The sequence below is a fragment of the Ictidomys tridecemlineatus genome, chromosome 9, assembly GCF_052094955.1.
Source record: "Ictidomys tridecemlineatus isolate mIctTri1 chromosome 9, mIctTri1.hap1, whole genome shotgun sequence".
In the NCBI taxonomy this organism is placed as follows: Eukaryota; Metazoa; Chordata; class Mammalia; order Rodentia; family Sciuridae; genus Ictidomys; species Ictidomys tridecemlineatus.
Window position 1 is genome coordinate 52,000,228 of NC_135485.1, and position 72,089 is coordinate 52,072,316.

General features: G+C 33.2%; 2 protein-coding genes across 3 annotated transcripts; both read right to left on the reverse strand.

Moving 5' to 3' along the window:
- Positions 1-4,703: 4,703 nt before the first annotated feature.
- LOC101975056 (UDP-glucuronosyltransferase 2B15-like) lies at positions 4,704-30,824 on the reverse strand. 2 transcript variants are annotated; one of them, XM_078021373.1, is made up of 6 exons: positions 29,909-30,824; positions 28,481-28,629; positions 15,387-15,518; positions 13,466-13,553; positions 12,365-12,584; positions 4,704-5,186 (listed from the first exon to the last, which is right to left on the reverse strand). In XM_078021373.1, exons 1-6 carry the CDS (start codon positions 30,807-30,809, stop codon positions 4,907-4,909), a joined length of 1,770 nt encoding a protein of 589 aa, XP_077877499.1. In that variant the 5' UTR covers positions 30,810-30,824; the 3' UTR covers positions 4,704-4,906. The 2 variants fall into 2 exon arrangements, with proteins under 2 accessions (XP_077877499.1, XP_077877500.1); XM_078021374.1 differs by lacking the exon at positions 4,704-5,186 and adding an exon at positions 7,542-8,169.
- A 13,634-nt stretch (positions 30,825-44,458) lies between these two features.
- Positions 44,459-69,440, reverse strand: LOC101974782 (UDP-glucuronosyltransferase 2B31). Its single transcript, XM_005333283.4, has 6 exons — positions 68,656-69,440; positions 65,395-65,543; positions 54,750-54,881; positions 52,852-52,939; positions 51,744-51,963; positions 44,459-44,941 (listed from the first exon to the last, which is right to left on the reverse strand). The coding sequence occupies exons 1-6, from the start codon at positions 69,377-69,379 to the stop codon at positions 44,662-44,664; spliced, it is 1,593 nt and encodes a 530-aa protein (XP_005333340.2). The 5' UTR covers positions 69,380-69,440; the 3' UTR covers positions 44,459-44,661.
- Positions 69,441-72,089: the final 2,649 nt, after the last annotated feature.

Consider the following 72,089-nt stretch of genomic DNA (forward strand, 5'->3'; position numbering starts at 1 on the left):
ATTTGCATAATGGCTGACAGTGGAGTTGAGTATTCTTTGATAAAATGATTGTAATAACATGAAAGAAGTATAAGCTTTAACATTACTCTTCCATATTCTGTATGTAATTAACTTTCAGTGTTTGTCTTATCAATAACTACACTAAATATTATGTACACCTTAGTTATTTGTCTCTATATAATTTATCAACCTTATTGTAAAGTAAATGGCAAAATGCACTTTTATTTTTTCTCCTTTACTACAATTTGTAAAATTTTGATTTTCTCATAACAGTTATGTAATTTGAGGAGATTAGTGTGATAAGTACAATACATTATATATATAATGTCTTGTATATGTGTGTGTGTGTGTGTGTGTGTGTGTGTGTGATAGTACAATACGTATATATAATATGTAATGACAATGCCTGTATCACCTCAGGCATTTATGAATTCTTCATATTGGGAACTTTCCAAAACCTTACATCTAGCTATTTTAAAATATACCATAAATAAGATAGTGTGTATTTTTCAGATTTTTTGATATCTGATTCCTGTAAATTACAGAAATTTCTGGGAATCTAATAGCAAATGGTAAGGAAGCTCTTTGGAGCAATTAGAATTCACATAGATCTGACAATCACCAATGTGGATGTGAAACTCGTTTCCAAAACTCTTCACTACCATAATAGACTTTCTTATTGGTCATGATTAGTCTGCTAATCATCCTTTTTCTTTTCTTCTTTTACCTGTTCTCTTAACTTTTCTATTGACACTGTCATTATCCTTTATTGTGAATGGAGAAATCATTTAGCCAAGAGTTGGACTTTGCAGAATATTCACTTCTCTGCTTATGGAATGGAGAATTAGTATATTTGGTTCTAAACTTTGAATAAAATCAGATTTTTCTGTCTACTAAGAAGAAAGTAACCAAAAGCATCCTTTGAAAGATCAAGTAATGATGTAGTAGAAAATGCTTGCTTTCAAATTATGTCACGAAGATGTGATATTCATTAAATATACATTAATTTTTTGATTCTTTTAAAGAATATGCTTTTAGATCTGTTTATAATTATAAATCAGGACAGCCTACTAATACAAGAAGTACAAATTAATAGGTACTTAATTTATAGGTAATAACAAACTAATAGGTAATAAGTACTATTAAAAACGCACAATTTGTATTCCTTGATACTGGTGCAACTTACATTTTTTACTGTTCTGTCAAGCAGCTGTGCTATGGAGACTCATGTCCTCTCTGGAAGTTTTCTTGAGAACACCAGTACCATTGGGGTAGAGAGGAAACACTTCCGGTTTTTCCTTATAAGAATTTTCACACAATTTCTCTTTCTTGTTCACAGTGTAACTTTCAATGCAGAATGAAAGGGTGTTTGGGGCAGAGATTGTGCTACATTGTTTTTCTGTATATTCAGCACTTTCCTGTGGTACATGTTAGTCCCTTCTCAATATTCTTTCAGAGAATGGCTGGTATTTTCTTATGTGTTAAGTAAAGAAAATCTTCATTTAATTGACCCTATCCTCAAAAATCCCATCAAAAGTCCCTATTCTTCTGTAACAAAAATGAAATTCACTTATTTGTAGTGGTATAGACATGCAAGAATTCCAATTTATATGTATCTTTGATCCATTTCAGGTAATTCTGACACTGTGAGTGAGTCATTTTGAGCAAGAAAGAGAGAATCATACCTGATGAAGATGTAAGAAAGATAGAAACAACTAAATGGGAACAGGTTTACTTTGGACAGAGGTTTGGCTGGTCTGTAGTGGAGTCCTCCAACAAAATGAACATTTGGTAGGGTTGGGAAAAAAAAACTCTGAATCCAATAGGTGTGAATGAGCCAGATATCTGCTTTGGCCACTGTCTCTGATGATGTAGTGGACAGGAAAAGGAAGTTTAAAGCTGTAGTCCTTCAACTATTGAGAAGTTGTCATGTAAATACACATATGCCTGGTGTCTGAAACGACTTTCAATAATGAAGATGAAAATGTTTAAAAGTTCATGTAGTTTAATAAACCTACTATGTGTGCATGGAAAATATGTATATAAGTCTGTTTATTACATATATGTTGCTTATATTTGCATATCTGTAAATTGTGTCATATAAAAATATATATATATAACACAATGTGAGAAAATGTGGGGAACAGACTATGTGTAATCATTTCTTTATTCCAAATCTTAAATATCATCATAGTAATCCAGCTGGTATAGAGGTAACCATGTATTTGTTTATCCTCTAAATCTGGAATAATAGACACAAATGTAAACAAATATTTTGAGTTATATATTCATTCAATGTATGAGACTAATGGAAAGAACTTTCCAGCATTCTTCCATCTCTTTGGTAAAATTCAGATGAAGAACTCTGATCTTTCTTTCTGCAAGTGAACTAAAAGGAGTTTGAATATGATTTTTGCTCTTTATATCTTCTACTGTTTTGAGTTCATGTTAGGAGCTTGCAAATATTTATTATATAAAAATAATTTTAAGGAAGAGATGGCAGTAGTTAAGAATATATAATAGAAATCCTTTCACTCATTTTTTTACTTTACATTTTAAAACACAAGACTAATAATTTGCATTTCTATGCTTTAACATTATATGCCTTAAAGAGAATGAATTACACACCCTTAGTAAAGAAATATGGACATGCTAGAACCACAATTATAGGCCTCCTAACCTGGGACTAAAACATTTTCACCCAACTGAGAATGAATTCATTAGGCAAAATGACAAAATTTTTTCTAAATTAAGAATCTAATTGAACTAATGGGAAACAATTTTCTGGGTGCTACATAGACAGTTGTACTAGAGAAATATGTGCATAAGTCCTCAATCTTTGTGCTTATATTCATCAAGACATTTCCTGAAGTTTAAAATTAGTTTTCAAAAATAAAGAAAGTGAACATTGCAATAGTAAACTGTATTCAGTTGTCTAAGGAAGTCCTCAGAGTTCCATGTGTTGGGTATATGCCTCCCTGATGTGTCTTCTACAAGTTATGGCCAAAATTTTCTGACACTTCATTGTACATTTTTCTTCAGTACTTTAAGTGTATTAAGTGATAGTTTTAAAAATAATTCTTCTCAGGAAACAGACATTTGGAAATGATGGGAACACAAAGTGAAGAGAATAATTCTCTAAAATGGGCTCACTGTGCTGACCCCCAACATGTTTTATTTTCCAAGAAGCAATTGACCTGCAGCCCTGTCTGACCTAAGTAGACAGGATATGTCACATTCCTCAGCAAATTACCTGTTAACTGCAGGAAAATGCAGACTCAAGATAATGTTATGGGAGAAACCCAAGAGACATTTGTCTTAAGATCCTGAAACTCTGGAAGATAACAATAGTTCTTCCTCAATGTAAAATCTGTAAGAATGTGTGGTTAAGAATCCAGTTAGAGGCTGAGCACAATGGTGCACACCTATAATCCCAGGAACTCAGGAGGCAGAAACAGAAGGATCATGAGTTCAAAACCAGGATCTGCAGCTTAGCAAGGCCCTATGTAACTGAGTGAGACCCTGCCTGTAAAAAATACAAAAGAGGCCTAGGGATATGGGCTCAGTGGTCAAGTGCACTGAGTTCAGTCCCAGGTTCTAAAATAACAACAAATTCCAATTGGAACTACTCAGCATGGGCCAAAGTGACCTAGAGTTGCCATGACAGTCAGTACTTCAAAGTCTGATGTCACCCTGCTCTCAGTCAAAATACAAAGGTGAACCCGGGCAGAACTTACTGGAAACTTCTCTGGGATTCCCAATGAAACCCAAGTGCAGGAGAGGCATGTCTTCCTTCTCCTCTCTGAGAGCAACAATTCTCTCCTTTGAGAGTGTCCCCTTTCCCTTTTGCTATATCCCTTCAGTAAACTCATTCCTGTTACTTTGAGTGACATGTCTGAAATTATTTTGAACTGATCACAAGACTCAGGGTTTGAAGGGGGTCTTCACATTGCCCCAGTGTCTCAGAAGTTCCCAGCCTTATTAACATTATGACTTCATAATTTTGTAAGATTTTTGGAAGCCGTATATGAACTACCGGTTTGCTTGAGCCAACATAAGGCTGGGAAGCTGCTTTTCTGTGAAATTCTGTGTGAATTCCCAAATCACTGATCATGCTGGTTCTCCGCCTTAGCTCAGAGTCTTAATCAAGCAACAGCACCCCAGAAGTGGGCAGAGATGGCCATGACCTGCTAAGCATAAAACAACCTGTTTACCAGAGGATCCCCTGCTACACTGAAATATTACACCTACTGAACCCCTTTTGTCTGTACTGGTATAACTAAAGCAAACACAGGCTATTTCTTTGTTAGAGTCAGATCCTTCTGTTCTGGTCAATCAAAAATCAAAAAATTGATATTTTATATATCCACCAAAAGAAGGAATGAAAATGAGGACATCTAGGTGAACATTTTTGAAGGGCTAAGAGCAAAAGCGAATGAGCTCATAAAACCAAATATTTCCCACATACTATTATTTGATAAGAGAAAGCAGGTAGGCATCACTACATTTCTAAAGCCACTGACAAATGACTTTGTTTTCTTCATCTTTCAGGAAAGAAGGATGCTGGGGCTGAATGTACAATGAAAGGTAAGCATCACTTCCAGTTTCCTGGAAAACCAATGGAAAGGAAAATCCCAACACTCTAATTTTTGAACTCTATCTTCAAAGAGGTGAAAGCTACAATACAAAATCAAATGGCAATATAAACGCATATGGTTTAATTTTATTTTCTCAAATAATTTTTCCTTGAACTGAAATATTTCTGTCTCTTATACAGGGAGTGAATATCATGAAGATAAAATTTGACTTGACAAAGTGATTTGAGAAAAGTTGTTAGGATACGTAGAAACCTGGCCATATAGCCTCCTCTAATGGGAGCAATGGGAGGAGCCAGGCCTAGATAAAATTACTCCCTTTTTTTCTTCTTTCCAGTTTTAGAAAACATCTGGCAACAAAACAGACAGCATTTAGTGATGATGAACATCACAGTTGCCCCACAGGCCAGCAGGAACCCAAGCACATCCAAAGAGTAGTACTGGAACCAGGAGAGGTCATGGGCAGCCACCCGGAGGTGTTTAGCTCCTTTGTGGCGCATGACAAACTCAATCCAGAAGACAGCTCGATCCAGAGGCTTCACTGGCTGATCATGGTGAATTCGTGATAACTTCATAGCATTCTCTTTATATCTAAAGGTGAAACATAAAAGGATCAACTTTGAAAGTAATTTAATCTGTCTGTGCACATGAAGTCAATGAAAGTTTTTCACAGGTACCATATGGATGATTTAAAATAAATATCAGAGCCACCTCAGGGTTATACAAAATTACATACAAGAGGAAGTGAGAGGTAAGGGAAGAATAATACAAGTGGTAGAAATGGTTTACAGTAGAGGGGGTTGAGAGAGAAGAGGGGAGGGGAGAGGAGGGGAGGGGAGAGAAGGGGAAGGGAGGGGAGGGGGGATAGTAGAGAATAGGATAGAAAGCAGAATTCATCAGACACTAGAATGGCAATATGTAAATCAATGGAAATGTAATTGATGTAACTGATGTGATTCAGCAATTTGTATACGGGGTAAAAATGGGAGTTCCATAACCCTTTTGAATCAAACTGTGAAATATATCAAGTTAGATGTAATGTTTTGAACGACCAACAATAAATAATAAAATAAAATAAAATAAATATCAGAGACTTGCCCTGCATATGATTTGTTTTTATTTCTTTTGTCACCATCTAATGTCTGATTTTAACTTATGTTCTGATGTATAAATATTTCAAAATGGAATTTCAAGAAAGTGAGTCAAATTCATTCCATCAGAGGAAATATTTTTGAACCATTCTTAGTCCAATAAGTGAGAGAGAAAGCACATAATTTGTAAAAGATCAACTTGAAGCTTTTAAAGAGGAATCATATTATGGTATGCAGTGCTTCCTAACTATTCTCTCTGTTTTTCCTCTTCTTTTATACTCTCTACTGTATTTTCCACTCAGTAACCAGTTTGGGATTATTAAAATATACACATCTAATTATGAAGCTCTTCTCAAAATTTTCATTATTCATCATAATTAGAATAAAATTGAAGTCTATTTTTGTTCTAGTAGATTCTGATGGGTTAGACACTGGCCATGATTTCTGATATCATTTTTTCTCACTCATTTTATTTAGGCATATGTGTCCTTTTAGTTTTATTTTTATTGACTTTTTTTAGTTATATGTAACATTAGAAATAGCCTGCATTTGCTTTAGTTATAGCAGTACAGAAAAAAAGGGGTTCAGTAGGTGTAAGATTTCAGTGTCGCAGGGATCATCTGGTAAACAGGTTGTTTTATTCTTCGCAGGAAAATCAAGAAATATAACTTGTTCTAACTCAGCCCCTAGCACTCCTCTCTTCCCATACCCTCCCCTTGCTTCACTCTCTCTACTATACTAATCTTTCTGAAATTTATTTATACTTTTTTTAATTAGTGGTTTTTTTGCATATAATTGATATTGGGATTCACTTTGATATATCCACAAATGTACACATAAACTTTAGCCAGATTTTTCCACTCTTCTTCCCTTTTCCTGTTCCTCCTTATTCCTCCTCAATATCCTTTGTTCACGCTATTGATCTTTCCTCTCTTTTGATAAAATTCTCTCTTCTTTTTTCCCTTTCTCCCAAGATGCACCCCATTATTTTGGATTAACTTGCTCATATGAGAAACAATTTTGACCTTTGGCTTTTTGAGCCAGGCTTGTTTCACTTGGCATGATAGTCTCCAGTTCTATGTATCTACTGGCAAGTGCTATAATTTCATCTGTTAGGACCAATACTCCAATTATGTGTATAAACTACAATATCTTTATCCATTCATCTGTTGAAGGGCACCTACATTGGTTTCAGAGGTTGGCTACAGTGAACTGTGCTACTATAAATATCAATGTAGTTGAATTCCTATAATGTACTGATTTTAGATCTTTTGAATATATACTGAGAAGTGGGATAAGTGAATCATATTGTGGGTCCATTCCTAGTTTTTAGTGTTTTAGGCACATGTGTGTTTTTCCTGTTCCCCAGTGTCACCAATGTGTTCTCCCTTGACACCTTCATACTTTATAATCTCATCTTGCTTTTCCTTGAGCATCCTTTCATACATTACCCCCAGTCTTGCTTCTTTCTCATGGCTAAGGTCTTGGCCATCATGTCACTCCTCAGAGGTACTTTTCTTGGCCATATTAGCATAGCAGCCCTAGGCATTTCTTCTATTATCTTATGTTTTTTTAAAAGTATTTCAAAATAAAATAAAATATATTACATTTTCTAAAATAAGCCCCCAAGAGTACAAGAAAAACAGAGCATATCCTAAGTGATCACCTGGAAGTATCACAATTAACTTGCAGGGATGGTGAAGTAAGGACACCTATGTACCCACTATTGGATCAAATTATAGGATTTGTAGGTCATATGTAATGCCACTTAGAAGATCCTTAAGAATCAACTAGAGGACTTAAATCTGATAATGAAATACAAACTCAGAAAAGTAACAGTAGACAAATCACCACACAAAACACAATAGCTTTTTTAATATACAAATAAAAATCTCAGTGAGAAAGAAATCAGAAAAACATTTTCAACAATACCTTCAAAGAAAAATCAGTAGGAATAAATGTAATCAAGGAAGTGTGAGTTTTGTACAATACAATTTATAGAATATTGAAGAAAGAAGATACTAGAAGATGGAAAGTCATGAATCAGCAGAAAGAATACTGTTGAAATAGCCATCTGGCTGAAACCAATCTACAGATTTAATAAAATCCCTGTCAAAATACCAATGGAATTCTTCACAGAACTAAAATAAAAATCATAAAATTTATATGGAAGCCCCAAAGACCCCAAATATCCAACGTAATTCTGAACAAAAGGAGAAATGCTGGAATTATCACAATTCCTATTTTAAAATAGACTATAGAGCCATAATAACAAAAATAACATAGTGTGGGATAAAAAGAGTCACAGAACAATGAAATATAATAAAAGCCCAAGAAATAAACCCATACAGCTATAGCCTTCTGATTCTTGAGAAAGGTGCCAAAAATATGCATTGGAGAAAAGAAAGTCTTTTCTAAAAATGGTGCTGATAAAACTGGAGAGCCATATGTAGAAGACTGCGGCTTAATCCTTAACTCTGACCCTGTACAAGAATGAACACAAAATGGATAAATGACCTGAGTATAAGACCTGAAACTTTGAACCAACAAGAAGAAACACTTCAAGATATAGGCACAGGCAATGACTTCCTGAATAGGACTCCTATATTTCTGAAACTTATAGGAAGTATCAAGAAATGTGACTCACCAAATTAAAATGCTTCTGCATAGTAAAGAAAATAACCCACACAGTGAAGAGGCAGCCTATAGAATAGGATATAAACTTTGCCCTCTCCTCTTCTGACAGGATTAATATTCAAACTACATAAGTTATTCTAAAGGCTTAATACCAAAATATTCTCCAAATAAACCAATCAATAAATTGGCCAATGAACTGAACAGACATGTTATGGTTTGAATATAAGATATCCCCCCAATAGCTCATATGATAGTGCAGAAATGTTCAGAGGTGAAATCATTAGATGATAAGATTTACAGCTTCATCAGCAGATTAATTCATTTGAATGTAAGTGAATGCATTCCTGGTGGTAACTATTCCTAGGGTGTGGCTGGAAGAAGGAGATTACTGGGGGTGTAAACTTGGGCATTATATTTGTCCCTGGATCCTTATCTCTCTCTCTCTCTCTCTCTCTCTCTCTCTCTCTCTCTCTCTCTCTCTCTCTCTCTCTCATTCCTGGTTCCCATGGGCTGAGTAGCTTTCTTCTGCCATGATGTTCTGCTGTGACTTTCTACCTCATCTTAGGCACAGAGCAATGGAATTGGCTGATTGGGAACTGAACCTCTAAAATTATGATGTAAAAAAAAATTTCCTTCTGTAATTTAAATTCTTCTTGTCAGGTATTTTGGTCACAGGGGGGAAAATCTGACTATAACCAAATATATTTAAAAATGTTCAACATTTCAACATTTTAGCCAACAAGAAAATGCAATTAAAACTATGCTGAGATTCCATCTCAGCCCAGTCAGAATAACTATCATCAGGAATCCAAATAAAATAATTGTTGGCAAAGATGCAGGGAAAAGGGAATACTTATATACTTTTGGTGGAAATTGGAAGTAGTGCAGCTAACACAGAAATTAGGGTGAAATTCCTGCAAAAAAATTAAACATAGAACTACCAAATAGTGAATATATACCACTGCTGGGTATATACTAAAAGGAATCAAAGTTATCACACTATAGAGATACCTGCATATTTCACTTTTCATGGTACAATCTACAGTGGCCCAATTATAGAACCAGCCCAGGTTTCCATCAACAGATGAATGGATAAAAAAAATGTGATATCAAACACACAAACACACACACACACACACACACACACACACGCGAGAGAGAGAGAGAGAGAGAGAGAGAGAGAGAGAGAGAGAGAGAGAGAGACACTATTTTTGAGCCATAAATAGAAAATATGTCATTTGTAGGAAAATAGATGGAAGTATACATTTCAGTAGTAAGTGAAATATGTAAAAAATCAGAAATACAATTATTTCATGTTTCCCCACACATGTGGAATCTGACAAGGTAGGTGGTATAAAAGTAACAGGAAGACTATTATACAAGAGGAAAGAAATCAAGGGAGAAGAAGGAGAGATTGTTAGGGAAATGAAAAGTCTTTTAGGACATAATATAAAACTGATATATTCATATTTAAGTCTGATGTTTTAATCTGTATTTTCTTTTTTCTTATATAGTGTTTTATGTCTCTTTTCCCAATCTTTCTTAATTTCTCTCAGAGTATTTTTATTATTCATTGTGTTACTATTTTTTTCTTGGAAATGTAGTTTTGAACTTGTCCATTAAGTGATACCTTCCTTAAACAATAATACTATCAATAGGAGAAATGAGAGTTGAGTTGAAGACAGTCATTCTACCTTGAAACTATATACTCCATATAATTTCTTTTTGCAGCATGGAAAAGGTTAATTATTGAAGTTTTGTTTTATCAAATATCATGAAGAAAATTTTATTGTGCTTCTAAGATTACCACAAAGTTAAAAAAAATCAACCATATGGAATGTCAGGAAAATATTTGCAAATCATATACCTGATGAGACTTATATCCATAAAAGATGGGGAAATATTAAAATCAATAATTAAAATATAAATAACCTGATTAAAAATGAGCAAGGGGTTGGAACTAACATTTCTCTCATGAAGATAAGTGAATGACCAAAAAGCACATAAAATGATGATCTTAGCTATCATGTAATGCAAGTCAAGAGCACAGTGAGCTACAATCCTTTTTACTAGGATAGTTATGATAAAAGAAACAGGTGATAATAAATGCTAAAAATGATATGGGAAAATTGGAACTCTCTTATATTGCTTTTATGCTGCAAAAATTTTTGCAACTACTTTGAAAAATAGTTTGGCAGATCTTAATACATTTAAATTATCATATGATCTAACAGTTCTATAACTAGAAATTACCAGAAGACATGAATACTTATGTTCATAAAAATTATGCACATTGTTCATAATAATCAATTAACTAATGAATTGATAAATTACTTTGAATATTTCCAACCACACAATGTTATTCAACAATAAAAAAACAATAAAGGCTGACCCTTGGCAAAGCATGATGAAACTAACAGCACTAGTGAAAGAAACCATTGAAAAAGACAATAATTTTTATTATCTTTTTTTGTGAAATATTTAGAATAGGATGATGTATAGAGACAAAAATAAATGGAGTTTGCCTAGTCTAGGAGGCAATAAGAAATGACTTCAATGCATTGTCACATTTCTTTGTTGTGATAAAATTTCCAAAAATTATAGTATTTAAGAGTTTTATAACTATGGAAATATCAAATGTATTTGAATTTGAATTCACACTTTTTAATTCAGATATAAATGGTATATTGTGTGTTATATATCATTAAAATATGTGAAAATATTAATACTGATGAAATAATTTTTGAGTAAAATAATTTATGGTTGCAGAAATTTTAAGCATGGATTTAAGATACTGTCATATCTCTTCCATAAGTTTATCATTCTTTTCTTGTGAAGATCCTGTAATATTTAAAAATTAAATCTTCATTGCAAATGGCTCAATATGGCAAACAAAATGGTGCAGTAATCATTTACCTATGTAATTTATAAGATCAATGCAACTTTGAAATACTTACGATATTTGAAGTTGTATATAACTGTGAAATAGTAATGGTTAAACTAGTTGAAAATAGATTTAATATGGGTTGAATCTTTATTTTTTTCACAGTTATATGTTCTAAAATTTATTTTAGTAATTAGACAGCAGCCTCCCTTCCAAAATATCACTCAGAACTGGGCATTTCCCAAGTCTTTTAAATACATCTCATTTGTAAAACCTCTATTTCACATTTCTGAAATAAAGTTATTTGTTGTATGTTGATTGTTTTTAATTAATTTCCAGTCTTCTAGTTCACCAGTTCTTGTAGACTTTATGATCTATAAGTCAGACATAAAAACCTCTTAACCTATTGAGGTAATATTTTCATTGGAACTGGCAGTTCAATGCTTCAGTATCCTCATGGGTAAGCCAGTACTTCCCTAGATCTCCACTCTCTGAAATTCTATCACCTATAAGTTTCCTATATATCAGAGCATCTGTGAAAAGGAGTTACTTTCATCATCTGAACCATGAATCATAAAATAAAGATTAAGAGAAAAGGGCCATGGGGTATCAATCAAAGCCATTCAAGTGTTACACTTGTAATAGGATAAATTTCATAGTTACTTAAAAGAGAAGAGTTGTTTTCTTTTACATTTGAAAAGAAAAGGAGAATATGGATGAACTAAGATTTCAGTGGATATTTATGGTTCATAATTAAAAGGAACTACGTCCTACTAAGACCCCTTATAACTTCTAAACTTCTAAACTTTTAAACCTGCAATGTGAGGACATCATTTTCAACAGGATGAAAAGTAAACGATATGGGAGGGGAAGAGGGTGGCATGGGGTTATTCAGATGGTGGAATGTGATGATAATTATTATCCAAAATATAGGTATGAAGACATGAATTGGTGTGAATACACTATGTATACAACCAGAGATATAAAAAGTTGTGCTCTGTATGTGTAATAAAAATTGTAATGAATTCCGCTGTCATATATAAAAAATTAATTAATTGAAAATATTACCCTCCTAAAAATGGGCTAAAATTTATACACATTGATGAAAACACAATCCTTCAATGAATATTACCCAATGTCAAAGTTGTTGTACTCACAAAGGGTCATTAATGACCATCCTCAAGGCCTTGAGAAGATCTGCACTTGTCAGTGTTCTGTATTCCAACCTAATAGCTGCTCCCTTGGCCTTCACATGAACAATATTGTCAGCTTGATCCGCAAACAAAGGAAGGCCCACCATAGGGATCCCATGGTAAATCCCCTCATAGACGCCATTGGTTCCACCATGAGTTATAAAAGCTTTGGTTTTCGGATGACCTAGAATTGATTTAATGTCAGAAAAATTATTAATTTAAATCTTAGAAAGAAAATGAGAAATGTGTATTATAAGACATTAAAGGGATCAGTGTGTATTTTAGATGACAAATTATTATAAACATGACCCTGCATTAATTATTTTTTTCATATCTCAGAGGAATAAGCACCTTAGTCCACAAGAGTGCTAACCGAAAACTACATGAAAGAGAGTACATAACTTGAGACTTGAATATTGAATACAACATTAATAGGTAGAAAAAATAGAATATTTTTTAGTAAAAGAATCAACATGCACTTATGAAAATAAGGTCATGAAGGACATGTTAGCATATTATCTCATTAAAAACTGAAGTCGCTAAGTTTGCTATGTAGCATGTCCAAAGCAGCAGGGAATAGGATGGTGATGGTACTGAATTCAGAGAAAAGAGAGCCTACACTTCATTACAAAATATGTTTGCACTTCATAATGAAGATTTTGCATTAATTTCTAGAGAAAATAAAGTGTCACTGTCCATAAAAAATATCCTGGATGCCATTTTAAAAGATATTTGAAATATACCTGTAGGAGAGGAAAGAATAAGTGAAAGACATACAACAAAACAGAGAGACAATCCAGGAACTCAGTGAAAAATTCTTGCAGAGGTAATTGCACCAGAAATAAAGATATCTTAGATTCTGTATATAATGACTGTGTATATTAAAATTACAGCTTTTTGCTTTGTTTTTTTCAAACCATCCCTGGGCCTGGAAAATAATTAAAAAGAAATTGAACATTGTGTTTGAATTTTAAGTAACAAGTATTGAATAAAATGTTTCCTGTTGAATTTTTAGCATCCAGATTGATGGTACTCATGCTTTTAGGATTTATCTCAGAGTCTTACCAAGAAGGTCATTCTGGGGGATCCAGTTGTATATTCGAGTGTTGGGTCCTAATTTATCTGGTTTCTTGCCTTCATATCTCCAGATGACCTGTTTGGTAAATAATGTACTTTATTCTATGATTTAAAGATTAATGTTATAGCATGTTTGCATTCTAAAAATTTAATTGATCATCTAGTTCAACATTTAACACATAAGAATATAATAAAATTTTAAGTAACGAGAATTATGAAAATACAAACTAAAACTCCATAACTATTTTGTTTTATGCATTTTAATCCTAGATTTCATTTTCCAAATTAATATCATTATGTTTATTTATTGTGAATGACATAGATAAGACAGGACATATATTGTTTAAGATGCTTATTTCAGTTTGCATTGTTTTTTATACATAAAAGCAAACCAATGCAGTCAGCTACTGTTAGAAATAAATTAATACTAACTAGGAATTACATGTAACTTGTATTTGACATCAATTTTATTAAAGACTACCTAAAAGAAACCTTTTACTTGTACTTATGGACCTTAACCCACACTTCTATCAATATTGGTGAATTTGGAAATTCTTTAAATTTTAAAAGGAAGAACCCCATTACAAATAATTACATGGATATTGAAATAAAGTTCAAAATTGTGAGGTTGCTAAATGTTTTAAAACTTTGTGTAATCATTTAATGATGCAGTACAAATCTTGTTAGTAGTCTTATATATATCCAAGATGTTTTTATGTCTAGGAATAAAATAAGGAGCTGACTCTGGAAATTAAAAGCAATCTTCATAAACTGGAGTATAATTTTTAAGTATAATTTCATGTCTTCTAAATACAATGGGAGCAGCAAAGTAAATTTAGGTCTACATAAGGAAAAATAATTGGGTGATTAGGAGAAGCCTATATCAGATAGCAAATTACAGAGCAGATGCAAAACACTCAAAGACCACAAGAATGGTTATGTTAGAAATTGTAATATTAAAGCATTTTATGGAGGTGGGAACTTTTGAATTTCACTGCATGCCAGGCTTGCTTCTGCTTGACTCTTCCTTATACTCTCTTCTTTCTTCATCAGGTATTAGTCTGATGTTTTAGAAGCAAAGTTCTTTGGGGTACATTTCATAATGCACAGGGTCCATTTCAAAGGAGAACTAATCTCTACACTTTCCTCTAAATGTCAGACATTGTCAGGATCCTGCACTAGTGCAAGCTGTTTTTTCTTTTTATACAAATACATGTGACTGAGTGGAAATTTGGCCCAATGATTTGGGTAGCCATTCTCCTCAAAACTCCAGGAGCAGTTTATTAAATAAATTTATAGTTTTTTTTTTAATGCGCAGGGGATATATTTGGGGCTTACAGTTTCAGAAGTTCAGTCCATATTGGAAGGCTCCATTGTTCTGGGCCAAAGATGAAGTAGAATATCATGGCAAGAATCCTATTCTTAAGTGAGGGTAAGCAAGGAATAAGGGATTGCCTGGGGTATCTAAAATCATGATAAAATTCAGCCTTCTTCAATACCTGCTTTGCATTTTTGTGGTGGTCAAGTTATGAGTTAACTTTTTATAGCTTTCTGATAACATTAGCCATGTATATAGTGCCCTCAGGGATCCTGCAAGGAAAAGGAAGAAGTAGCAGGGATGAATGTGGTACCTGTGTAAATAAATGCCTGTGATACCCTTACAATGAAATTTCACAATGGACCTGTAAATTATATGTATTATGATCACAATTGTAATATTAACATGAATTAAACACTCTCTACTTTTTAGAATTACCACACATATTTTTGTTTAAAACATGATTTCTGAGATGAACTAGAGAGATGACAATAGGTTATGTTTCACAAAGAATGCTTCAATTATCAAACCCTTTATAAAGTTTAACAGACTTTTTACATATTTGGCCACTAAAAGGGCATTTTTGCTTACCTTTTGTGGAATCTGTGCAAGGGCAAATGCAATTACATTGGCTTTCTCTTCTGGCATGTTAGAAACCATAGACCCCAGAGAAAACACCACAATACCATTTTCTCCAGAACTTTGTACAAATTCTTCCATTTCCTGTGAATAAAACATTTGTTCCATCAAAAAAGATGAAAAGGGAGGGGATACAGGATGTCAGATTAGAGGAAGGCTGCCTTTCTAGTTGCTCCAAGGATCAAAATACAAGCAGTGAGAATACTGCTTCTTAGTGAGGTGGGTGAAAGAAGGATTTCACTAAAATTCAATACTGGACAGTCAGAGTGTCTCAGAGACTCAGAAGTTTGGGTTTATTAAACAAAGAAGATTACATTGAAACCAAACTGTGGAAGCAGCTAAATCAGTAGTAATGGTGCTGTCTACCACAGAGAAATGAAAAATGAAGGGAGAAACACATTGGATATTTGATATGAAAAAAACCTGAGATCAGAGAAGCAACATGAAGTTAGCTGATTCAGAGACTCCACTGAGCACTTGTGATTTAATGTGTTTATTTACTGCCTGGGGAGAGATGAGGTGGATTCATCTTGAGGTGGCCTTTCTCCAGTCTCTCTTGCCAGAAAGAGGAGATCTGAGCAAACACTGCTATAATGCCTACTGTGTGGCCTAGAGTGTACCTGGGAGTGAAACAGGCATAGATAAGATTTTACTCCAGGGGATTCAAGTCAGAAAAGCAAAGGGGCAGCACAACTTGCTTTTCCTTTGAGCTGGTGGCTCATGTGACCAGCTGAAGTGGGTGAGAATCTGAACAAGGAACTTATCAAAATGTTCAGGGACTGAGCCTAGGAAAGATGTGCAGGTGAACAGCAGAATGTGTGAAAATCAGCTCCTCTGTGAAATGAGTATAATTCTTAGGAGGCTTCTGAGATTCAGACTCCCTACAGAGATAAGCAACTTCCAGGCCCTAGGTGTGTGTCCATCTAATTTCTTCAGCGTATGTACCAAACAAAACCCCTGAGGTCTGATTAGACCTAAGTTTCCTCCATCAGAACTCATCTCATAGAACACTGCAGCAACCCCACCCCAGGAGTGCACAGATCTGGTCTGTGCACACAAAGCTCCAACTGACACTTCTTCCCATTCCAACCTATGTCACACTGGCAAGAAGGGAAGCTGAGAATTATTTCAAACACCTTCAGTCTTAGGCCTTCCCAGTGGTAGCTTGGAGAGAAACACAAAAAGAGGAAGGTGATAACAAAATCCAATCTTTGCTTTTATTCTCAGTACATAGCTAAAAAAAGAAATGGAATGATAAAATAGTTGAGTATACTCAGTAACCATCCATTCTGACTATTTTGGCCACCTCAGTGGAAATGATTTCTTCATTTATCATTAAGAATATTTTTACTTTTTCTTATTCTTTCTGTGTGTTTGTGTATTCTTCCATTACTAATTGGTTTATGGAATATATACATTTCTTTCTTTTTTTTCAGCATTTTTTATGTAGCTATTTTTCCTTGCATTGTCTTTTGAGAGTTAGGGTTTTTTGCTCTATATATATTTGTTTTGTTTTTTTTTTTTCTTGTTGGTTTCTGTATCTCTCTTTTATTCTCCTGGTTATAGCAAAAATCTATTCTCTATTTTTCTTTCCATTTATTTATTTCTCTTATTTTCTTCTCTATCCTTATAACTCTCACCTGCTCTCTCTTCTGCATTCTCTCTCTTCACTTTTTAAAATTTCAAACTTTTTTCCCTATCTTCCTGTCTCACATTATTTCCTCTTAGTGACTGTAATTTTGCCATCTTTAAACTAATTGGTTTATATAACTCTTGATCCCACCATTAATGCTGTTACAATTATTACTTCTGTGGATGACATAGTTGACACCTGTTTCTTGCCTTATTGTCAGATTTAGTTTATATTTATGCACTGCTTCATTGTTGGCAATTGCTGACCCATTTTTTCTGGGTTTTTTTGTAGCAATTAACATTTTAGAAGTCATAATAGAATCCAGGTATTTATTTTAATGCTGTATATTATTTGTATCCAATGTTGTTATTGTTTATTTTCCCTTATTCTGTGAGTACCTGGATATCTACAGTGACACTACAGGTTTACAGGGTAGAGAAGTGCATTGCTGAAATAAATTCAACAAAAATAGAGTTCATCTTGATCCACATGAAAATTAATGGTATTCAATCACTAACTATACTTTAATACAGAGAATAATAGAGATAAAAACTCAAACTAATGATAATGCCTCAAATAGAAATAGCTGGGGGTGGGTTCATGGTTTCCCCCTATGGAAATCCACTGCACAGGAAAAATAGAGAGAATTAATTCAAAGGTTTGAACACCATACTTATAAAGGAGTCTTAATCCAGATCAGTCCTCAACACTTTGGATTTTTTTTTAAATCAGGCAGATATGATGCCTTAAAATAGAAAGGAGCCTGGGGTTGTGACTCAGTTGTAGAGTGCTTGCCTAGCACACATGAAGCAATGGGTTTGATCCCTAGTACCACATAAAAAAACTAACTAAAGAAAATAAAAGTATTGTGTCCATCTGTAACTAAATTTTTTTTTAAATATGGAAGACAAATCCCTTTTAACAAATGCATAAAACCCAACACAAGACTATAAGAATTATGTAAAAATAAGGTAACATGAAATCACTTAAAAGTTCCTAATTTAGCAACAACTGATGCCAAAGGTTTTGAAGTTTGTAAAACATCAGTTATACAATTAAAAAAATAAATTATTATAAAATATAATCAACCAAATTATCATATTTTAAAATGATCAATGAATTATAAAAATGATCAATAAATTCCAAGAGAACACAGAAAAACAATTGAATGAATTAAAAAAATCATCACAGGAAATCAATACATGCTATTCACCACATCAATAGGCTTAAAGACAAGAACCATATGATCATCTCGATAGATGCAGAAAAAGCATTTGACAAAATACAACATCCCTTTATGTTCAAAACATTAGAAAAACTAGGGATATCAGGAATTTACCTCAACATTGTAAAAGCTATATATGCTAAACCTCAGGCTAGCATCATCCTAAACGGAGAAAAACTGAAGGCATTCCCTCTAAAATCTGGAACAAGACAGGGATGTCCTCTATCACCACTTCTATTCAATTTAGTTCTCGAAGTACTAGCCAGAGCAATTAGACAGACAAAAGAAATTAAAGGCATAAAAATAGGAAAAGAAGAAATTAAATTATCGCTATTTGCAGATGACATGATAATTTACTTAACAGACCCAAAAGGATCTACAAAGAAGCTGCTAGAGTTAATAAATGAATTCAGCAAAGTGGCAGGATATAAAATCAACACGCACAAATCAAAGGCATTCCTGTATATCAGCAACAAAACCTCTGAAATGGAAATAAGGAAAACCACTCCATTCACAATATCCTCAAAGAAAATAAGATACTTGGGAATCAACCTAACAAAAGAGGTGAAAGATTTATACAATGAAAACTACAGAACCTTAAAGAGAGAGATAGAAGAAGATCTCAGAAGATGGAAAAATGTACCCTGTTCATGGATAGGCAGAACTAACATCATCAAAATGGCGATATTACCCAAAGTTCTCTACAGGTTTAATGCGATGCCAATCAGAATCCCAAAGACATTTCTTGTAGAAATAGATAAAGCAATCATGAAATTCATATGGAAAAACAAAAGACCCAGAATAGCAAAAGCAATTCTAAGCAGGAAGTGTGAATCTGGAGGTATAGCGATACCAGAGCTCAAACTGTACTACAAAGCAATAGTAACAAAAACAGCATGGTACTGGTACCAAAACAGACAGGTGGACCAATGGTACAGAATAGAGGACACAGAGACTAATCCACAAAGTTACAACTATCTTATATTTGATAAAGGGGCAAAAAACATGCAATGGAGGAAGGATAGCATCTTCAACAAATGGTGCTGGGAAAATTGGAAATCCATATGCAACAAAATGAAATTGAATCCCTTTCTCTCGCCAGCCACAAAAGTTAACTCAAAATGGATCAAGGAGCTAGATATAAAAACAGAGACACTGCGTCTGATAGAAGGAAAAGTTGGCTACAATCTACATATTGTGGGGTCGGGCTCCAAATTCCTTAATAGAACGCCCGTAGCCCAAGAGTTAATGACAAGAATAAACAAATGGGACCTACTTAAACTAAAAAGTTTTTTCTCAGCAAGAGAAACAGTAAAAGAGGTAAATAGAGAGCCTACATCCTGGGAACAAATTTTTACCCCTCACACCTCAGACAGAGCCCTAATATCCAGAATGTACAAAGAACTCAAAAAATTAAACAATAAGATAACAAATAATCCAATCAACAAATGGGCCAAGGACCTGAACAGACACTTCTCAGAGGAGGACATACAATCAATCCACAAGCACATGAGAAAATGCTCAACATCTCTAGCAATCAGAGAAATGCAAATCAAAACCACCCTAAGATACCATTTCACTCCTGTAAGATTGGCAGCCATTATGAAGTCAAACAACAATAAGTGTTGGCGAGGATGTGGGGAAAAGGGCACACTTGTTCACTGCTGGTGGGACTGCAAAATGGTGAGGCCAATTTGGAAAGCAGTATGGAGATTCCTGGGAAAGCTGGGAATGGATCCACCATTTGACCCAGCTATTGCCCTTCTTGGACTATTCCCTGAGGACCTTAAAAGAGCACACTATACGGATACGGCCACATCAATGATTATAGCAGCACAATTCACAATAGCTAGACTGTGGAACCAACCTAGATGCCCTTCAATAGATGAGTGGATAAAAAAATTGTGGCAGCTATACACAATGGAGTATTATGCAGCACTAAGAAACGACAAAATCATAGAATTTGCAGGGAAATGGATGGCATTAGAGCAGATTATGCTAAGTGAAGCTAGCCAAGCCCTAAAAAACAAATGTCAAATGTCTTCTTTGATATAAAGAGAGCCACTAAGAATAGAACAGGAAGGAAGAGCATGAGGAAAAGACTAACAGTAAACTAAGACGAATGGGGGGAGAGAAAGGAAGAGAGAAGGGAAAACATATGGAAATGGTAGGAGACCTTCAGTGATACACAAAATAATAAGAGGTTATGAGGGGCAAGGGGGTGGGGGGAAAAAGGGGGAGAGAATTGAACAACAGCAGAGGAGGTAGAGAGGGATGTTGGGAGGGGAGGGGAGGGGAGGGGGGATAGTAGGGGATAGGAAAGGTAGCAGAATACAACAGTCACTAATATGCCATTATGTAAAAATGTGAGTATGTAACAGAAGTGAGTCTGTATTATGTATTTGGGGAGTTCAAAACCCAATTGAGTCGAATGTATGAAAGATGATATGTCTTGAGCTCTGTAATGTTTTGAACAACCAATAAAAAAAAAAATCATCACAGAATATAAATGAAAAATTCATCAAGATAGAAATATTGAAAAAGAAACAAACATAAATCTTGAAAGTCAGAGATAAAATAAATCAAATAAAAGGTCAGTTGAAAATCTTTATACTACAGTAGACATCACTGAAAACAGAACATCAGATATAAAAGAAAAAGTGACCAGCTTTGAATATTCAGACAGTACTAAAGAAAAGAAAATAAGCAACCAGGAAGATAACAATTGTTTAATGAAAGAGTCCATATAGAAGAAATAAAAAACAAACCCTGAAGTTCACAAATAAACAAATCTTATTGGAAGAGTAGCTAAGCAAATGAGAACGAGGACCACATTAAACATAAATGAATCACAATTGACAAGAATTAATAAACATCTCTTTGTAATGAGATTGAATATAAATCATCTCAATTCTTTAATTAAAATATATAGTCTGGAAGAATGAGTTATAAAACAAGACCCAATGATATGTTGTTCATAAACGACACACCTTACAGGTAAAGACAGCCATAGGCTGAAAGTAACAAGATAAAAATTGATACATAATGCAAATGGAACCAGAAAATAGGCAGGATTATCTACTCTTATGTGACAAACAGACTTCAAGCCAAAATTAATCAGAAGAGACAAAGCTGGTCACTTCATACTGGTAAAGTAAATAATCCAACAAGAAGATATAACAATAATAAATATTTAAGTCATAAACATGGATCCAACTAATTACATAAGAGACACTAGTCCAATAAAAGCCTCAGTTAGATCTGAATAAAATAATTATTGGTAATTTCAACACAATTCTCTCATCTTTTGATAGGTCATCCAGACATAGAATCAATAAGAAATCTTTGGACCTGAAAAATATTATAAGTCAAATGAACTTATGGATATCTATAGAACATTTCATTCAACAGTATCTGAATATACTTTATTCTCAGCTGATCAAGAAAACCTCTTCAAAAACAGACAATATTTAAGGCAACAAAGCAACTCTCATCAAATACAAAACAAGTGGTATTACTTATTATATTCTACCAGATCATAATTGGATGAAATTAGAAATCAACATGACAGAACCACACAAAAACTATATGAACATATGGGGATTGGGCAATCTCTATTGTATAAAAATGAATTATAGAAGAAATTAAGGGAGAAATTTAAAAATTCTTAGACTCAACTGAGAATAGTAATACAACCTCTGGCACAGAATGAAGGAATTTCTAAAAGAAAAGTTTGTAGCTATGAGTTCCTGTATAATAAAATCATGAAGATCCCACATAAAACCTATTTTTTTCATTTCAAGGCCCTTGAAAAAGAAGAACAAATCAATTCCAAAACCAGTAAAATAGCAACAAGGAAAGATAAATAAATAAGAGAGAGAAAACAGGAAAGAAAGAAGTCAAATTATTAGTTTGTAGATGATATGATCCTATATCTAGAAGAGCCAAATGACTCCAACAAAAGACTAATATTGTTAATAAACGAATTTGTCAAAGTAGCTGAGTACAAAATCAACATATAAAATTCAATAGCTTACTTATATACCAACAATGAATCTGCAGAGAAAAAAAAATCAAGAGTATTATTTCACAATAGCCTCAAAACAAAATAACAATAACAAAACAACAACAAATACCTAGGAATAAAACTAACAAAGAGTTAAAAGACCTCTAAAATTGAAGATTGGAATTATAGAAGACATAAAATAAGATGAAAAGACCTCCCTTATTCATGGATAGGTAGAATTAATATTATTAAAATCACCAACTATACAAAGCAATATACATAATATATAATATATATATAATCCTCATGAAATATCAATGACATTCTTCACAGAATTAGAAAAGATAATCCTAATATTCATCTGGAAGAATAAAAGACCCATAATAGTCAAAGCAACTATAACCCTAAAAGCCATGCTGGAGGCATCACAATGTCTGATGTCAAATTAACCAGTAATATAAAATAGAAAACACAGAGAAAACCACACACATGCCAAAAACATACATTGGAGAAAAGATTACCTTTTAAATAAATGATGCTGGGAATATTGCAGAAAAATGAAACTATACTCTTATCTCTTACCCTGCACAAAAATCAACTCAAAATGGATCAAAAACCTAGAAATTAGAACCAATACTATACAACTTCTAGGAGAAAATGTAGGTTCAACACTCCAGCATATAGGCACAGGCAATGGCTTTCTAAAATAGAACACCTAAAGGTCAGGAAATAATTCCAAGAGTAGATAAATTGGAAGGCATCAAATTAAAAAGCTTCTGAACAGCAACAAAAACAATTAGAATTGTGAAGAGATAACTTATGAAATGGAAGACAATCTTTGCATAACACCTTCTGACAAATGATTAATATTTAGAATATATAAAGAATTCCCAAAACTTTACACCCAAAAAATCAAACAACCCAAATAATCAAAGAGAAAATGAACTAAAAAGATGCTTCTCAGAAGAATAAATATAAATAGGCAACAAAAATATGGAAACAAAAAATGATCAACATCACTAGAAACAAGGGAAATGAAAACTACACTGAGATTTTTTCTATCACCAGTCAGAATAGTAGTCATTGAGAATAAAAAGAAAAATAAATGCTGGAGGGGATATGCAGAAAAAAATTTTACACTATTGGAGGAATTGTGAATAAGTGCAACCACTATGGAAATCCGTATAGATATTTTCAAAGAGTAAGCATGTAAATATCATATCACCCAGTATACCATTTCTCAGTATTTACCCTAAAGAATTAAAGTCATCTTATAACAGTGATACATGCATATCCATTTTATAGCAGTACAACTCATAATACACAAACTATGGAACCATCCTAGGTGTCTGCCAATGGATGACTGAATAAAGAAAATGTGGTATATTTACACAATGGAGTTTTATTCAGCCAAATTAACAAATAAAATTATGTCATTTTACAAAAAAATATGAATGGAATTAGAGTCTTTTACATGAAATAAGTCAAACTCAGAAAGTCATGGGTTGTATATTTTCTCTCATATTTGCAAGCTAGAGAGTAAAAATGGAAAAAATGAGGGTTATTCTCATGGAAATCAAAGGGAGATCAGTGGAGAAAGGGACCAATGGGAGGGAGGTGGGAAGGGAAGGGAAATTCCTGGGAAGTTTTATAGGCCAAATTATTCGGTTATATTGTGTACATATAATTATGTAACATCAGATCTCATCATTATGTACACTCAAATGAACCAATAAAAATGTAGGAAAGCAGAGAAATTATTGGTATGTAAACTAAGAAGAGAAAAGCATGTATTATTAGAATTTGGAAGTTATGGATATTTTTAAATTGACCCAGTCACTCATTTTTTTGGAAAGAGATGTATGTAATGACATAGAAGGCTCCATTAGGCTTACTTGTAGAAATAGGTGTGTATGTGTGTGTGTGTGTGTGTGTGTGTGTGTGTGTGTAAGAAATGACATAGAGCCATTAAATAGTAATTGAAGAGATGATGTTAGAAATTATTATATGTAGACTCTTAATTTATAATTTTATTCATTACTAATGTTAATTTTTTTTGTTAAACACTATAGCTAGCACTTGGTTATAATTCTTATTGTTATGGTACTTCACTTGATTTTATTCCAGGATTTTAATCTGGATGATTTTTCAGTTTGGAATTAAGAGTACTTATTTCAGTCCTTATGAGCCCAGAAGTAAAGTTACCTGTGCATAGGATTTTTGTACATTTTAATGTTTCCTAACTCTATACTATTTCATTCCTTACTTTATAATTTGTGAGAGTTTCCCAAGGTTTCCTCTATAATACCTCATAAAAACTGGAGATGAACAAACACTAGCATTCAGAAGACTAATATTATGGTTTGGATTTTCTTTTACATAATTCTAAGGATCCTAACAATCCTGTACATGTCCAGAACTATACTGATCCATAATCAGAATTTTCACTGCATTGGAATAATACATGTACTTGAGTAATCATATCTTTGGGTTATTGATATGTCTCATCTTTTTTCCTGAAATTTTTTAACGATAATTAAGTTCTATGAGAATGAACTGTGTATCAGAGGCTGTAAAGAACCCTTATTTTCACCACATTATGAACCATGGGAGCTCTTGCACCACAGTGGGACTTCCTCTGGCCCTTGTATAGAACAGGTCAACTTGTTGAGTAGCTCATTTACATATAGTGGACATTGCACTACTCCTAGGAACTTGTGATACATCCAGTTATTTTGTGATTTCAGTAACCTAGAGCAACGTGTACAACAATGTATTCAGTATATTTTCTCCCTACTCAAAATGCTCTTAGTCTCGTATTGTACAAAGATTTTCTCACTACTACTGTCTTATAAATATACTCTTTTTTTAAACCAATTAATCCCTGACATAGACAGGTCCCAGTCTTTCTGCAACATTATTTTTAAAGGAAAAATGATTTAATCATATGAAAATTTAGAAGAGCATGAAAAAATTATGTAATATTTAACACGATTTGCCAAAATGATCTTTGGTTCATTTAGAGATACTGTTTGTTCAAAATTTGAATTTTTTCAATGTGGTCTTTTTTCTGTTCATGTAAGTACATGAATAGATACATGCACATATATAATGTAGATGGAAGATTAAAATTCTTTTGTATATATAAAATTCTTTTCTTCTCACAAAGAATGATATTATTATAATCAGTATTTTGCCTTTTCATCTCCAACTAAACTTGTGTTATGACTTAATGTAGTTAAGGATTTACTTGTAAAGTAATTGTACTGGGCAAGGTGATACACGCCTGTAATCCCAGCAGCTCAGGAGATTAAGACAGGAGGATATCAAGTTCAAAGCCAGCCTCAGCAACAGCAAAGCACTAATCAACTCAGTGAGACTCTATCTCTCAATAAAATCTAAAAGAAGGCTGGGAATATGTCTCAGTAGTTGAGTGCACATGAGTTGAATCCATAGTACCAAAAGTGAGATAAAAATAAAGATATAAGTAAATAAAGTGATTGTGATGATGTGGTATGTACTAGAATAACTTTTAAGATCATTACTTAATGTATAACATCACTTAATGTGTAAATTAATTAATGTAAGACTTTTTTCCAATATGTATTATATAAGTAACTGCCATGAACACAGATTACATTCATTTTATTTTTTGTTTGTATAATTACAATTGGTATACTGTGAAACCCAAGGTTATTTGCATTGTTAAGAGTATTAATACATTTGGATCTTTGACATTTTGACAACTTTCTATATTTGAACAATAGAGAAATTGTCTGGGAATCTAATTATTAATGGAAAGGCAAGTAATTTGGGGGAGCATTACTTTTTATAATAAAGATCAAGAAGACATTGTTTGTAATATTGGCTTGTATTCTAACCTTGTTTATTCTATTAAATAACACCTGCTACTATTATTCCTTATCATGATCACACTGCTATCTACCTTCTCATCCTCCTCCTCCTCTCTCTGCTGTCTTTCCCTTTTATTGACATGGTCAATTTCTCCTACTGTGATTGGGGAAATCTCTCAAGATCAGAGGTTAATAGTTTAAAACTTACAATAACTCTGTCTCAGTTTTTAGTCAGAACTTTCACTAACTTTGTTTTTCTGTTTGTATTGTATGGAATGTATCACACACAAAAAAATAATTCTATTGAATATGAGGCTTGAGTAAGAACTCAATATGTTGGTGCCTTAAAGAGGTAGAAAAAAAGAAACTCTTAAGAGATCACATAACAGTATGGCAAGTAATGTTTTCTTCTAAGCATGGTATTTATTTAAAATGTTTTAGACTCTTCTGTTTCCTCCTATGAAATATTATCCTATTTGCTGACAGAATGATTTTGTAATTGTAAACTAAATAGCTGGGCTCAAAAATAAATGACAAGAAATCTTAGATCATCATTATGTTTGCAATTTTCTATGATCATTCTGTCAGGAAATTGTGATGTTGAGGCCTAAGTTTTCCAAGGGAGTTTTCCTGAGGTGTCCTCTAAGGTTGGCATATGGCAGAAAGCTCTCTCAAGGTAACATCCCTATCATGGTCTAAGATGTAGTAGTCTGAGTTCTCAGGTGAGTTTGTTCAAATCTGGAATGAAGACAAGTAAAGGCCACACATTCATATCACTGAGAAAAGCAATTACTTTAAAGCTAAAAGGTTGTGAAGAGCTTGAACACTTACAATATAATTTCAGCAATTCCACTTACTCATTTAATTGCCAAAACTGATGCATTTACCTTTAAGTAAATTGATGGAATATCTGTTACTTAGGTTTTTGGCTGAAAATACAGTATTGATTTTTCAGAAATCTAGTTTCTGTTATAAATGAAATTGTATCCACTGTACCTGGCACATATTATCTAATTAATATTATTGGTAATAGAGCTATCATACTGTACCTGGGTGGTCTACATTTACAAGGGAACATCTATGGTAATTTGTTTCAGCCATATTGTGAGTTTTTATCTCTCAATTTGAATATAATCCAAATTAATGTACACTGCAGTGTTTAGGTTATGCTAAAATGAATAAAATGTAAAAATACCCAAATACTACTATTTCTAAGTGTTAATCCTACCTTTTTGGTATAGTTGGGGTCTTTAAAAATAGATAACAAAGTTCAGCTTTTCAGAAGGAAAAATAGTTGTATAGAAAGAAAAAAGGAAAAATTACAATAGCGAATATTGCTATGGATCCTATGTTTGTACCAAGGACATTGTGTATCAGTATTATCTACTTTTTCCAGGTAACACAATATGAAGTTTGTAATTGATATATAAATAAGCATAGTCGCATGTAAGAATAACCTCATCCATGTTTACATCATTTGTTATCTGCAGTCCTGCAACAACTTTCTGAGTGGTTCCTCTGCATTGTCTTTTCCTCTAAAATCCTGCTTGGTGACTGCATTTTGAAATTTTTCACATTTCTCTTGTGCTTAACTCTTTTCATTGACTACCCAACTCACTTCACAGATATTTTAAATAACTACTAAGTATCTGGCTTTCACTTACCTCTCTAGCATCATCTGCACTTTGCTGAGCCTTCTTCTGATGAACTACTCTTGATGTTCTTGGGAGTTTCCCTTACTATTGTATATGCTTTTCCTTTTGTGTCTTCCTCTCTCCCTCAACCCCTTTTCCTATCCTATGGATTCTTTAAAATTCACCTTATTTATTCAGGCTTTTAGGATTTTTTAAAATGATCTTTGCTGGAGGTTTCATTAGTATTGTATGATTTCCTTATGATAACACACACACAAATTTATTACTTGTTACAGTCTATGTACCCAGACGGAATATAAGGTCTGGTTGATGCAGAAACTGGGTCAGCTTTATAACTCTCTATATCCAGCACTTATCTCTGGTATATGACAGTCACTTAATAAATATTCTTTGTATTTATTAGAATAAATTATTGATTCTTTATTATGTATTACATAATGAAGGCCTCAATTTTCCTGATTATTCTCAAGGATGCCTGATATCCTATTTTCTTCTGTGACAATAATGAAATACCATTACATGTGATGGCATAGAAATGTCTGGGTCTATAATTGGCAGAACTCTTTATCTTGCTTTTTATATCTCTGAGTTAAACACTCTGAATTAAGAATGCAGAGTCATTTCTACCCAAAATGTTAATCAAACCGAACAAAACAAACAAGAGAAAATTTACCTTAGGGAGGGGTTTGGCAGGTTTACAGTGGAGTCCTCCCACAAAGTCAAAATTTGGTAAGAGTGGACGAGGAAATTCTAAGTCCCAATAGGTTCGAATGAGCCAAAAATCAGCTTTTCCCATTGACTCATATATTGTAGTGGGTCTCCCTGAATGAAAAAAAGAGAAGAAAAAAAAATTAGAGACATGTACCTTGAATGCTTGATATATTTGCCTTAAAATGAGTTGGATTTGTGTAGGTATGGTGTTCAAATGCACGTGTGTATGAGTTTTTTAGAGCACACTTTTCAATACTATATTTCATTTTTTACATATATTAATATGTACATAAACTAGTTGTGTGAGTACTTTCTATTGTTCCATTAGTATATTTACAATCACAAATAATTAAGTTATTAACCTATGTCTCCATAAAAGTAAACACATTTTATTTTCTCTCTAAAAGTGCAAAAGTAACCTAAATTTTTAGAATCTTCGTGATATCCATTAACAATCAATGCTCCCATAACTGTAGATATATCTTTTCTAGGAGTAGTCAGTCTAATTCTTACAATTGAGAAAACCATTCCCTTGATCCTTGATTCTTCAAGTGAACTGTAATGATTTACTGAGCATGCCTGAATTCCTAGTGACCTCTACTGCATTTGCCTCATATTAAGAGATTAATAGTATTAACTTGGTAAAAAATATACATTTTTGAAAGTAACAGCCAGAAAGTTTACACAAATATTAAAATAGAGATTGGTTCTGATGCTTAATTTAGTTCATATTGTCTTAATTAGTAAATGCAGTTTAAGAAATATAGACTTATAAGGTGTGGTTCCAATCTACACCAAGGTTTTAGGCCTTAACACATGATTAGTTTGTTTTTATCAAAGTAATATGAAATATAAGTTATCATAATTTATAACTTTCTGTGCCTGAGATAGAGACACTTTTAACTGTGAAGGAATCTTCACAGCAATGAAAATAAATATTATTTTAATTTCTAACTTAGTAAACAATTCTATTCAAAAATAAACAATTTCCTCCATGGCACGTATATATGGTTGTGCTAGTAATACATGTGTATATTATTAATGTACATATCTATGATCATTAAAACATTTAGTGAGATTAATAATGACTATCCTTAAAGATGAAAGAATAATAAATAGATACGTAATTGCTCAGAGAAATCTTCAGTGATTCAATTTGCAGGTTATTATTTCCTAAAGCATTTTAAATAAGTAATTGCCACTGGTTTCTAACTGACCCTATAATATAAGGGCCCTTTTATATTGGTGAGACTACTTGTTCATCATATATTTTCATTCCATCCTTTTACTTACAGAAAAGAAAGTTCTTCTGATTATATATTCATGCAAGCTCAGCTTCAAAGTCACAGGAAATTTAGGTTTCACAGTACTAATTAAAGAACCAGCTTACCTAGAGCTTCACTGTAAAACTGATTCCATTTCTTCACATCAAATGTCTGGAACCAAAAATCAAAATAAAGCATATACATTATGTTTTTAATCCGATCCATGAATGTCATTTGATCACTTAATTCTGACATAACAATGGGCACATAAGAAAAAGGAACTGTAAGTCCACCACTGTATTTTTCATATGTGTAGCCAAATGTGCTGCGGAGAGTATATACAAATGGTATATTAAGTAGCTCAGCCAGTAGCTCACCACAGGGACCAAGAGCGTCTGAAAGAACAACATCAAATTTTGATTCATGTAGTTTCATCATAAGTTTCTTGTTTAAAACTACATTTCTGCAGAGTTCTTCAATTGTATCAGAATATTGCTTCATAATATTTTGCACTAATGAAAAATATTGCCAGAAATTATCTTTTGGAGTATCATAAATCCATTCATGGATCCATTTGGTGATACTTTCTTCCATTTGTTGTTTACTTGAAGATGTAGGGTAAATCTCAAAATTAATAGCAGATGTTGTGTTGGAATTAATAAGAATGGAAGCTGTTGATGTCAGTACAGTCACCTCATGACCTCTCTGGAGAAGTTCATCCAGGATTGTCTTTATGTTGATCCAATGGCTGTATTCTGTGGGCCACACCAGCACTTTTCCACAGCTTCCAGAGCTAAAGTAACACATAAGTTGTATGAGCAGAAGAATCGAGTTTCTTTTCACAGACATCTTGGTGCAATGTAATGCTTCTTTTACATTAGCAGCTCTTCTTTTCTTCAATTTCTCAGGCTTATATGTCTCAGGATAAATCAATCCAAAGTTAAAGTATAACTCTTGCACTTCAAAGTACAGTTGTACAGGCTGATCATGTGGATGATAGAAGGACAAACACAAGGTAGAGTACATCAAGGTTATAAAAGTTTGTATGCCCTAGAAGGGTTCATCTGTCCTGTGGTTCCCATCTCTCTTTGTTTCTCTCTCTCCATCTCTACTTCCAGATGCTGACATGAGCTGAGTGGCTTTTCTTTGCTGGGACTTCCCTCAGGATGTTCTACTTCACCTTAGGCCCAGAGCAATGGAGTTAGCCATCAATGAACTGAGACCTCTGCAACCTTGAGCCCCAAATAATTTTTTTCTCCTCTAAGATGCTCTTAGGTATTTTGGTCACAGTGATTAAAAAGTTGACAAAGTAACCACACCTCTCAATATTTTACAACCAAACCTCAACAAAAACGTGGGTGGTGACAAGCTATGTTCAAACCAGAAGACTCCCCTACTGAAAATATGATTTCAGTGGTGCAGATACTTGAATGAAGTCTATCATACTATTTTTAAGAGTTATTGTTAATGCTTTTAACAGTAGTGTAAAACATTCTAATCTAATCTAATGTTACTGGTTTTTTTTTTAATATATTCTTAGAATCACACAATACATAGGAACTGGGGCTGGATTGTGGCTCATTTGTACAACACTTCCCTGACATGTGTGAAGCACTGGGTTCAATCTTCAGCACCACATAAAAATAAATATATAAAATAAAGTCAACATGTCCATATACAACTAAGAAAATTTTAAAAAGTAAAATACTTAGTAATTTAACTCACCTTTAGATATTTATAATTTTTGTTTTACTAAGAAATGTGTTGCACTCAAGTTATCTGAAGAAACATTTTAGTTTTTTTCAATTTAAGAATAGTAAAAGGAAGTTACAGATGAAATTATTTTATTTGACGTTCTCTCAGATCTGTATTCCTGTATAGCTTATCTTAAAGTTTGGTGAACTTTTCCAATCACCACCCCTTAAATCACTCCTTCAATAAGGTTAAGATTTTTAGGATTATGGTGGTATGGTTTAGAATTTCAATGAAACATTTCCAAGAGTCCTGTTTAGAATCTAAAAGTATACATGTATAGCTACATGTTTAAATTATCATATTTCTTAGATTATTGTTTCTATAGGGCAACTTTTGCCTGATATCCAATTAATACTTTGGTAGAATGTGCTATTAAGTAACTGGATTTGAGTAGTCTTTCTTTTCACTTTTCTGTGTCCCACAGGGAGCACTTATACCACAATCAAAGAGGTTCAGCCAGCAATTCTCCTGTGTAGATCTGGTCACCCTTTTGATCAAATCACCTCACCTTTTAGAAAGCTCCTGATAAAGGCATGTTTGCTTGGGATTCTTTGAAAATTATTCTTATTTCAGATCATCAATACATACCAACTGCTAAATTATTGTCTAAAATAACAGCAATCCCATATCATTCAATTTAAACTCTGTTGTGAGTTAGTCAAATTTGTATTGTTTCACTAATAAAATTCCTAAGATAATGAACTGATAAGTAAATATTATTTTGGCTCACAGTTTGGGACATTTCACAGTCTGTTGGCACAACTGCTTTGGGCTGGTTTTGAGGGGGTACATCACAGTAGGAAAGTATGTCAGAGAAAATGGCTAGGAAAAGAGACATAGAGAGAGGAAGAGAAGGGTCTTAGATCCCAATATTCCTTTCAAGAGCATATGCCAAATGACCTAACTTTCTTCCACTGAGCCTAACAATGTAAAAATTCTATCACCTCCCAGTGGTGCCTTGAGCCAGGGACCAATCCTTTGAGACACATTCAAGATTCAAAGTATAAACCATTTTCCCCACAAAAGGAAGAAAATTGTGGAGGAGACAAAAGTTTAACTACTTGTGTTTTCAAAACCAAAACCATATTCTTTCTTTTCTTTTCTGCATTGCATTTTATATGCATGATTTGTTCTTTTTTCACTGTATAATAATGAGCAACTTTTGAACATAAAATTATATTTTCTAATATAGAGAGCTTATATTTAAAAAATTTTTTTAGAGAAGAGATAAACAAGCTAAAATTTTTCTAAATATTGACCATGCAGACTGTACATTGTCCAGAGCATTCTTCAAAAGTATAATTATTTTCTTGTAGGAAGACCATTGTATTATTTCTGTGACTTGCATGGGGCATCAAGGTACTCTGTGTGATTCCAGTAAACTATAGCAGCATTAACTTATGTTCAATCTTTGTCTCACAGGTTTCTGGTCCAAAGCTATTCATTCAGTAGATGATATCACACAAAAAAGGTAGAGTAATACAACCTCAGTTGGTGAACTAATTACAAACATGGATTTGTTCTCATTCTGTGATATCCTTCTGAAAATAGTACAAGCTCAATTTTAGAAAATTGTGGAAAAGTATAAAAAATGAAATAAGATTGACTTTCTACTTTTTCAAATAATCTATTATATTTCTTGATTGTCCTCAGTTTCCAGCTAAACTCATAATGAGGCTGACTTAGGCAAACTATGCCTTCTTGAGTAAAATATTTTGTAATGATGCATTATGCAGATAAAGGTTTTAAGTAATTCAGCAAGGTAAGATAATCACATTATATCCAGTGTTCATTTTATAGATAACTGCTAAAGATAGTATTCTGTACACCTTGATCATTTTTTACACTATATTATTTTATGAATATCTTATTAAACCAATAACTATATTAATTTTTAAGATTCTTGATGAATTTTGACAGATATCTCTTCTTTAACATATTCTGAAGTTATCTATGAATCTAACAGGAAAACAAGATATGTGGGGGAATAATTTTTTTTTACAAAATTTAGAAGAAATAGTCACTACTATTGATGCCAACTCAAATGATTCTATGAATTAATAACAATAGCTGGTAATACTAATTATTGATGTTGCATTATTCTTGATCTTATTGCTTATCTTCATTTTCTTTCTACTCTCAACCTGCACACCCCCATACACAAACTGCCACTGCCACTTTCTCTTAAAGTGAACAACAAAATCCTTCAACAATAGAACTAGAAGGCCAGCTCATTGGCCCATGCCTGAAGGGTTTCAAGTTCAACCCAGCCTCTGTATTGGTGAGTCTAAGCAACTTAGTGAGAACTTGTCTCTAAATAAAATACAAAAAAAAAAATAGGCCTGGGGATGTGGTCTCAGTGTTTTAGTGCTATTGATTTCAATCCCTGGTACCCCTGCCCCACCACCAAAAAAAAAAAAAAATAGAATTAGATTATACAAAACTTCCACAAGTCTTAGTTCAGGTCTTGTACCTAGTGAAAGATGACAATAGTTTAAATTAGTTCCATTCGAGATAATATTGGGTTTATTCTTTAAACAATATCTCATTATTTATGTTCTTTTTATCAAGAATGGAGACAAAGATAATCTTCTGAAGATTAAATAATAATACACATAGAACACTTGTTTTCTACATATGTCTTAAAGTGTGATATTGAATTAAAATACATTAGGATCTATGTTCTTTTTTAAGGAATACCTTGCTTTATATTGACAGAATTACTTCTTAATTATAATCTAAGAGTAATTTTTCAGGAAAGGGTGGTAGGAATTATTAGATATTTATTATATATGCAATGGACATTTTCTGAGAATTCATTTTGTTTGTGAAATTCATGTTCTTCAAGGAAGCTTTACAGAAATGGGCTAGACACTTGGTGGAAGGCACTAAACAAATTCAGTTTGATAAGATAAATAATACTTTTATGCTCAGAGACATAAAAGCCTTGAATCCAATGTAAAAAATTGTTAAAATGCATGAATGAAAAGAAAATGAATGTTGAGTTTGGATGCAATATCATGGGGAAACAGATATTTAGTTAAATAACTGAAAAACATCTCCTATATAAGCTAGAATATTGGTGAAAACCCTTAATACTTACTACAGTATTTTAGCATTTCTATTTGTCCATTTGACTGTGAACACATTTTTTTTTAACCCAATCTATAAAGTATCTGTTCTCTAGCACTGTGTTAAAGAATACAGGGTTAATCTATTGGAAAACCATTTCCTATTATGTGAGGAGTTATATCTAATGTAGCTAGTGTAAATTAGGTGCTTAGTAGTATTAATAATAACAAAGTAGCAATAATGACAATGCATAGTGTTAGTTCTAGACTGCTAAGTACCAGATATATTATATCAGCATTGTGTTCCTCCTTTATTATAAGCTTTTTGACACTCATTTTATTACTTATTTACATGCTATCTTTCTAAGTATTATGTAAGGTATATGGGGGAAGAAAATGTCTGTTTTGTTCCTCTGCATATCCAGAACTGACCTGTGGTGCATAATCTTCACTTTATAAATATTTTTTGATTGAATAATTGATACTTATGTATAGAATAAGAAAGAACTTAATTTAACTGACATTATTCTCAAAGTATCTCATGTATTTCTCTTTATTCTAAAATAATAATGAAATGCAGTCATTTGTGATAGTGTAGAAACACATGGCTTTCTAACAGAAAGATCCCTTTATCTTACTTTGCATATTTCTCCATCTATGAGTCAAAACTCTGGATGAATGGTGAAAATTCATCTCTACTGAAATTTCAAATCAAATAGAACAAAACACAGGAATGTGTTGACCTTAGACAAGGGTTTAACTGGTTTCCATTGGAGTCTTAAAACTAAATCAAAAAGTGGTGGTAGGGGAGGGAGTTTGAGGAAAATACCAAATTGTTATAGATTTGAATGAAATACATTTTGAATTTCCTCAATTCTCAAATAAAGCTGTAAATCTTCCTTTAAGGAAAACAAGAAAAAAAAGCTACAGGAAATTAGAAAATTTTCATGTGAATTTATTAGATGATGTTTGGAAAAAATGTTGGAATCATATAATCATAGATGTATAAACTGTGGTTTTATAAAACCAATATATTTATATATTTGAGAACTGAAATAGAAGCATTTGAATACTTACATATTTGAATAATTACACATTCATATATATGCATACATATTTTAATTTATATGTATATTATATACATAGTGTATGAACAAAGCAAAGTTAACTTTAAAAAATCTTTTATGTGACTTCAGTATATTCAATTTAAAAAAAATCATTAAAATAAAACACGGTAGAATGAACTCCTTTTGTTTTCTGTTTAAAGGTCTAAAAGTAAGAGATATAAATGTGAGCAACCATTGTAGCTCCAAACTTTATTGATCTTGGTATATCCCTGAATATTTTGCCACAATTAGTCTAGTTTGTAATAAGGCAGCAAGTTAAAATTTCCAAGGAAAACATGAGGAAATTCCTTAGGTAATATGTCAAATATTTTAATTTCTGAGGAGAAAACAGCAATGTGAGAAAAAATTTTTTCTCATTTCTATACAAAAGTGGTGCTAGAACTGTTCATAATTCCACACCTATATAACAATATAAAGACATTCAGTGAGTTTTATAATTGTTATTTTGGAAATGAAATTAAAAATAGTATTAAATAAATGTATAATTTCTAGAGAAATTCTAAGGTCTTCAATTGGTAGGATTAGGATATTCTGGAATGCCTAATGAGTGATGGCCACAGAGTTCTAAATAACCCTGCAAATAAGCCTTAAATCTTTGTGAGATTTATCACTGATTTTATATTTCCCTTTTATAATATCACCTGTACAAATTTCTCTGATTTCAAATATTCCTCCACACTCACCTTCAAATGAGGAAAGTTATGACTTCATGCTACCAACTGAAATTATAATTCATTTGGTATTTCAAAAGCAAAAGTGATTCTACTTCTTCCTAAATGTGTAGACCCAAACACAAAATATTGTACATACATCATATTCTTTCCTTCTCCATGAATACCATTTTGCCACTTAATTTTTAGATAAAAGCAGCTACGTCCAAAGGAAGAGATAGAATTCCACTGTTCTACTACTTCAGTTTACACCCAGGAAAAAAAGCTGACATTTGTTTGTTTAAAAATGTGTTTATTTCTTACTTATTTTGGAAAAAAATACTTTAATGGTGTTGGAATAACTTTCAGTTAACAGCTAGCAGATAGCAGCTATGAGCAGCTCAGAATGCTTCAAGAAGCTACACTCATTCAGACCTGATAGGAACGCCTCCAGGATGGGATGCTCTAGTGAGCCATTAGTTAAGCCACATCCTTAGCATTTGTGGTTAGTGTTGCCAAGCTGCCAGGCCATGAAACTGATAGACAGGAGCTTCAGGCATGGAACTCCTAACTTAGAATCCCCCTCCCCTAGGGACAAAGACCCTTCCTGATGATAGCAATATTTAGAGCATCCTCATAGTGTGGTTACATTAGGCATAAGATGATTGGCTTATGGGTACTATCTTGCTTATATATGATTGATGGCCCGCCCCACTCTAACCCTATAACAATTGTATGCATTCCAAAAATAAACTGAGCTACTGGTCGATGCCTTGAGGTGGGTCTCCAGCAAGTTCTCTCTCCAGCTCCCAGAGTCTGTATGTTGATTCTATGTCTCTACCCACCACGACTGAGGTAGCCAAGTGACTAACTAACCACATCATAATGGTACATAGGATTTATCTTCAACAGAATTTTATCATTGTTTTGAATATGACATATTAGCCCCATGTGGGTCTCACAGTTTATGATAAGAAGTCAATAGTGACTATTTGTGGAGTGCCTAGAATGTCATGAATTGTTTTTCTCTTGTTCCTTCACAATTTTCTCTCTTTAGTCATTACCTTTTACTTTGATGTGTCTGTGATTGGACCTCTGTGTGTATCTTATTTGGAATTCATTGCACTTCTGGATTTTATAAATCAATGTCTTTCATCATATATTAAAAGTTTTCAGGTATTTTTAAAGGTTTGTTTTCTGATCATTATCTTTTCTTCTTGTACCCCCACTTCACACATGTTGGTGTGCTTAAATGTGTTCCATAATTCTGTAGGGCTCACTCATTTTTCCTCATTGTTTAAATCTCTCTGTTCTTTGGGTCATATAATCACTGTTTACCAACCTGCCATGTTGACTGACTTATCAGCTGCTGTTTCAGATCTATATTTGGGTTCCCTATGATGAACATTTTAATTTCAATATAGCAATTTTCAATTCCAATATTTTCGTTTGATTCTTTTTAAAGAATATAATTACATCACTATAAGTGTCTTCAATATTAGATATTAGATTCTTATTACAACTTCTTTTATTCTTCAACATTGTTTTCTTTAAGTCTCTGAACATATTTATAGTGGCTATTGTGAAAAGCAATGACTTGAACCATGGTTTCTGATTGCTTATGGCTGTATTTTCACCTGGAACTACCTGTAGAAAGGTAAAGGTCAAGATGGCCCAGTTGTTATGCTGACACTAGTGCCAAGAGGCTATATACAAAGGCACTGTATTAATTGGGACCTTGAGTTCAGGCACCAACTCACAGTGATGGAGAAATCTGAGCATAATAAGATGACCCTAATATCTCACCAGTCCTGCATTCTTAATATTACCTGCTTTGCTGAAACTTTACCAAAAATAATCTTTGGAAGAATCCTATATAATAAATGTGCTGTACTAATTCTGGGCCATTCATCCTCTTTCAGAGGGTGATATTCCTTTTGGCCTCACCTTTTTCTCCTTGTGTGTCTGTGGTTTCTCAATCCCCCTTTGTCCCTCCTCCTGTTTCTTTTTTGTTTTGTTTTTGTTGTTGTTGTTTGTTTGTTTGTTTGTTTTTTAGCCCTCTGAATTAACAGCCATGGCTGAGAGATGGGACCACAGCAAGCTATCTTGAAGGTTTTGCCTGTTAAATACAACTCATCCCTCTATTAGCAGATTCTACTCCCTGTTTGTTTCAGATGTAAAGATCACACTTTCCTGATTATTGGCATGTCTTTTTGATTTCTGTTAAAACCTTTTTTTGAAATGCTGCAGATCAAAACAAAGGCCTCACACATGCTGGGCAAGTGTTGTACTATTAGACTAAATTTTCACCCCCAAAATTTTTGGTAAGTGAATATAGAAATTCTGGATATTAGATCTTCTTCTGTGGATTAAAATTGGTTTTTGTTTTAAGATGAACTAATTTAATGAAATCTTTCTCCTACTACAGTGGTGAGTCTTTGAATTTTCTCTCACGTGTGTAGATTTTTCATGCTCATAGATCTTGTGATGGCAGAGCTGGTAGCAGAACACTCTTTGACAGCTACTTTTAATGGTTCAGTATTCTGTTAGCCTTCAGAAAACTAAGATTTACTGCATGCCTGAAACCACCAACTATTCCTATACTTTCCCTAACATTGATATTTTATTTTAAAAACAAATCATGCCTGAGGCTGGAAAATTTTTTTTTTGTCTTAGATACTGGTCTTTTTGCCCATAAAGATTAATAGGTTTTACTAAACCTGGATCACTTTGATTTTTAAAGTGGTGTGAAGTATTCAGGAAGGCCTTGAGAATCTCTTTGATTTTATTTGCCAAGTATTCAAAAAAGTTTTAGAGTTTCTTCTTTCTTTCTTTCTTTCTTTCTTTCTTTCTTTCTTTCTTTCTTTCTTTCTTTCTTTCTTTCTTCTTTGCATTGTTACTGATTATGGTAAGACAGAATATGTCCAGGTTTGAAATTAAATGGCCATTATCTTACTTTAACTCATGCAAATTATTTAATGTTTTTGTATTGGGTTTATGAAAAGATGCAGCAAGAGTCTCCAGAGAAAAAAGAAGGAATAAGAAGAGGAGGAATATTCACTAAAGAATGGCCATATTAAATAACTGGCATTTTTTAAACATTCCTCTCCAAACACATTTAACATCATAGAATATCTGTAAGGTAGCTACATGGCACTGTGTCTCCTTCTGAAAGAAATGAATATATATATTTACTTTTCACTGGGAGAGAATGAAAATTGACTATGTCCTGTGAGAGTACAGGTTTTATGTTTTCACAACCTATAAGTCAGACCTTACCTTATATCTTCTGTCATTTTTGAAAATGAGAATGAAATCATCCATGTAAATTTTTGCAAAGTCCCACGGTGAAAAAAATTTTAAAAACTACTTAGTGGAACCAAGACTTTCCCAGACAGCTCAAAGGTATAGGAAGTTGACTGAGGTGAAAGTATTTCTAATTCCATGTGCATTGCCACTGAGAAATGAAGTGAGATGGTAATTTTGCCATGTCCTTTAGAAGAAAAATGTAGAACAGTACTAGGATGCATATTAAAGTCAAGCAACATAATTTGTCTTCCAAAGTTGAAGAGAATATTGTGAGAATACATATATTATTTTCAAGTGCAAATGAAACATAAAGGAGATCTCAGGTATGGTCATAAATGAAATCTCAGCAAATTTAAATTTTTTAAATGAGATAAATCTGACTACAGTGAAATAAAACTAAAAAATCACTGGGAGAAAAAGGGAATGTACCCCATATACTGTCAAATACATACATTTGGAGTTCCATTTATTGCAGCTGACTGAAGTGTTCATAAATGACTCAACATTTTCCCACTATTTCTACTCCCGATATAAACACATCCTAAAAAAGGAGCTGTGTACAACAGCAATCCCATCCAGATATGGGTCTGAGAAAGATATTCACTAATGATTAGTGTGTTCTTGGAATCCAAATGAAACATAGGCCTTAACTGTAGGAAAAAAAAAATTATTCTATAGAGTGCAGTGACTTTCTGCTTAAAAAATAAGCACAAATTTTGGAACTGAAGATCTCTGTAGGCTACAGCAAAAGCAATCAACTGTTCTGAAGGGTTGTTCTCTAAAATAGAACACACATTCATATACTTGAAACAAAATTGAACATATAAAATATAATGGAACAGAATTATATTACCTGTTCTCTTAACTTTTCTATTGACACTGTCATTATCCCTTATTGTGAATGGAGAAATCATTTAGCCAAGGGTTGGACTTTGCAGAATATTCATTTCTCTGCTTGTGGAATGGAGAATTAGTATATTTGGTTCTAAACTTTGAATAAAATCAGATTTTCTGTCTACTAAGAAGAAAGTAACTAAAAGCATCCTTTGAAACACCAAGTAATGATGTAGTAGAAAATGCTTGCTTTCAAATTATGTCATGAAGATGTGATATTCATTAAATGCACATTAATTCTTTTATTCTTTTAAAGAATATGCTTTTAGATCTGTTTATAATTATACATCAGGACAGCCAACTAATACAAGAGGTACAAATTAATAGGTACTCATTAAAAACGCACAATTTGTATTCCTTGATACGTGTGCAATGTACATTTTTTACTGTTCTGTCAAGCAGCTCTGCTATGGAGACTCAAGTCCTCTCTGGAAGTTTTCCTGAGAACACCAGTACCATTGAGGTAGACAGGAAACACTTCCGGTTTTTCCTTCTTATAAGAATTTTCACACAATTTCTCTTTCATGCTCACAGTCTAACTTTCAATGTAGAATGAAAGGGTGTTTGGGGCAGAGATTGTGCTACATTGTTTTTCTGCATATTCAGCACTTTCCTGTGGTACATGTTAGTCCCTTCTCAATATTCTTTCAGAGAATGACTGGTATTTTCTTATGTGTTAAGTAAAGAAAATCTTCATTTAATTGACCCTATCCTCAAAAGTCCCATCAAAAGTCCCTATTCTTCTGTAACAATAATGAAATTCACTTATTTGTAGTGGTATAGCCATGCAAGAATTCCAATTTATACGTATCTTTGATCCATTTCAGCTAATTCCTACACTGTGAGTGAGTCATTTTGAGCAAGAAAGAGAGAATCATACCTGATGAAGATGTAAGAAAGATAGAAACAACTAAATGGCAACAGGTTTACTTTGGGCAGAGGTTTGGCTGGTCTGCAGTGGAGTCCTCCAACAAAAAGAACATTTGGTAGGGTTGGGAAAGAAAACTCTGAATCCAATAGGTGTGAATCAGCCAGATATCTGCTTTGGCCACTGTCTCTGATGATGGAAAATGAAGTTTAAAGCTGTAGTCCTACAACTATTGGGAAGTTGTCATGTAAATACACATATGCCTGGTGTCTGAAAGGACTTTCAATAATGAAGGTGAAAATGTTTAAAAGTTCATGTAGTTTAATAAACCTACTATGTGTGCATGGAAAATATGTATATAAGTCTGTTTATTACATATATGTTGCTTATATTTACATATCTGTAAATTGTGTCATATAAAAATATATATATGACACAATGTGAGCAAATGTGGGGAACAGACTATGTGTAATCATTTCTTTATTCCAAATCTTAGATATCATCATAGTAATCCAGCTGGTATAGAGGTAACCATGTATTTGTTTATCCTCTAAATCTGGAATGATAATAGACACAAATGTAAACAAATATTTTGAGTTATATATTCATTCAATGTATGAGACTAATGGAAAGAACTTTCCAGCATTCTTCCATCTCTTTGGTAAAATTCAGAGGAAGAACTCTGATCCTTCTTTCTGCAAGTGAACTGAAAGGAGTTTGAATATGATTTTTGCTCTTTATATCTTTTACTGCTTTGAGTTCATTTTAGGAGCTTGCAAATATTTATTATATAAAAATAATATAAAGGAAGAGATGGCAGTAGTTAAGAATATATAATAGAAATCCTTTTACTCATTTTTTTCACTTTACAATTTAAAACACAAGACTAATAATTTGCATTTCTATGCTTTAACATTATATGCCTTAAAGAGAATGAATTACACACCCTTAGTAAAGAAATATGGACATGCTAGAACCACAATTATAGGCCTCCTAATCTGGGACTAAAACATTTTCACCCAACGGAGAAGGAATTCATTAGGCAAAATGACAAAATTGTTTCTAAATTAAGAATCTAATTGAACTAGTGGGAAACAATTTTCTGGGTGCTACATAGACAGTTGTACTAGAGAAATATGTGCATAAGTCCTCAATCTTTGTGCTTATATTCATCAAGACATTTCCTGAAGTTTAAAATTAGTTTTCAAAAATAAAGAAAGTGAACATTGCAATAGTAAACTGTATTCAGTTGTCTAAGGAAGTCCTCAGAGTTCCATGTGTTGGGTATATGCCTCCCTGATGTGTCTTGTACCAGTGATGGCCAAAGCTTTCTGACACTTCATTGTACATTTTTCTTCAGTACTTTAAGTATATTAAGTGATAGTTTTAAAAATAATTCTTCTCAGGAAACAGACATTTGGAAATGATGGGAACACAAAGTGAAGAGAATAATTCTCTAAAATGGGCTCACTGTGCTGACCCCCAACATGTTTTATTTTCCAAGAAGCAATTGACCTGCAGCCCTGTCTGACCTAAGTAGACAGGATATGTCACATTCCTCAGCAAATTACCTGTTAACTGCAGGAAAATGCAGACTCAAGATAATGTTATGGGAGAAACCCAAGAGACATTTGTCTTAAGATCCTGAAACTCTGGAAGATAACAATAGTTCTTCCTCAATATAAAATCTGTAAGAATGTGTGGTTAAGAATCCAGTTAGAAGCTGAGCACAATGGTGCATACCTATAATCCTAGGAACTCAGGAGGCAGAGACAGAAGGATCATGAATTCAAAACCAGGATCCGCAGCTTAGCAAGGCCCTATGTAACTGAGTGAGACCCTGCCTGTAAATAAAATACAAAAGAGGCCTAGGGATATGGGCTCAGTGGTCAAGTGCAATGAGTTCAGTCCCAGGTTCTAAAATAACAACAAAATCCAATTGGAACTACTCAGCATGGGCCAAAGTGACCTAGAGTTGCCATGACAGTCAGTACTTCAAAGTCTGATGTCACCCTGCTCTCAGTCAAAATCCAAAGGTGGACCTGGGCAGAACTTACTGGAAACTTCTCTGGGATTCTCAATGAAACCCAAGTGCATGAGAGGCATGTCTTCCTTCTCCTCTCTGAGACTGTCTCCTTTCCCATTTGCTATATCCCTTTAGTAAACTCATTCCTGTTACTTTGAGTGACATGTCTGAAATTATTTTGAACTGGTCACAAGACTCGGGGTTTTAAGGGGGTCTTCACATTGCCTTAGTGTCTCAGAAGTTCCCAGGTCTGTTAACATTATGTCTTCATAATTTTGTAAGATTTTTGGAAGCCGTATATGAATTATGGGTTTGTTTGAGCCAACATAAGGCTGGGAAGCTGCTTTTCTGTGAAATCCTGTGTGAAATTTCCAAACCCCTGATCATGCTGGTTCTCTGACTTAGCTCAGAGTCTTAATCAAACAACAGCTCCCCAGAAGTGGGCAGAGATGGCTGTGACCTACTAAGCATAAAACAACCTGTTTACCAGAGGATCCCCTGCTACACTGAAATCTTACACCTACTGAACCCCTTTTGTCTGTACTGGTATAACTAAAGCAAACACAGGCTATTTCTTTGTTAGAGTAAGATCCTTCTGCTCTGTTCAATCAAAAACAAAAAATTGATATTTTATATATCCACGGAAAGAAGGAATGAAAATGAGGACATCTAGGTGAACATTTTTAAAGGGATAAGAACAAAAATGAATGAGCTCATAAAACCAAATATTCCCCACATTCTTCTATTGGATAAGAGAAATCAGGTAGGCATCACTACATTTCTAAAGCCACTGACAAATGACTTTGTTTCCTTCATCTTTCAGGAAAGAGGGATGCTGGGGCTGAATGTACAATGAAAGGTAAGCATAACTTCCAGTTTCCTGGAAAACCAATGGAAAACAAATCACAAAACTCTAATTAGAGAACTTTATCTTCAAAAGAGGTGAAAGCTACAAAACAGAATCAAATGGCAATATGAACGCATATGGTTTAATTTTATTTTCTCAAATAATTTTTCCTTGAACTAAAATATTTCTGTCTCTTATATAGGGAGTGAATATCATGAAGATAAAATTTGACTTGACAAAGTGATTTGTCAAAAGCTGTTAGGATAGGTAGTAACCTTGCCATATAGCCTCCTCTAATGGGAGCAACGGGAGGAGCCAGCCTTGGATAAATTTACTCCCTTTTTTTCTTTTTTCCAGTTTTAAAAATCATCTGGCAACAAAACAGACAGCATTTAGTGATGATGAACATCCCAGTTGCCACAAAGGCCAGCAGGAATCCAAGCACATCCAAAGAGTAGTACTGGAACCAGGAGAGATCATGGGCAGCCACCCGGAGGTGTTTAGCTCCTTTGTGGCGCATGACAAACTCAATCCAGAAGACAGCTCGGTCCAGAGGCTTCACTGGCTGATCATGGTGAATTCTTGATAACTTCATAGCATTCTCTTTATATCTAAAGGTGAAACATAAAAGGATCAACTTTGAAAGTAATTTAATCTGTCTGTGCACATGAAGTCAATGAAAGTTTTTCACAAGTCCCATATGGATGATTTAAAATAAATATCAGAGACTTGCCCTGCATATGATATGTTTTTTTCTTTTGTCACCATCTAATGTCTGGTTTTAACTTATGTACTGATGTATTAATATTTCAAAATGGAATTTCAAGAAATTGAGTCAAATTCATTCCATCAGAGGAAATATTTATGAACCATTCTTAGTCCAATAAGTGAGAGAGAAAACACATAATTTGTAAAAGATCAACTTGAAGCTTTAAAGAGGAATCATATTATGGTGTGCAGTGCTTCCTAACTATTCTCTCTGTTTTTCCTCTTCTTTTTTACCCTCTACTGTATTTTCCACTCAGTAGCCAGTTTGGGATTATTAAAATATACACATCTAATTATGAAGCTCTTCTCAAAATTTTCATTATTCATCATACTTAGAATAAAATTGAAGTCTATTCTTGTACTAGTAGATTCTGATGGGTTAGACACTGGCCATGATTTCTGATATCATTTTTTCTCACTCATTCTATCTAGGCATATGTGTCCTTTAAGTTTTATTTTTATTGACTTTTTTTAGTTATATGTAACATTAGAAATAGCCTGCATTTACTTTAGTTATAGCAGTACAGAAAAAAGGGGTTCAGTAGGTGTGATATTTCAGTGTAGCAGGGATCATCTGGTAAACAGGTTGTTTTATACTTAGCAGGAAAATCAAGAAATATAACTTGCTCTAACTCAGCCCCTAGCACTCCTCTCTTCCCATACCCTCCCCTTGCTTCACTCTCTCTACTCTACTGATCTTTCTGAAATTTATTTATACTTTTATTAATTAGTGTTTTTTTTTCACGTATACTTGATATTGGGATTCACTTTGATATATCCACAAATGTACACATAAACTTGAGCCAGATTTTTTCCACTCTTCTTCCCTTTTCCAGCTCCTGCTTATTCCTCCTCAATATCCTTTGTTCACACTATTGATCTTTCCTCTCTTTTGATAAAATTCTCTCTTCTTTTTTCCCTTTCTCCTCAGATGCACCCCATTATTTTGGATTAACTTGCTCATATGAGAGAAATTTTTGACCTTTGGCTTTTTGAGCCAGGCTTGTTTCACTTGGCATGATAGTCTCTAGTTCTATGGAGTTCTACTGGCAAGTGCTATAATTTCATCGTTTAGGACCAATACTCCAATTATGTGTATACACTACAATTTCTTTATCCATTCATCTGTTGAAGGGCACCTACATTGGTTTTATGGCTTGGCTACAGTGAACTGTGCTACTATAAATATCAATGTAGTTGAATTCCTATAATGTACTGATTTTAGATCTTTTGAATATATATTGAGAAGTGGGATAAATGAATCATATTGTGGGTCCATTCCTACTTTTTAGTGTTTTAGGCACATGTGTGTTTTTCCTGTTCCCCAGTGTCACCAATGTGTTCTCCCTTGACACCTTCATACTTTATAATCTCATCTTGCTTTTCCTTGAGCATCCTTTCATACAATACCCCCAGTCTTGCTTTTTTCTCATGGCTAAGATCTTGGCCATCATGTCACTCCTCAGAGGTACTTTTCTTGGCCATATTAGCATAGCAGCCTTAGGCATTTCTTCTATTATTTTATGTTGTTTTAAAAGTATTTCAAAGTAATATAAAATATATTACATTTTCTAAAATAAGCCCCCAAGAGTACAAGAAAAACAGAGCATATCCTAAGGGATCACCTGGAAGTATCACAATTAACTTTCAGGGATGGTGAAGTAAGGACACCTATGTACCCACTATTGGATCAAATTATAGGATTTGTAGGTCATATGTAATGCCACTTAGAAGATCCTTAAGAATCAACTAGAGGACTTAAATCTGATAATGAAATACAAACTCAGAAAAGTAACAGTAGACAAATCACCACACAAAACACAATAGCTTTTTTAATATACAAATAAAAATCTCAGTGAGAAAGAAATCAGAAAAACATTTTCAACAATACCTTCAAAGAAAAATCAGTAGGAATAAATGTAATCAAGGAAGTGTGAGTTTTGTACAATACAATTTATAGAATATTGAATAAAGAAGATACTAGGAGATGGAAAGTCATGAATCAGCAGAAAGAATACTGTGAAAATATCCATCTGGCTGAAACCAATCTACAGATTTAGTAAATTCCCTGTCAAAATACCAATTGAATTCTTCACAGAACTAAAATAAAAATCATAAAATTTATATGGAAGCCCCAAAGACCCCAAATATCCAACGCAATTCTGAACAAAAAGAGAAATGCTGGAATTATCACAATTCCTATTTTAAAATAGGCTATAGAGCCATAGTAACAAAAATAACATAGTGTGGGATAAAAAGAGTCACAGAACAATGAAATATAATAAAAGCCCAAGAAATAAACCCATAAAGCTATAGTCATCTGATTCTTGAGAAAGGTGCCCAAAATATGCATTGGAGAAAAGAAAGTCTTTTCTAAAAATGGTGCTGATAAATCTAGAGAGCCAGATGTAGAAGATTGCGGCTTAATCCTTAACTCTGACCCTGTACAAGAATGAACACAAAATGGATAAATGACCTGAGTATAAGACCTGAAACTTTGAACCAACAAGAAGAATCACTTCAAGATATAAGCACAGGCAATGACTTCCTGAATAGGACTCCTATATTTCTGAAACTTATAGGAAGTATCAAAAAATGTGACTCACCAAATTAAAATGCTTCTGCATAGTAAAGAAAACAACCAGCACAGTGAAGAGGCAGCCTATAGAATAGGATAAAAACTTTGCCCTCTCCTCTTCTGACAGGATTAATATTCAAACTACATAAGGAATTCTAAAGGCTTAATACCAAAATATTCTCCAAATAAACCAATCAATAAATTGGCCAATGAACTGAACAGACATGTTATGATTTGAATATAAGATATCCCCCCCCATAGCTCATATGATAGTGCAGAAATGTTCAGAGGTGAAATCATTAGATGATAAGATTTACAGCCTCATCAGCAGATTAATTCATTTGAATGGAAGTGAATGCATTCCTGGTGGTAACTATTCCTAGGGTGTGGCTGGAAGGAGATTACTAGGGGTGTAAACTTGGGCATTATATTGTCCCTGGATCCTTCTCTCTCTCTCTCTCTCTCTCTCTCTCTCTCTCTCTCTCTCTCTCTCTCTCTCTCTCTCTCATTCCTGGTTCCCATGAGCTCAGTAGCTTTCTTCTGCCATGATGTTCTGCTGTGACTTTCTACCTCATCTTAGGCCCAGAGCAATGGAATTGGCTGATTGGGAACTGAACCTCTAAAATTATGATCTAAAAAAAAATTTCCTTCTGTAATTTAAATTCTTCTTGTAAGGTATTTTGGCCACAGGGGGGGAAATCTGACTATAACCAAATATATTTTAAAATGTTCAACATTTTGACATTTTAGCCAACAAGAAAATGCAATTAAAACTATGCTGAGATTCCATCTCAGCCCAGTCAGAATGACTATTATCAGGAATCCAAATAAAATAATTGTTGGCAAAGATGCAGGGAAAAGGGAATACTTATATACTTTTGGTGGAAATTGGAAGTAGTGCAGCTAACATAGAAATTAGGGTGAAATTCCCGCAAAAAAAAATAAACATAGAACTACCAATAGTGAATATATACCACTTCTGGGTATATACTAAAAGGAATCAAAGTTATCATACTATAGAGGTACCTGCATATTTCACTCTTCATGGTACAATCTACAGTGGCCAAATTATAGAACCAGCCCAGGTTTCCATCAACAGATGAATGGATAAAGAAAATGTGATATCAAGAACACACACACACACACACACACACACACACACACACAGGAGAGAGAGAGAGAGAGCGAGAGAGAGAGCGAGAGAGAGAGAGAGAGAGTATTTTTGAGCCATAAATAGGAAATATGTCATTTGTAGGAAAATAGATGGAAGTATACATTTCAGTAGTAAGTGAAATAAGTAAAAGATCAGAAATACAAATATTTCATATTTCCCCACACATGTGGAATCCGGCAAGATAGGTGATATAAAAGTAACAGGAAGACTGTTATACAAGAGGAAAGGGATCCAGGGAGAAGGAGGAGAGATTGTTAGGAAAATGAAAAGTCTTTTAGGACATAATAAAAAACTGATATATTCATATTTAAGTCTGATGTTTTAATCTGTATTTTCTTTTTCCTTATAAATTGTTTTATGTCTCTTTTCCCATTCTTTCTTAATTTCTCTCAGAGTATTTTTATTATTCATTGTGTTACTATTTTTTTCTTGGAAATGTAGTTTTGAACTTGTCCATTAAGTGATACCTTCCTTAAACAATAATACTATCATTAGGAGAAATGAGAGTTGAGTTGAAGACAGTCATTCTACCTTGAAACTATATATTCCATATAATTTCTTTTTGCAGCATGGAAAAGGTTAATTATTGAAGTTTTGTTTTATCAAATATCATGAAGAAAATTTTATTGTGCTTCTAAGATTACCACAAAGTTAAAAAAAATCAACCATATGGAATGTTAGGAAAATATTTGCAAATCATATACCTGATGAGACTTATATCCATAAAAAATGGAGAAATATTAAAATCAATAATTAAAATATAAATAACCTGATTAAAAATGAGCAAGAGGTTGGAACTAACATTTCTCTCATGAAGATAAGTGAATGACCAAAAAGCATATAAAATGATGATCTTAGCTATCATGTAATGCAAGTCAAGAGCACAGTGAGCTATAATTCTTTTTACTAGGATAGTTATGATAAAAGAAACAGGTGATAATAAATGCTAAAAATGATATGGGAAAATTGGAACTCTCTTATATTGCTTTTATGCTGCAAAAATTTTTGCAACTACTTTGAAAAATAGTTTGGCAGATCTTAATACATATAAATTATCATATGATCTAACAGTTCTATAACTAGCAATTACCAGAAGACATGAATACTTATGTTCATACAAATTATGCACATTGTTCATAATAATCAAAATTGGAAACAGAAACCTTTATTAACTGGTGAATTGATAAGTTACTTTGAATATGTCAACCACACAATGTTATTCAACAATAAAAAACAATAAAGGCTGACCCTTGGCAAAGCATAATGAAACTAACAGCACTAGTGAAAGAAACCATTGAAAAAGACAATAATTTTTATTATCTTTTTTGTGAAATATTTAGAATAGGATGATGTATAGAGTCAAAAAATAAATGGAGTTTGCCTAGTCTAGGAGGCAATAAGAAATGACTTCAATGCATTGTCACATTTCTTTGTTGTGACAAAATTTCCAAAAATTATAGTATTTAAGGGTTTTATAACTATGGAAACATCAAATGTATTTGAATTTGAATTCACACTTTTTAATTCAGATATAAATGGTATATTGTGTGTTATACATCATTAAAATCTGTGAAAATATTAATACTGATGAAATAATTTTTGAGTAAAATAGTTTATGGTTGCAGAAATTTTAAGCATGGATTTAAGATACTGTCATATCTCTTCCATGAGTTTATCATTCTTTTCTTGTGAAGATCCTGTAATATTTAAAAATTAAATCTTCATTGCAAATGGCTCAATATGGCAAACAAAATGGTGCAGTAATCATTTACCTATGTAATTTATAAGATCAATGCAACTTTGAAATACTTACGATATTTGGAGTTGTATATAACTGTGAAATAGTAATGGTTAAACTAGTTGAAAATAGATTTAATATGGGTTGAATCTTTTTTTTTCACAGTTATATGTTCTAAAATTTATTTTAGTAATTAGACAGCAGCCTCCCTTCCAAAATATCACTCAGAACTGGGCATTTCCCAAGTCTTTTAAATACATCTCATTTGTAAAACCTCTATTTCACATTTCTGAAATAAAGTTATTTGTCGTATGCTGATTGTTTTAATTAATTTCCAGTCTTCTAGTTCACCAGTTCTTGTAGACTTTATGATCTATAAGTCAGACATAAAAACCTCTTAACCTATTGAGGTAATATTCGCATTGGAACTGGCAGTTCAATGCTTCAGTATCCTCATGGGTAAGCCAGTACTTCCCTAGATCTCCACTCTCTGAAATTCTATCACCTGTAAGTTTTGTATATATCAGAGCATCTGTGGAAAGGAGTTAGTTTCATCATCTGAACCATGAACCATAAAATAAAGATTAAGAGAAAAGGGCCATGGGTATCAATCAAAGCCATTCAAGTGTTACACTTGTAGTAGAATAAATTTCATAGTTACTTAAAAGAGAAGAGTTGTTTTCTTTTACATTTGAAAAGAAAAGGAGAATATGGATGAACTAAGATTTCAGTGGATATTTATGGTTCATAATTAAAAGGAACTACGTCCTACTAAGACCCCTTATAACTTCTAAACTTCTAAACTTTTAAACCTGCAATGTGAGGACATCATTTTCAACAGGATGAAAAGTAAACGATATGGGAGGGGAAGAGGGTGGCATGGGGTTATTCAGATGGTGGAATGTGATGATAATTATTATCCAAAATATAGGTATGAAGACATGAATTGGTGTGAATACACTATGTATACAACCAGAGATATAAAAAGTTGTGCTCTGTATGTGTAATAAGAATTGTAATGAATTCCGCTGTCATATATAAAAAATTAATTAATTGAAAATATTACCCTCCTCAGAGTGGGCTAAAATTTGTACACATTGATGAAAAGACAATCCTTCAATGAATACTACCCAATGTCAAAGTTGTTGTACTCACAAAGGGTCATTAATGACCATCCTCAAGGCCTTGAGAAGATCTGCACTTGTCAGTGTTCTGTATTCCAACCTAATAGCTGCTCCCTTGGCCTTCACATGAACAATGTTGTCAGCTTGATCCGCAAACAAAGGAAGGCCCACCATGGGGATCCCATGGTAAATCCCCTCATAGACACCATTGGCTCCACCATGAGTTATAAAAGCTTTGGTTTTTGGATGACCTAGAATTGATTTAATGTCAGAAAAAATATTAATTTAAATCTTAGAAAGAAAGTGAGACATGTGTATTATAAGACATTAAAGGGATCAGTGTGTATTTTAGATGACAAATTATTATAAACATGACCCTGCATTAATTATTTTTTTTCATATCTCAGAGGAATAAGCACCTTAGTCCACTAGAGTGCTAACCGAAAACTACATGAAAGACAGAGAACATGACTTGAGACTTGAATATTTAATACAACATTAATAGGTAGAAAGAATAGAATATTTTTTAGTAAAAGAATAAATATGCACTTATGAAAAATAAGGTCATGAAGGAGATTTTAGCATATTATCTCATTAAAAAACTGAAGTTGCTAAGTTTGCTATGTAGCTTGTCCATAGCAGCAGGGAATAGGATGGTGATGGTACTGAATTCAGAGAAAAGAGAGCCTACACTTCATTACAAAATATGTTTGCACTTCATAATGAAGATTGTGCATTAATTTCTAGAGAAAATAAAGTGTCACTATCCATAAAAAAAATCCTGGATGCCATTTTGAAAGATATTTGAAATATACCTGCAGGAGAGGAAAGAATAAGTGAAAGACATACAAAAACACAGAGAGACAATCCAGGAACTCAGTGAAAAATTCTTGCAGAGGTAATTGCACCAGAAATAAAGATAACTTGGATTCTGTATATAATGATGGTGTATATTAAAATTGCAGCTTTTTGCTTTGTTTTTTCAAACCATCCCTTGGCCTGGAAAATAGTTAAAAAGAAGTTGAACATTGTGTTTGATTTCTTTTAAGTAACCAGTATTGAATAAAAGGTTTCCTGTCAAATTTTTAGCATCCAGATTGATGGTACTCATGCTTTTCGGACTTCTCTCAGAGTCTTACCAAGAAGGTCATTCTGGGGGATCCAGTTGTATATTCGAGTGTTGGGTCCTAATTTATCTGGCTTCTTGCCTTGATATCTCCAGATGACCTGTTTGGTAAAGAATATGCCTTATTCTATGATTTAAAGTTTAATGTTATAGCAAGTTTGCATTTAAAAATTTAAGAGATCATCTAGTCAACATTTAACACATAAGGAAATAAGTACAATTTTTAGTAATGAGAATTATGAAAATACAAACTAAAACTTCATAATTATTTTGTTTTATGCAATTTTATCCTAGATTTCATTTTCCAAACTAAAATCATTATGTTTATTTCTTGTGAGTGACATAGATTAGACAGGACATGTATTGTTTAAGATGCTTATTTCAGTTTTCATTGTTTTTTATACATAAAAGCAAACCAATGCAGTCAGCTACTGTTAGAAATAAATGAATGCTAAGAATTACATGTAACTTGTATTTGACTTCAATTTATTAAACCCTACCTAAAAGAAACCTTTTACTGGTACTTATGGACCTTGACTCACACTTCTATCAATATTGGTGAATTTGGAAATTCCTTAAGTTTTAAATGGAAGAACCCATTTACAACTTAAAATAATTGCAAGGATATTGAAATAAAGTTCAAAATTGTGAGGTTGCTAAATTTTTTAAAACTGTGTGTTATCATTTAATGATGTAGTACAAATCTTGCTAGTAGTCTTATATATCCAAGATATTTTTTTATGTCTAGGAGCTGACTCTGGAAATTAAAAGCAATCTTCATGAACTGGAGTATAATTTCTAAGTGCTTATCCTCTATATGCAATGGGAGCAGCAAAGTAAATTTAGGTCTACAGAAGGAAAAATAATTGTGCAATTAGGAAAAGCCTATATCAGATAGGAAACTACAAAGCAGATGGAAAACACTCAAAGACCACAAGAGTTGTTATGTTAGAAATTTTGGTATTAAAGCATTTTGTGGAGGTGGGAACTTTTGAATTTCAGCCCATGCCAGGCTTGCTTCTGCTTGACTCTTCCTTATACTCTCTTCTTCCTTCTTAAAAGGTATTAGTCTGATGTTTTAGAAGCAAAGTCCTTTGAGGTACATTTCATAATGCACAGGGTCCATTTCAAAGGCAGAACTAATCTCTACACTTTCTCTAATTGTCAGACGTTGTCAGGATCCTGTCCACTAGTGCAAACTGTTTTTTCTTTTTCTACAAATACATGTAACTTAGTGGGAATTTGGCCCCATAGTTTGGGTAGCCTTTCTCCTCAAAATTCCAGGAACAGTTTCTTAAATAAATTTATACTTTTTTAATGGGGAAGGGATATATTTTGGGCTTACCGTTTCAGAAGTTCAGTACATATTGGCAGACTCCATTGTTCTGGGCCAAAGATAAAGTAGAATATCATGGCAAGAATACTATTCTTAAATGAGGTTAAGCAAGGAATAAGGGATTGCCTGGGGTATCTAAAATCATGATAAAATTCAGCCTTCTTCAATACCTGCTTAGCATTATTGTGGTGGTTTTGAGTTAACTTTTTATAGCTTTCTGATAACATTAGCCATGTATATAGTGCCCTCAGGGATCCTGCAAGGAAAAGGAAGAAGTACCCAGAAAGAATGTGGTATCTGTGTAAGTAAATGCCTGTGATACCCTTACAATGAAATTTCACAATGGACTTGTGAAATATATTCTTTATGATCACAATGTTAATATTAACATGAATTAAACACTCTCTACTGTTTACAATTACCACACATATTTTTGTTTAAAACATGATATTTGAGATCAATTAGAGATATCACTATAGGTTATGCTTCATAAAGGATGCTTCATTAAGCAAACCCTTTATAAAGTTTAACATACTTTTTACATATTTGGCCACTAAGAGGACACTTTTGCTTACCTTTTGTGGAATCTGTGCAAGGGCAAATGCAATTATATTAGCTTTCTCTTGTGGCATGTTAGAAACCATCGACCCCAGAGAAAATACCACAATACCATTTTCTCCAGAACTCTGTACAAATTCTTCCATTTCCTGTGAATAAAACATTTGCTCCATCAAAAAAGATGAAGAGAGAGGGGATACAAGATGTCAGATTAGAGGAAGGCTGCCTTCCTAGTTGCTCCAAGGATCCAAATACAAGCCTTGAGAATACTGCTTCTTAGTGAGGTGGGTGAAAGAAGGATTTTACTAAAATTCAATACTGGACAGTGAGAGTGTCTCAGAGACTCAGAAGTTTGGGTTCATTAAACAAAGAAGATTACATTGAAACCAAACTGTTTGTGGAAGCAGCTACAAGCAGTAGTAATGGTGCTGTCTACCACAGACAAAGGAAAACTGCAGGGAGAAACACAGTGGACATATTTGGTATGAAAAAAACCTAAGATCAGAGAAGCAACATGAACTTAGCTGATCCAGAGGCTCCACTGAGCACTTGTGATTGAAAAGTGCTGTTTATTTACTGCCTGGGGAGAGATGAGGTGGATTCATCTTGAGGTGGCCTTGCTCCAGTCTCTGTTACCAGAACTGGGAGATCTGAGCAAACACTGCTAGAATGTTTACTGTGTGGCCTAGAGTGTACCTAGCTAAATGGGAGTGAAACAGGTATAGATAAGATTTTACCCCAGGGGATTCAAGTCAAAAAAGCAAAGGGGCAGCACAATTTGCTTTTCCTTTGAGCTGGTGGCTCATGTGACCAGCTGAAGTGGGTGAGAATCTGAAGGAGGAACTTATCTAAATGTTCAGGGACTGAGCCTAGGAAAGATGTGCAGGTGAACAGCAGAATGTGTGGAAGATCAGCCCCACTGTGAAATGAGTATAATTCTCAGGAGGCTTCTGAGATTCAGACTCTCTACAGAGATAAGCAACTGCCAGGGCCTAGGTCTGTGTCCATCTAATTTCTTCAGAGTATATACCAAACAAAACCCCTGAGGTCTGATTAGACCTAAGTTTCCTCCATAAGAACTCATAGAACCCTGTAGCAACCACACCTCAGGAGTACATAGATCTGGTCTGTGAACACAAAGCTCCAACTGACATTTCTTCCCATTTCAACCTATGTCATACTGGTAAGCAGGGAGGCTGAGGATTATTTCAAACACCTTCAGTCTTAGGCTATTCCCAGTGGTAGCTTGGAGAGAAACACAAAAAGAGGAAGGTAATGACAAAATCCAATCTTTGCTTTTACTCTCAGTACATAGCTAAAAAAGAAATGGAATGATAAATAGTTGAGTATACTCAGTAACCATCCATTCTGACTATTTTGGCCACCTCAGTGGAAATGATTCCTTCATTTATCATTAAGAATATTTTTACCTTTTCTTATTCTGTCTGTGTGTTTGTGTATTCTTCCATTACTGATTGGTTTATGGACATATATACATTTCTTTCTTTTTTTCAGCATTATTATAATGTAGCTATTTTTCCTTGCATTGTCTTTTGAGAGTGTTTTTTGATTGATCAATCTATCTATCTATCTATCTATCTATCTATCTATTTATATATATATATATTTGTTTTGTTTTGCATTTTTTAATTGTTTGTTTCTGTATCTCTCTTTTATTCTCCTGGTTATAGCAAAAATCTATCCTCTATTTTTCTCTCCATTTATTTATTTCTCTTATTTTTCCTCCATCCTTATAACTCTCACTTGCTCTCTCTTCTGCATTCTCTTTCTTCACTGTTTAAAATTTCAAACTTTTTTTCCCTATCTTCCTGTCTCACATTATTTCCTCTTAGTGACTGTAATTTTGCCATCTTTAAACTAATTGGTTTATGTAACTCTTGATCCCACCTTTAATGTTGTTGCAATTATTACTTCTGTGGATGACATAGTTGACACCTGTTTCTTGTCTTAATGTCAGATTTAGTTTATATTTTTGCACTGATTCATTGTTGGCAGTTGCTGACCCACTTTTTCTGTTTTTTGTAGCAATTAACATTTTAGAAGTCATAATAGAATCCAGGTATTTATTTCAATGCTGTATTTTATTTGTATCCAATGTTGTTATTGTTTATTTCCCCTTATTCTTTGAGTAGCTGAATATCTACAATGACACTACAGGTTTCCAGGGTAGAGAAGTGCATTGCTGAAATAAATCCAACCAAAATACAGTTCATCTTGCTCCACATGAAAATTAACTATACTTTAATACAGAGACTAATAGAGATAAAAACTCAAACTAATGATAAGACCTCAAATAGAAACAGCTGGGGGTGGGTTCATGGTTTCCACTGCACAGGAAAAATAGAATTAATTCAAAGGTTGTGAACACCATACTTATAAAGGAGTCTTAATCCAGATCAGTTCACAACACTTTGGAATTTTTTTTTAAATCAGGCAAATATTATGCCTTAAAATTGGAAGAGGCCTGGGGTGTGACTCAGTTGTAGAGTGCTTGCCTAGCACACATGAGGCACTGGGTTTGATGCCTAGTACCACATAAAAAAACTAACTAAATAAAATAAAAGTATTGTGTCCATCTGTAACTAATTTTTTTTTTAAAAGTATGGAAGATAAATCCCTTCTAACATATGCATAAAACCCAACACAAGACTATAAGAATTATGTAAAAATAAGGTAACATGAAATCACTTAAAAGTTCCTAATTTAGCAACAACTGATGCCAAAGATATTGAAATTTTTAAAACATCAGGTATACAATTCAAAAAGTAAATTATTATAAACTATAATCAATGAAATTATCATATTTTAAAATGAATTATAAAAATGATCAATAAATTCCAACACAAAAAAACAATTGAATGAATTAAAAAAATCATCACAGAATATAAATGAAAAATTCAACAAGATAGAAATATTGAAAAAGAACCAAACATATATCTTGAAAGTCAAAGATAAAATAAATCAAATAAAACGGTCAGTTGAAAAATCTTAATAATACAGTAAACAATATTGAAAACAGAACATCAGATATAAAAGAAAAAGTGACAAGCTTTGAATATTCAGTCAGTATTAAAGTAAAGAAAATAAGCAACCATGATGATAATAATTGTTTAATGAAAGACTCCATATAGAAGAAATAAAAAACAAACCTTGAAGTTCACAAATGAACAAATAGGATGGGAAGAGTAGCTAAGCAAATGAGAAATAGGACCACATTAAACATACATGAATCAAAATGACAGAATTAATAAGCATCTCTTTGTAATGACATTGAATATAAATCATCTCAATTTTTTAATTAAAATATATAGTCTGGAAGAATGGGTTATAAAACAAGACCCAATGATATGTTGTTCATAAACAACACACCTTACAGGTAAAGACAGCTATAGGCTGAAAGTAACAAGATAAAAATTGATACATAATGCAAATGGAATCAGAAAATAAGCGGGATTATCTACTCTTATCTGACAAACAGACTTCAAGCCAAAATTAATCAGAAGAGACAAAGCTGGTCACTTCATACTGGTAAAATAAATAATCCAACAAGAAGATATAACAATTACAAATATTTAAGTCATAAACATGGATCCAACTAATTACATAAGAGACACTAGTCAAATTGAAGCCTTGGTTAGACCTGAATAAAATAATTCTTGGGAATTTCAACACAATTCTCTCATCTTTTGATAGGTCATCCAGACATATAATCAATAAGAAATCTTTGGACCTGAAAAATATTATAAGTCAAATGAACTTATGGATATCTATAGAACATTTCATTCAACAGCATCTGAATATACTTTATTCTCAGCAGCTGAAGAAAACCTCTTCCAAAACAGACAATATTTAAGGCAACAAAGCAACTCTCATCAAATACAAAACAAGTGGTATTACTTATTATATTCTAACCAGGTCATAATTGGATGAAATTAAAAATCAACATGACAGAACCATACAGAAACTATATGAACATATGGAGATTGGACAATCTCTATTGTATAAAAATGGATTATAGAAGAAATTAAGGGAGAAATTTAAAAATTCTCAAACTCAACTGAGAATAGTAATACAACCTCTGGCACAGATTGAAGGAATTTCTAAAAGAAAAGTTTATAGCTATGAGTTCCTGTATAATAAAATCATGAAGATCCCACATAAAACCTATTTTTTTATTATTTCAAGGCCCTTGAAAAAGAAGAACAAACCAATACCAAATCCAGTAAAATAGCAACAAGAAAAAATAAATAAATAAGAGAGAGAAAACAGGAAAGAAAGAAGTCAAATTATTAGTTTGTAGATGATATGATCCTATATCTAGAAGAGTCAAATGACTCCAACAAAAGACTGATATTGCTAATAAATGAACTTGACAAAGTAGCTGAGTACAAAATCAACATACAAAAAAATCAATAGCTTTCTTATATAACAGCAATGAATCTGCAAAGAAAAAAAATCAAGAGAATTATTTCATTCACAATAGCCTCAAAACAAAATAACAACAACAACAACAACAATAAATACCTAGGAATAAAACTAACAAAAGAGTTAAAAGACCTCTAAAATTGAAGATTGAAATTATAGAAGACATAAAATAAGATGAAAAGACCTCCCATGTTCATGGATAGGTAGAATTAATATTATTAAAATCACCAACTATACAAAGCAATATACATAATATATATATGTAATCCTCATGAAATATCAATGACCTTCTTCACAGAATTAGAAAAGATAAACCTAATATTCATCTGGAAGAATAAAAGACCCATAATAGTCAAAGCAATTATAACCCTAAAAGCAATGCTGGAGGCATCACAATGTCTGATGTCAAATTATACTACAGAGCTATAGTAACAAAAACTACGTGGTATTCACATGAATAAGACATGTTGACCCGTAATATAGAGTAGAAAACACAGAGAAAACCACACACATGCCAAAAACATACATTGGAGAAAAGTTTGCCTTTTAAATAAATGATGCTGGGAATATTGCAGAAAAATGAAACTATACTCTTTTCTCTTACCCTGCACAAAGAATCAACTCAAAATGGATCAAAAATCTAGAAATTAGAATGAATACTATACAACTCCTAGGAGAAAATGTAGGGTCAACACTCCAGCATATAAGCACAGGCAATGGCTTTCTCAAATAGAATATCTAAGGGTCAGGAAATAATTCCAAGAGTAGATAAATTGGAAGGCATCAAATTAAAAAGCTTCTGAACAGCAAAGGAAACAATTAGAATTGTGAAGAGATAACTTATGAAATGGAAGAAAATCTTTGCATTACACCTTCTGACAAATGATTAATATTTAGAATATGTAAAGAATTCCCAAAACTTTACACCAAAAAAATCAAACAACCCAAATAATCAAAGAGAAAATGAACTAAAAAGATGCTACTCAGAAGAATAAATATAAATAGGCAACAAAAATATAGAAACAAAAAATGATCATCATTAGAAACAAGGGAAATGAAAACTACACTGAGATTTTATCTTTCACCAGTCAGAATAGTAGTCATTGAGAATAAAAAGAAAAATAAATCCTGTAGGGGATATGCAGAAAAAATTTTTTACACTATTGGAGGAATTGTAAATGAGTACAACCACTATTGAAATCAGTATGGATAGTTTTCAAAGAGTAAGCATGTAAATATCATATCACCCAGTATACCATTTCTCAGTATTTACCCTAAAGAATTAAAGTCATCTTATAACAGTGATACATGCATACCCATTTTATAGCAGTACAACTCATAATACACAAACTATGGAACCATCCTAGGTGTCTGCCAATGGATGACTGAATAAAGAAAATGTAATATATATACACAATGGAGTTTTATTCAGCCAAAATAACAAATAAAATTATGTCATTTTACAAAAAAAATATGAATGGAATTAGAGTCTTTTACATGAAATAAGTCAAACTCAGAAAGTCATGGGTTGTATATTTTCTCTCATATTTGCAAGCTAGAGAGGAAAAATGGAAAAAATGAAGGTTGATCTCATGGAAATCAAAGGGAGATCAGTGGAGAAAGGGACCAATGGGAGGGAGGTGGGAAAGGAAGGGAAATTCCTGGGAAGTTTTATAGGCCAAATTATTCTGTTATATTGTGTACATATATGATTATGTAACATCAGATCTCATCATTATGTACACTCAAATGAACCAATAAAAATATAGGAAAAGCAGAGAAATTATTGGTATGTAAACTAAGAAGAGAAAAGCATGTATTATTAGAATTTGGGAGTTATGAATATTTTTAAATTGACCCAGTCACTCACTTTTTTTGGAAAGAGATGTGTGTAATGACATAGAAGGCTCCATTAGGCTTACTTGTAGAAATAAGTGTGTGTGTGTGTGTGTGTGTGTGTGTGTGTGTGTGTAAGAAATGACATAGAGCCATTAAATAGTAATTGAAGAGATGATGTTAGAAATTATTATATGTAGACTCTTAATTTATAATTTTATTCATTACTAATGTTAATTTTTTTTTGTTAAACACTATAGCTAGCACTTGGTTATAATTCTTATTGTTATAGTACTTCACTTGATTTTATTCCAGGATTTTAATCTGGATGATTTTTTAGTTTGGAATTTATAGTACTTATTTCGGTCCTTGTGAGCCCAGAAGTAAAGTTACCTGTGCATAGGATTTTTGTACATTTTAATGTTTCCTCTCTCTATACTATTTCATTCCTTACTTTATAATTTGTGAGAGTTTCCCAAGTTTTCCTCTATAATAGCTCATAAAAACTGAAGATGCACAAACACTAGCATTCAGAAGATTAATATTATTGTTTGGATTTTCTTTTACATAATTCTAAGGATCCTAACAATCCTGTACATGTCCAGAACTATACTGATCCATAATCAGCATTTTCACTGCATTGGAATGATACATTTACTTGAGTAATAATATCTTTGGATTATTTATATGTCTCATCTTTTTCCCTGAAATTTTTTAATGATAATGAAGTTCTATGAGAATGAACTGTGTATCAGTGGCTGTAAAGAACCCTTAGTTTTCACCTCATTATGAACCATGGGAGCTCTTGCACCACAGTGGGACTTCCTCTGGCCCTTGTATAGAACAGGTCAGCTTGTTGAGTAGTTCATTCACATATAGTAGCATTGCACTACTCCTAGGAACTTGTGACACATCCAGTTATTTTGTGATTCCAGTAACCTAGAGCAACGTGTACAGCAAATTTTCAATATATTTTCTCCCTGCACAAAATGTTCTTAATCTTGTATTGTACAAAGATTTTCTCACTACTACTGTCTTATAAATATACTCTTTTTTAAAACCAATTAATCCCTGACATAGACAGGTCCCAGTCCAGTCTTTCTGCAACATTATTTTTAAAGGAAAAATAATTTAATCATATGAAAATTTGGAAGAGCATGAAAAAAGTATGTAATGTTTAAGAACATTTGCCAAAATGATCTTTGGTTCATTTAGAGATACTGTTGGTTCAAAATTTGAATTTTTTCATTGTGGTCTTTTTGTCTGTTCATGTAAGTACATGAATAGATACATGCACATATATAATGTAAATGGAAGATTAAAATTCCATTGTATATATAAAATTGTTCTCACAAAGAATAATATTATTATAATCGGTATTTTGCCTTTTAATCTCCAACTAAACTTGTGTTATGACTTAATGTAGTTAAGCATTTATTTGTAAAGTAATTGTACTGAGCAAGGTGGTACACGCCTGTAATCCCAGCAGTTCAGGAGATTAAAACAGGAGGATCTCAAATTCAAAGCCAGCCTCAGCAATGGCAAAGCATTAATCAACTCAGTGAGACCCTGTCTCTCAATGAAATCTAAAAGAGGGCTGGGAATATGTCTCAGTAGTTGAGTACACATGAGTTGAATCCATAGTACCAAAAGAGAGATAAAAATAAAGATATAAGTAAATAAAGTGATTGTGATGATGTGGTATGTACCAGAATAACTTTTAAGATCATTACTTAATGTATAACATCACTTAATGTGTTAATTAATTAATGTAAGACTTTTTTTCCAATATGTATTCTATAAGTAACTTCCATGAACACAGATAACTTTCATTTGATTTTTTGTTTGTATAATTACAATTGGTATACTGTGAAAACCAAGACTATTTGCATAGTTAAGAGTATTGATACATTTGGATCTTTGACATTTTGACAACTTTCTATACTTAAACAATAGAGAAATTGTCTGGGAATCTAATTATTAATGGAAAGGCAAGTAATTTGGGGGAGCATTATTTTATATAATAAAGATCAAGAAGACAGTGTTTGTAATATTGACTTGTATTCTAACCTTGTTTATTCTATTAAATAACACCTGCTACTATTATTCCTTATCATGATCACACTGCTATCTACCTTCTCATCCTCCTCCTCCTCTCTCTGCTGTCTTTCCTTTTATTGACCTGGTCAATTTATCCTACTGTGAATGAGGAAATCTCTCAAGATCAGAGGTTAATAGTTTAAAACTTACAATAACTCTGTCTCAGTTTTTAGTCAGAACTTTCACTAACTTTTGTTTTCTGTTTGTATTATATGGAACTTATCACACAAAAAATAATTTTATTAAATATGAGGCTTGAGTAAGATCTCAATATATTGGTGCCTTAAAGAGGTAGCAAAAAAGAAACTCTTAAGAGATCACATAACAGTATGGCAAGTAATGTTTTCTTCTAAGCATTGTATTTATTTAAAATGTTTTAGACTCTTCTGTTTCCTCCTATGAAATATTATCCTATTTGCTGACAGAATGATTTTATAATTGTAAACTAAAGGGCTGTGCTCAGAAATAAATGACAAGAAAACTTAGATCATCATTGTGTTTGCAATTTTCTATGATCATTCTGTCGGGAAATTGTGATGTTGAGGCCTAAGTTTTCCAAGGGAGTTTTCCTGAGGTGTCCTCTAAGGTTGGCATATGGCAGAAAGCTCTCTCAAGGTAACATCCCTATCATGATCTAAGATGTAGTAGTCTGAGTTCTCAGGTGCATTTGTTCAAATCTGGAGTGAAGACAAGTAAAGGCCACACATTCATATCACTGAGAAAAGCAATTACTTTAAAGCTAAAAGGTTGTGAAGAGCTTGAACACTTACAATGTAATTTCAGCAATTCCATTTACTCATTTGATTGCCAAAACTGATGCATTTACCTTTAAGTAAATTGATGGAATATCTGTTACTTAGGTTTTTGGCTGAAAATAGAGTATTGATTTTTCAGAAATCTAGTTTCTTTTATATATGAAATTGTATCCACTGTACCTGGCACATATTATCTAATTAATATTATTGGTAATAGAGCTATCATACTGTACTTGGGTGGCCTACATTTACAAGGAAACATCTATGGTAATTTGTTTCAGCTAAATTGTGAGTTTCTATCTCTCAATTTGAATATTATCCAAATTAATGTATACAGCAGTGTTTAGGGTATGCTAAAATGAATTAAATGTAAAAATACCCAAATACTACTATTTCTAAGTGTTAATTCTACATTTTTGGTACAGTTGGGGTCTTTAAAAATAGATAACAAAGTTCAGCTTTTCAGAAGGAAAAATAGTTTTATAGAAACAAAAAGGAATAATTACAATATCGAATATTGCTATGGATCCTATGTTTGTACCAAGGACATTGTGTATCAGTATTATCTACTTTTTCCAGGTAACACAATATGAAGTTTGACTATTAATAGATAAATAAGCATAGTCACATGTAAGAACAACATCCATGTTTACATCATTTGTTATCTGCAGTCTTGCAAGAACTTTCTGAGTGGTTCCTCTGCATTGTCTTTTCCTCTAAAATCCTGCTTGGTGACTGCATTTTGAAATTTTTCAAAATGGAAACTTTATTCACATTTCTCTTGTGCTTAACTCTTTTCATTGACTACCCAATTCACTTCACAGATATTTTAAATAACTACTAAGTATCTGGCTTTCACTTACCTCTCTAGCATCATCTGCACTTTGCTGAGCCTTCTCCTGCTGAACTACTCTTGAAGTTCTTGGGAGTTTCCCTTACTATTGTATGTGCCTTTCCTTTTGTGTCTTCCTCTCTCCCTCAACCCCTTCTCCTATCCTGTGGATTCTTTAAAATTCACCTTAGTTATTCAGGCTTTTAGGATTTTTTTAAATGATCTTTGCTGGAGGTTTCATTAGTATTGTATGATTTCCTTATGATAACACACACAAATTTATTACTTATTACAGTGTCTGTACCCAGAAGGAATATAAGGTCTGGTTGATGCAGAAAGTGTGTCAACTTTATAACTCTCTATATCCAGCACTTATCTCTGGTATATGACAGTCACTTAATAAATATTCTTTGTATTTATTAGAATAAATTATTGATTCTTTATTATGTATTACATAATGAGGGCCTCAATTTTCCTGATTATTCTGAAGGATGCCTGATAACCTATTTTCCTCTGTGACAATAATGAAATACCATTACATGTGATGGCATAGAAATGCCTGGGTCTATAATTGGCAGAACTCTTTATCTTGCTTTTCATATCTCTGAGTTAAACACTCTGAATTAAGAATGCAGAGTCATTTCTACCAAAAATCTTATTCAAACTGAACAAAACAAACAGGAGAAGATTTACCTTAGGAAGGAGTTTGGCAGGTTTACAATGGAGTCCTCCAACAAAGTCAAAATTTGGTAAAAGTGGACGAGGAAATTCTAAATCCCAATAGGTTCGAATGAGCCAAAAATCAGCTTTCCCCATTGTCTCATATATTGTAGTGGGTCTCCCTGAAAGGAGAAAAGAGAAGAAAGGAAAATGAGAGACATGTACCTTGAATGCTTCATATATTTGCCTTGAAATGAGTTGGATTTGTGTAGGCAAGGTGTTCAAATGCACATGTGTATATGTGTTTTCTAGAGCACACTTTTGCATACTATATTTGATGTTTTACATAAGTTAATACGTACATAAACTAGTTCTGTGTGTACTTTCTAGTGTTCCATTAGTATATTTACAAACACAAATAATTAATTTATTAACCTACGCCTCCATAGAAGTAAACACACATTTTATTTTCTTTCTAAAAGTATAAAAGTAACCTAAATTTTTAGAATCTTTGTGATATCCATTAACAATCAGTGTTCCTGTAACTGTAGAGATATCTTTGCTAGGAGTAGTCAGTCTAATTCTTACAACTGAGCAAACCAGGATGTAGGCTCCCTGTTTAACTCTCTTATTGTTTCTTTTGCTGAGAAAAAACTTTTTAGTTTGAGTAAGTCCCATTTGTTGATTCTAGTTGTTAACTCTTGCACTATGGGTGTCCTATTGAGGAATTTGGGGCCCGATCCCACAGTATGTAGATCATAACCAACTTTTTCTTCTATCAGATGCCGTGTCTCTGATTTAATATCAAGCTCCTTGATCCATTTTGAGTTAACTTTTGTGCATGGCGAGAGATAGGAATTCAGATTCATTTTGATGCAAATGGATTTCCAGTTTTCCCAGCACCATTTGTTGAAGATGCTATCCTTCCTCCATTGCATGCTTTTAGCCCCTTTATCAAATATAAGATAGTTGTAGTTTTGTGGACTGGTTACTGTATCCTCTATTCTGTACCATTGGTCCACCCGCCTGTTTTGGTACCAGTACCATGCTGTTTTTGTTACTATTGCTCTATAGTATAGTTTGAAGTCTGGTATCATTATACCGCCTGATTCACACTTCCTGCTTAGCATTGTTTTTGCTATTCTGGGTCTTTTATTATTCCATATGAATTTCATGATTCTTTTATCTATTTCTACAAGAAATGCCATTGGGATTTTGATTGGCATTGCATTGAACTTATAGAGAACTTTTTTAATCCACACACTTCAGATAGAGCCCTAATAACCAGAATATATAAAGAACTCAAAAAATTAGACAATAAGATAACAACCCATTCAATAAATGGGCCAAGGACCTGAACAGACACTTCTCAGAGGAGGACATACAATCAATCAATAAGTACATGAAAAAATGCTCACTATCGCTAGCAGTCAGAGAAATGCAAATCAAAACTACCCTAAGATACCATCTCACTCCAGTAAGATTGGCAGCCATTAGGAAGTCAAACAACAATAAGTGCTGGAGAGGATGCGGGGAAAAGGGCACTCTTGTTCATTGCTGGTGGGACTGCAAATTGGTGCAGCAAATTTGGAAAGCAGTATGGAGATTTCTTGGAAAGCTGGGAATGGAACCACCATTTGACCCAGCTATTCCCCTTCTCGGTTTATTCCCTAAAGACCTAATAAGAGCATACTACAGGGACACTACATCGATGTTCATAGCAGCACAATTCACTATAGCAAGATTATGGAATCAGCCTAGATGCCCTTCAATAGATGAATGGATAAAAAAAATGTGGCATTTATACACAATGGAGTATTACTCTGCATTAAAAAATGACAAAATCATAGAATTTGGAGGGAAATGGATGGCATTAGAGCAGATTATGCTAAGTGAAGCTAGTCAATCTTTAAAAAACAAATACCAAATGACCCCTTTGATATAAGGGGAGTAAACAAGGACAGGGTACGGACAAAGAGCTTGAGAAGAAGATTTACATTAAACAGGGATGAGAGGTGGGAGGGAAAGGGAGTGAGAAGGGAAATCACATGGAAATGGAAGGCGATCCTCAGGGTTATACAAAATGATATATAAGAGGAAAGGAGGGGTAAGACAAGATAATATAAATGGAAGAAATGATTTACAGTAGAAGGGGTAGAGAGAGAAAAGGGAAGGGGAGGGGAGGGGAGGGGAGGGGGGATAGTAGAGAATAGGACAGACAGCAGAATACATCAGACACTAGAAAGGCAATATGTCAATCAATGGAAGGGTAACTGATGTGATACAGCAATCTGTATACAGGGTAAAGTTGGGAGTTCATAACCCGCTTGAATCAAACTGTGAAATATGATGTATTAAGAACTATGTAAGGTTTTGAACGACCAACAATAAAAAAAATAAAAAATAAAAAAAAAACAATTGAGCAAACCATTCCCTTGATCCTTGATTCTTCAAGTGAACTGTAATGATTTACTGAGCATGCCTGAATTCCTAGTGACCTCTACTGCATTTGCTTCATATTAAGAGATTAATAGTATTAACTTGGTAAAAAATATACATTTTTGAAAGTAACAGCCAGAAAGTTTACACAAATATTAAAATAGAGATTGATTCTGATGCTTAATTTAGTTCATATTGTCTTAAATGGTAAATGCAGTTTAAGAAATATAGACTTATAAGGTGTGGTTCCAATCTACACCAAGGTTTTAGGCCTTAACACATGATTTGTTTGTTTTTATCAAAGGAATATGAAATATAAGTTATCATAATTTATAACTTTCTGTGCTTGAGATAGAGACACTTTTAACTGTGAAAGAATCTTCACAGCAATGCAAATAAATATTATTTTAATTTCTAACTGAGTAAAAAATTCTATTCAAAAGTAAACAATTTCCTCCATGGTCATATATATGGTTGTGCTAGTAATACATGTGTATGTTATTAATGTACATATCTATCATAATTAAAACATTTAGTGAGATTAATAATGACTGTCCTTAAAGATGAAAAGAATACTAAAATGGATATGTAATTGCTCAGAGAAATCTTCAGTGATTCAATTTACAGGTTATTATTTCCTAAAGCATTTTGAATAAGTAATTGCCACTGGTTTCTAACTGGCCCTATAATATAAGGGCCCTTTTGTATTGGTGAGACTACTTGTTCATCTTATATTATCATTCCATCCTTTTACTTACAGAAAAGAAAGTTCTTCTGATTATGTATTCATGCAAGCTCAGCTTCAAAGTCACAAGAAATTTAGGTTTCACAGTACCAATTAAAGAACCAGCTTACCTAGAACTTCACTGTAAAACTGATTCCATTTCTTCACATCAAATGTCTGGAACCAAAAATCAAAATAAAGCATATACATTATGTTTTTAATCCGATCCATGAATGTCATTTGATCACTTAATTCAGACATCACAATGGGCACATAGGAAGGAGGGAATGTAAGTCCCCCACTATACTTTTCATATGTATAGCCAGGAGTAAAGCGGACACTGTATACAAATGGTACATTAAGTAGCTCAGCCAGTAGCTCACCACAGGGACCAATAGCGTCTGCAAGAACAACATCAAATTTTGATTCATGTAGTTTCATCATAAGTTTCTTGTTTAAAACTACATTTCTGCAGAGATCTTCAATTGTATCAGAATATTGCTTGAAATTTTTTTGCACTATTGAAAAATATTGCCAGAAATCATCTTTTGGAGTATCATAAATCCATTCATGGATCCCTTTGGTGATACTTTCTTCCATTTGTTGTTTACTTGAAGATGCATGGTAAATCTCAAAATTAATAGCAGATGTTGTGTTGGGATTAATAAGAATGGAAGCTGTTGATGTCAGAACAGTCACTTCATGACCTCTCTGGATAAGTTCATCCAGGATTGTCTTTAGGTTGATCCAATGGCTGTATTCTGTGGGCCACACCAGCACTTTTCCACAGCTTCCAGAGCTAAAGTAACACATCAGTTGTATCAGCAGAAAAACTGAGTTCCTTTTCACAGACATCTTGGTGCAATGCAATGCTTCTGTTACATTAGCAGCTCTTCTTTTCTTCAATTCCTCAGGCTTATATGTCTCAGGATAAATCAATCCAAAGTTAAAGTATAACTCTTGCACTTCAAAGTACAATTGTACAGGCTGATCATGTGGATGATAGAAGGACAAACACAAGGTAGAGTACATCAAGGTTATAAAAGTTTATATGCCCTAGAAGGGTTCATATGTCCGGTGGTGCCCCTCTCTCTTTCTTTCTCTCTCTCCCTCTCTCCTTCCAGGTGCTGACATGACCTGAGTGGCTTTTCTTTGCTGGGACTTCCCTCAGGATGTGCTACTTCACCTTAGGCCCAGAGCAATGGAGTTGGCCATCAATGGACTGAGACCTCTGAAATTTTAAGCCCCAAATAAACTTTTTCTCCTCTAAGTTGCTCTTAGGTATTTTGGTCACAGTGATTAAAAAGTTGACAAAGTAATCACACCTCTCAATATTTTACAACCAAACCTCAACAGAAACGTGGGTGGTGACAAGCTATGTTCAAACCAGAAGACTCCCTTACTGAAAAATATGATTTCAGTGATGCAGATACTTGAATGATGTCTACCTTACTATTTTTAAGAGTTATTGTTAATGCTTTTTAACAGTAGAGTAAAACATTCTAATCTAATCTAATGTTACTGGTTTTTTAAATATATTCTTAGAAGCATACAATACATAGGAACTGGGGCTGGATTGTGGCTCATATGTAGAACACATCCCTGACATGTGTGAGGCACTGGGTTCAATCTTCAGCACATAAAAATAAATAAATAAAATAAAGTCAACATGTCCATATACAACTAAAAAAATTTAAAAAATAAAATACTTAGGAATTTAACTCACCTGTAGATACTTATAATTATTGTTTTACTAAGAAATGTGTTGCACTCAAGTTATCTGAAGAAACATTTTAGTTTAGTTACTATGTTTTTCAATTTAAGAATACTAAAAGAATGCTACAAATGAAATTATTTTATTTCACTTTCTCTCAGATCTGTATTCCTGTATAGCTTATTTTAAAGTTTGGTGAACTTTTCCAATCACCACCCCTTAAATCACTTCTTCAATAAGGTTAAGATTTTTACAATTATGGTGGTATGGTTTAGAATTTCAATGAAACATTTCTAAGAGTCCTGTTTAGAATCTAGGAGTATACATGTATAGCTACATTTTTAAATTATCATATTTCTTAGGTTATTGTTTCTATAGGGCAACTTTTGCCTGATATCCAGTTGATACTATGGTAGAATGTGCTATTAAGTAACTGGATTTGAGTAGTCTTTCTTTTCACTTTTCTGTGTCCCACAGGGAGCACTTATACCACAATCAAAGAGGTTCAGCCAGCATTTCTCCAGTGTAGATCTGTGCAAACTTTTGATCAAATCACCTCACCTTTTAGAAAGCTCCTGATAAAGGCATGTTTGCTTGGGATTCTTTGAAAATTATTCTTATTTCAGATCATCAATACATACCAACTACGAAATTATTATCTAAAATAATAGCAATCCCATATCATTCAATTTAAACTCTGTTGTGAGTTAGTCAAATTTGCATTGTTACACTAATAAAATTCCTAAGATAATGAACTGATAAGTAAATATTATTTTGGCTCACAGTTTGGGACATTTCATAGTCTGTTGGCACCACTGCTTTGGGCTGATTTTGATGGGGTACATCACAGTAGGAAAGTATGTCAGAGAAAATGGCTAGGAATTTAAAAAGAGACATAGAGAGAGTAAGAGAAGGGGCTTAGATCCCAATATTACTTTCAAGGGCATATGCCAAATGACCTAACTTTCTTCCACTGGGCCTAACAATGTAAAAATTCTATCACCTCCCAGTGTTGCCTTGAGCCAGGGACCAATCCTTTGGGAAACATTCAAGATTCAAAGTATAAACCCTTTTCCCCACAAAAGGAAGAAAAACATGGAGGAGACAAAAGTTTAACTACTTGTGTTTTCAAAACCAAAAGGATATTCTTTCTTTTCTTTTCTTCATTGCAATTTTATATGCATGATTTGTTCTTTTTTCACTGTATAATAATGAGCAACTTTTGAACATAAAATGTATATTTTCTAATATACAGAGCTTATATTTAAAAAAAATTTTAGAGAAGAGATAAACAAGTTAAAACTTTTCTAAATATAGACCATGCAGACTGTACATTGTCCAGAGCATTCTTTAAAAGTATAATTATTTTCTTGTAAGGAGACCATTGTGTTCTTTCTGTGACTTGCATGGGGCATCAAGGTACTCTGTGTGATTCCAGTAAACTATAGCAGCATTAACTTATGTTCAATCTTTGTCTCACAGGTTTATGGTCCAAAGCTACTCATTCAGTAGATGATATTACACAAAAAAGGTAGAGTAATACAACCTCAGTTGGTGAACTAATTACAAACATGGATTTGTTCTCATTCTGTGATATCCTTATGAAAATAGTACAAGCTCAATCTGAGAAAATTGTGGAAAAGTATAAAAAAAGAAATAAGATTGACTTTTCACTTTTTCAACTAATCTATTATATTTCTTCCTTGTCCTCAGTTTCCAGCTAAACTCATAATGAGGCTGACTTAGGCAAAGTATACCTTCTTGAATAAAATATTTTTTAATGATGCATTATGCAGATAAAGGTTTTAAGTAATTCAGCAAGGTAAGATAATCAAATTATATCCAGTGTTC

Excerpts from the sequence above, each read along its gene's own strand:
- LOC101974782 (XM_005333283.4), bottom strand. The coding sequence starts at position 69,379 with ATGTCTGTGAAAAGGAACTCAGTTTTTCTGCTGATACAACTGATGTGT. Across the intron at positions 51,964-52,851 it reads CCCCCAGAATGACCTTCTTG|GTCATCCAAAAACCAAAGCT; the intron begins GTAAGACTCTGA and ends AATCAATTCTAG. Across the intron at positions 44,942-51,743 it reads ATGGTCATTAATGACCCTTT|ATATAAAGAGAATGCTATGA; the intron begins GTGAGTACAACA and ends TTTCACCTTTAG.
- LOC101975056 (XM_078021373.1), bottom strand. The coding sequence starts at position 30,809 with ATGTACTCTACCTTGTGTTTGTCCTTCTATCATCCACATGATCAGCCT. Across the intron at positions 15,519-28,480 it reads CTGCCAAACCCCTCCCTAAG|GAAATGGAAGAATTTGTACA; the intron begins GTAAATTTTCTC and ends TTTTATTCACAG. Across the intron at positions 12,585-13,465 it reads CCCCCAGAATGACCTTCTTG|GTCATCCGAAAACCAAAGCT; the intron begins GTAAGACTCTGA and ends AATCAATTCTAG.